Here is a 68,516-nt window from a genome sequence, read left to right as displayed (position 1 = left end):
GTTTTTTAATACTTATTTATTAAAGAGGGAGACGAGGCAGAGAGAGAGAGTATGATATGACCCTGAAACAGGCTGCAGGAGCTGAGCTGTCAGCAAAGATCCTGACACAGTGCTCTGACTCACGGACCTTGAAATAAAGACCTGAGCCATCTCCGGAGGCAAGGGAAATAGAAGCAAAAATGAACTATTGATTCATAATGAACTCCAGATAAAAAGCTTCTGCACAGTGAAGGAAACAATCAGCAAAACTAAAAGGCAACCAGTGGAATGGGAGAATATTTTTGCAAATGACCTATCAGATAATGGGATAGTATCCAAAACCTATAAAGAACTTATCAAACATAACACTCAAAAAAACAAATAACCCAGTGAAGAAATGGGAAAAAGACATGAATAGACACTTTTCCAAAGAAGACATCCAAATGGCCCACAGACACATGAAAAATGCTCAATATCACCCATCATCAAGGAAATAGAAAGTAAAACCACAATGAGATATCCCCTCATGACGGCGAGAATGGCTAAAGTCAACAACTCAGGCAACAACAGATGTTGGCAAGGATTTGGAGAAAGAGGATCCCTTTTGCACTGCTGGTGGGAATGCAAACTGGTGCAGCCTCTCTGGAAAATAGTATGGAGGGTCCACAAAAAGTTAAAAATAGAACTGCCCTAAAATACAGCAATTGCACTGCTAGGTATTTATCCAAGGGATACAGGTGTAGTGTGTCGAAGGGGCACATGCACCCCAATGTTTATTGCAGCACCATCAACAATAGCCAAATTATAGAAAGAGCCCAAATATCCATCAACAGATGAATGGATAAAGAAGATATATACAATGGAGTATTACTCAACAATCAAAAAGAATGAAATCTTGCCATGTGCAGCAACGTGGATGAGGGTATTATGCTAAGTGAAATAAGTCACAGAAAGACAAAATTCGTATGACTTCACTCATACGAGGAGTTTAAGATACAAAACAGATGAACTAAAGAAAGGGAAGCAAAAGTAATGTAAAAACAGGGAGGAGTGCAAAACATAAGAGACTGGTAAATACAGAGAACAAACTGAGGTTGCTGAAAGGTTGTGGGAGGGGGGATGGGCTAAATGGGCAAGGGGCATTAAGGAAGACACTTGTGACGAGCACTGGGAGTCATGTGAAGGGATGAATCACTGGGTTCAATTCCTGAAATCATTGTTGCACTATAGGCTCACAATTTGGATGTAAATTAAAATATATATATTTATTTTAAAAAGATGTGGAATTTGCAGAGACTAGCTGAGTTTCAAAAAACCCATGCACATTGTATTAAAAAATAGATATTGTAAAAATTTATTTCAGTTAATTGTTAAAACCCGCGGGTACAAACTGAACAGTGTTTTAGAGGATTTAAGACTTTTTCCCCATAACTATATTGGAAGTTTGGTAGAATTTGGTTGCCCTCCTTTATATTCACGCTAAAGATTAGAGTGTGCTTCATTATTAGCTCTGTGATCCAATATAAGATCATTATGAATGAGATTGAATGAAGAATTTATTCCCATATTTAAAATTAAAATTAAGTAAGGGAATGGATTCTTCCTTACATATTTATATGTAAATATTTTGGTCAGTTATGAGGAAAAAATCTCCAGGGCTCTATAAAACATGTAGGTCATTCACAGATGGGAGCTAAGGTATCTGGTGAGGTAGGGAGTTACTTGTTCTCTATGAGATACGTGAACTAAGAGAAGAGACAGATTAGGTCTGTCTGGCATTGTCCTCCACAGTCATTGTCCCTGAGGATTGCCACGTCTGGGCAGCTCAGTGACAAGGGCTAATTAAGAGCGTGGGGCATCCGTTCCCCAGAGACGTCAGCAGGGGAAGGGACTTGGTTCTGTGTGCCAGCCCAGCCACAGCTCAGAGTCATATCTCCCTCTCGCCTGGTTGAAAGGATCTCATAGACACACAGGCAGGTCACCGTTCTCAGGAAACCATACTTAGAGTCTGTGACTGCCTTCATCTTCTACCTCTGAGAGCCAACGTGCAGATCTCTGGTGTCACACGAGGACCTGTGAAGTCACCCTGAGAAAGTGTCCTTTCTCTTAAGAAAAACGTACAGATGCCCCAGTGCTGGTCGAGTCAACCTTTGCGTTTCCTGCAGGCACTGATCCTACATGTCTGCGTTCCTATCCCCAGAGCTGTATTTAGGCAGTAACTTGCAGTGGAGGTAGGGAAAAACTTTGAATCCACAGGGAAGGTGAATAAAGGTGAGTGAAATATAACTTGGTCTCTGTGTTGCTCTAGGAATGGGCAAGTTAGTTCATTTCCAGTTGCAATTGTTCTTGAAAGAAGCAAATCTGTACTGATTTGCATACATGGTTTATTGTCTACAATAACAAACTGTGGATATTCACCAAATAGAAGAACTGAATTTACTTGTTGATATAGATGTCAACAGGTCGTTCCTAGATATCCATTCTATGGTATACATTCATTATTCCTCTGTATGCACAAGTGGAAAATAAATATTCATATTTAGTGGTAATAAAATATGCCCTTCAGTATTAGAACAGTAGAGTATGCATATGCGTAAAAATATTACAATATATGCTTTAATTCCCTCCTTTCATTCCTTATTATCTGTGAAATTAGATTCTATTTGTGCTCTATGCTTAAAACACAGTGTCAGTATTTATACTACTTGTTCATTTTGTCTCTTGGGAGTTACCAAACTATCTGAAATAGATCTGGCGTTTTATAAACACTGTGTTGAAAATTACAAGGGGGAAGTTACATATAATGAATATTGTGTTGGTGCACCTTTATTTGAATTTATTGTTAATAAGAAATGATGATCCTTCAAGTGGTACAAATAGCAATATGATGACGACAAAGCAGTAAGAAACCTGAATGTTTACTTAACTGATGAATTAGGGAAATGACATGATGTTTGTATATGTTTATGTGTGTGTGATGTGCATGTGTGCATGTGCGTGTGTGTGTGTGCGCGCACGCATGTGTGATTGCACTGAGATTTTGTGTAAGGTACACTAGGTCCCATCCTTCTATCCTTGCACACGATCATGAACGGACTCTTGTATGGATGCTGTTGGTGACCTGCCCACACGCTCTTTACGTGCTGGGGCTCCAATCCAAACCCTAGTTGGTAAGAGTGTGGGCTCCAAGGTTCACAGCCATTCCCTTCGTGACAGAATTGCCCTCAGCTGAAAAGGAGCCACATTGCCAGGTGGTCTGGGGAACCCACTGGGGGAAGCTCACAGCCAGTGACAGACTGTGGGATGTACAAAAGGTGCCAATGCCAAGGCAGGCCTGAGTCGGATGCAATTCATATTCCAAAGCAGTGGTGTCCAAGAGAGTAGAAAGTGCCCACAGGAAGCTTTGTCAATTTAAACTCATCAAAATTAGATAAACTCTAAACCCAGCTTTCTGCTGCCTGCATGGATAAGTGGGCGTCGGCAGAGGCCACTGATCCAGGCGGGAGCATCTGTCCGGCTGAGCCATGGCCTGGGCCCAGGAAGGGCGCCTCCCGGCAGCTGCAATCCAAAGGCCCAAAGATTCCCAGGATTCTAGGAGGCGCCAGCACGGTGAGGACTGACATGTGAGGGTGTATGCACCTGTCTCTGGGGAGCCCAGCCTCCTGCAGGAAGCCCGCTGGGCCCAGCCCGGCAGGACCCCAGGCAGAAGCCAAGTGCCCCATGTGTTGGACGAGCGGGGACGCCCGCGTGTGCGCTCAGCCTGCGTGGCGGCTGCAGCCGGCCGACCTGGGCTCACCTACAGGACAGGTCCCGTCGCCCCTCTGCTGTCACCCCTGTCCAGGGGCAGCCTGGAAGGGTGACAGACACTGCCCAGCTCCTTCCCATCCACCAGGAGCAAGGAGAAGGGGCGTGCAGAGCCCTTTGTGTGAGAAGCACAACCAGGTCCTGACTCTGCTCCATGAGGAGGACCCGGAGGTGACCCCGCTTGCGTGCTGGTGACGCCCCAGAGCAGGCTGCCCCTTGCCGCAGGCCAAGGCTCCCAGGTCCCTGAAAAGCAGGTGGCTGATATGTCAGAGGTTAATAAGCATTCAAAGCAAAACACCCTCAGAGCGGAGAAGGAAGGTGAAAAGGAAGGCTGGAATTACCCTCTGAATTTGAGGGCCGGAAGCAACTTCTAGAACGTGGCCAAGAAGCAATTCTTCCGAGGATAGCCCAGGAAGAGAAGGACATTCAGTGGAAACGTGGTGCAAACCTACCAGCATTTTCAAAGGACATCTGCACATCCACTGGTCTGCTGAGTAAAGTAGCAGAGGACAGTGTGCTGTCTGAACGGGACCGGCTGTCACCCATTCAACACTAATGACGTGTGTTTTGAATGAGGAGGAGGAGGCTGCAGGTTTCCTCCCCCGAATCCTGCTTGGCAGAAAAGTCTCTAAAAATTTCGAGTAGACACTCTCTGAACACTGAGACCGCACACCCTCTGTTGATTGTCTCCGAGGACAAGAACCAGGTGAGATTTCTTTCAGAGAGAAAACAAAATGTTCCTTTTTTTCCCAAAAATATTTGCAGCCAACACTCTTGTCCTGGGTTTTCCACGGTTCTATCACGGCATCTCTGGGAGGTAGAAGTGGGACACAAGTCTGAACGGGCTCCCAGGGATGGCACAGACTCTCCTCCCACGAAGGCCAGGAGGTCTCGGTCAGTCTGGTGGGGTGCTGCCCGCAGGAGGGTCCCAGTGCCAGCCTGGGACTGTCAGACGTGACACCCAGAGACGTTGGCATTTTCCTGGACCGTGAGCTGGGTGAACTCTCATTTCATAACATGACTCAGAAATCTCACACTTTTACTAGACCTCTTGAGCCTCATTTCTGCAAAGGACCCGATTCGAAGCCTCTCAGAATGTGTACGGGTCCAGGTTGTGAATGAAAACTCCCTGAGCCATCTTCATTGTTTGTTTTAAAGAACGGAAGGTGGGTAGGCTCCTGTATTCATGTGCCAGGAAAGCGAACTCCTTCTCTCTCCCGAGTTTTTTCCTTCATCGCACAAGAAGGCTTTGTTTCGTTTCAACAACTATCTAGAAACCAGAGCTTCTCTCCAGGAGTGTCGCAGGGGGTTGCTGGGTGTGAGGGAGATTCCATTGGCCCTAAAGCGCAGATGGAGTTTGCAGGGGATTCAGCAAAACAGAACCGCTCAGCTTCGCCTCTGCTGGTTCAGAGCCGTGCTGTTAACATACGGTGCTGTTCCTGCCTCGTATGGGTTATGTAGCGGACAGCAGCAAGCTGTGCCCTTAGTTTTACCGAAGGGCACAACTGAAAGGGATGCGGGGGACATCAGAGAAAGCCTTTAGCGCATCAGGGTTTGAGTGTTTTTTCCCTCCCCTGAAAGTGGCCAGCCGCTGGCGGCCCTCACCGCACCTGCCTTCTTAGAAACCCTCCACACAGAGTTCATCTCATCCTAAATTCTTTGTCATTCTGCGCTGTATTTTCTAGCATGTCACTTGTAGCGTTGTAGACAATTGGAAAGGCTTATTAATAACAGACATTGCAGTTAGACGCCGTGTCAGAAAACACAAGAGGAATCACCAGGTAGCAAAAATGATTAGGGCATGACGGCGTATCTATTTGTAGTCAACATTTTCGTACCAGTATAGCTGACATTTACTGAGACCTAACTGTGTCCCAGGAGTTCTAGCATTTTCAAAGCAAATACTGGGTGGAAAGCTCGAGACCGTTAATGAAAGAGGCTCACAAGAGTGCACGTCTAAACTCTGGGATGCTACGCTGACTTCACCAGAAGGACCCAGGTTCTGTTCATTTTCTATGGTGGACTGAAACTAATTTGCAAAATGTAGTAACACTTATTTTCATGAAGATGAAATTACATACGTGTGTGCCTATGCTCCAAAGTTACCTTTCATATCTTTTCCTATTTTGAATAGAACTTGACACCTTAGCCTCTTATTTCCACTGGTTATTGAGGTCATTTCCCCTTGTTTTTTTCTCTTCCATCGAAAATGTTTGTATTTTTTAAAAAAATAGATAGAGTCAACGTGGGGATCATTTTTTGGAGCCTGACTTGTTGAACAACTGAAAAAGACATTCCTGGCTCAGTACAGGAAATGTGAGTGCAGTAGGGTGGTAGGTGATATCAGGGACCTATTAATTGTTTTAGGTGCGATAAAATTATGATTCAGGAAATGTCCATATTTTACAGATTGCTAGTGAAATGTATTTGGATGCAAATTTGTTTTTAGGACTTCCACTCAAGAACTCCAGCAAACAAAAGCGGGAGGACACGAGGCAAAAAATTAAGCCAAGTGTGACAAAATGCTGATAAGTCTGGAATCCAGGCGATGGCGTACGGACATTCACTTTAGGTCCTCTTTTCTGTAACTTAGTCTAAACAAAAAGAACAAGGAAAGGTTTTTCCCACTAAAAACATAAATAAAATTCACTTGTTTAGCTAGAATGTTTTAAATGGTTAGCTATGGCAAGTGGAGAGTGGGCATAATATTGGACAGTGAGGACAGAATTTCTACCATCACAGATGGATGCCTTTACTGGAGAGTTCTGTCCAGCTTCTCATGGGATCAGACTCCTGCTCTGTTCCACTGGAGACCACATCCTTGCTTAGCAACATCCTCGCTGTCTTCCTTCCCTCACCCCGTTTATCCTGGGAGCATTCCCTGAATAAACTACACGCCCTGGAAATCCTACTTCATCGTCTTCTTCCATAGAACCTGCCCTACATCCCTGTCAGTGTTCATCACATCTGTCATTTCCTATGCAGTGATGGCCGTATCCCCTCATTTGCTCATCCTTCCTCATCATTGGGGGCCTGTTCTCATGTGTCTGAGGTCAGCTCAGACCCATGGGACAGAAGCATTAAGAAAGCAACAGCGATTCAGTCGTAGCACTGAGGCTGCGCAAATCTTGCCCACACATTTTCAGGATTCATTCAGGAATCGGATAGGGCAGCGTGTGTATGTCAAACATATCAGTGAATGTTATACATTTGAAATGTCTTAGATAGAGACAGCATCTTGTGATCTTTTGCTTTGAAATGTGTAGTTTGCATACTTAGCATCTCGTTGTGTGGACATATGTATTCTTCCACTAAAACTTTGAGTTGTATGTCAGCATGGACCTAATCTAGTAATTGGAAACTACTAGTCTGTCACCTTATGTGTGTCAAGCATTTACCCTCTCACAGTGGAGGCAGTTCTCTTTGTTATTGTAAAATTGTGTTTTGTGAGATGTCATTTCAATTATGTTCTTTTTGATGGTAATTAGTACATACAATGACAATTTTTTTGTTTTGTATATTTTGTTTATTTTTATTTTACCTAATAACATTTTCTCTCTGTCTCTCACTGTCTCTTTCTCTGTCTCTGTCTGTATCTCTCTGTCTCTCTGTCTCTGTCTGTCTCTGTCTCTGTCTCTCTCTCTATATATATATATACACATATTGTTTTCAGGTATGTATCTTTTTGTAATGTTTATGTATTTATTTTTGAGAGAGAGTGTGTGACTGGGGGAAGGGCAGAGAGAGAGGAAGACAGAATCCCAAGCAGACTCTGCACTGTGTGCAGAACCCAATGTGGGGCTCAAACTCACAAACTGTGAGAGTATGACCCGAGCCCAAATCAAGAGTTGGACACCTAACTGACTGAGGCACCCAGGCGCCCCTCATTATTTTATTCTTACGGGTGTTCATGAGATAGAAACATGGATTGTTTCTATTCCCTCTTCTGGCCAGGTGTGAGTTAGGGGATATTCAGGTTGTATAGAGAGAGAAAATGTTATTCGGTAAAATAAAAATAAACAGAATATACAAAACAAAAAAATGCCATTCTGTATACTAATTACCATCAAAAAAGAACATAATTGAAGTGACATCTCACAAAATGCTATTTGACACTAATAAGTGAGGGAACTGGCATCCAATGTGAGAGGTCGTTGCACATTGAGACTGTCTCAAATACCGTTTTAATCCACTGTATTAGGAATGCTTTTGTGCTAGACTTCAAAAGTCTTAGGGGCATTAAAAATGTCCCCATTAAACTGGTATTTTTAAGCATCTGTGGGTCAAAAGGGAAGCACTGTCATTCAACGGTGGTGTTTTCAGCGTGTCTCTGACTGAGTTTTTACTTGTTTTACTACCATAGCAGCAACAGCAACAACAAGGAAGAAGAAGAAAAACCTGGTGTAGCTTTCACAAATACAATCCTTTAGTTCCAGAGGCAATGTTGCCGAAATGTTTATTTGCAGAACCAGTAGTGAGATTTTGAATGTAACTGAATTCTTCGAATAAGTGTATTCTAAGTCATAAATCCTTATATCTGAATGCATTTTGGAGATTCTGTTGTACTATATTTTAAAACATGTAAGATGTGTGCAAATCAAGTGGGGTGCAATCATGAGGTACGTATTTCTAAGAACGTCTCTCCCTCTCTGCTCCTCTTTCTGATGGCTCTACCTCTTTTCCCTCATCCCCATTTCCTCTAAACACTACGTCTTCTAGTTTGATTTCACGAATAGAATTTCATGACTCATTACCTACTTATAACACCCAGTGCTCATCCCAACAAGTCCCCTCCTTTATGCCCATCACCCGTCTAGCCATCCCCTGCCCACCTCCCATTCCGGCAACCCTCAGTTTGCTCTCTGTATTTTAAGTCACTTATGGTTTGCCTCCCTCTCTGTTTTTATCTTAGTTTTCCTTCCTATGTTCATCCGTTGTGTTCCTTAAATTCCACATATGAGTGAAATCATAGTATTTTTCTTTGACCAACTTATTGTGCTTAGCATAATGCCCTCTATTTCTATCCGTGTTCTTGCATATGGCAAGATTTCATTCTTGTTGATCTCCCAGTAATATTCCATTGTATATATATATTCCACATCTCCTTTATCCACTCATCAGCTGGTGGACATTTGGGCTCTCTCTACACTTTGGCTATTGTCGATAGTGCTGCTATCCACATTGGGGCGCATGTGCCCCTTGGAATCAGCACTTTTGGTGAGCATTTGGATAAATGCCCTCATAAGGTAATTCTATTTTTAATTTTTTGAGGAATCTCCAATTGTTTTCCAGAGTGGCTGCAAGCAGTTTGCACTTCCTCCAGTGGTGCAAAAGAGTTCCTCTTCCTCCACATCCTCGCCAACATCTGTTGTTGCCTGAGTTGTGAATTTTAGCCATTCTCACGGTCGTGAGATGTATCTCATTGTGGATTGGGTTTGTACTTCCCTGATGGTGTGTGATGTTGAGCATCTTTTCATGTGTCTCTGAGCCATATGGATGTCTTCCTTGGAAAAGCATCTATTCCTGTCTTCTGCCCGTTTCTTCACTGTAACATTTGATTTTGGAGTGTTGAGTTTCCTATGTTCTTTATAGATTTTGGATACTAACCCTTTATCTGATCTGTCATTTGCAAATATCTTCTCCCATTCCATCAGTTGCCTTTTAGTTTTGCTGATTGTTTCCTTTGCTGTGCTGGACCTTTCTGCCTTGATGAGGTCCCAATAGTTCATTTTTCTTTGGTTTCCCTTGCCTCTGGAGACATGTCCAGAAAGAAGTTGCTGTGGCCAAGATCAGAGAGGTTTTGCCTGCTTTCTCCTTGAGGATTTTGATGGCTTCCTGTCTTAAGTGTAGGTCTTTCATCCATTTAGAGTTCATTTTTGTGTGTGGTGTAAGAAAGTGGTCCAGTTTCATTTTTCTGCATGTCGCTGTGTAGTTTTCCCAACACCATTTGCTGAAGAGACTGTCTTTATTCCATTTCATCTTCTTTCCCACTTTGTCAAAGATTAGGTGGCCATACCTAATGGTTTGTGGGTCTCTTTCTGGGTTCTCTCTTCTGTTCCGTGGATATATGTGTTTGTATTCATGCCAGTGCCATACTGTCTTGTTGAATACAGTTTGGAAATACAGCTAGAGGTCCAGAATTGTGATGCTTCCACTTTTGGTTTTTTTTTTTCAACATGACTTTGGCAATTCAGGGTGTTTGTGGTTCTATACAATTTTTAGAATTGTTTGTTCCTGCTCTGTGAGGAATGTTGGTGTTATTTTGGTAGGGTTTGCAAGAAATGCGTAGATTGCGTTGGGTAGTATTGACATTTTCACGATATTTGTTCTTCCTATCCAGGATCCTAGAATGTTTTTCCATTTCTTTGTGTCTTCTTCAATTTTGTTCATAAGCTTCCTACAGTTTTCAGCATATAGATCTTTCATCTCTTTGATTAGGATTATTCCTATGTATTGTAAGGGTTTGGTGCAATTGTAAATGGCATCTACTTTATTTCTCTTTCTGCTCCATTATTGGAGTATAGAAATGCGACCGATTTCCATACATTGATTTTATATCCTGTGGCTTTGCTGAACTCATGTATCAGTTGTAGCAGGTTTTTGGTGCAATCTGTTGGGTTTTCCATGTACACTATAATGTCATCTGCGCAGAGTAAACGCTTGACTTCCTCCTTGCCTATTTGAATGCCCTTTATTTCTTTTTGTTGTCTGATTGCTGAGCCTAGGACTTCCAATACTATCTGAATAAGAGTGGAGAGAGTGGACATCCCCATCATGTTCCTGACCTGAGGGGGAAAGCCCTCAGTTTTTCCCCATTGGAGATGATATTAACTGTGGGTTTTTTGCATATGGCCTCTATGATCTTGAGGTCTATTCCTTCTATCCTTACTTTCTTCAGGGTTTTTACAAGAAAGGATGCTCTACATTGTCAAATGCTTTTTCTGCATCTATTGAGAGGATCATAGGGTTCTTATCCTTTCTTGTAGTAATGTATGCATCACACTGATTGATTTGTGGACATTGAACCAGCCCTGCATCCCAGGTAAAAATCCCACGTGATTGTGGTACAGAATTATTTTAATGTATTGTTGGATCCAGTTTTCTAGTATCTTTTTGAGAATTTTTGCATCCATGTTCATTAGGGAAATTGGTCTGTAATTCCCCTTTTTCGTGGGGCCTTTGTCTGGTTTTGGAATCAAGGTATTGCTGACTTCATAGAATGAGTTTGGAAGTTTTCCTTCCATTTCTATTTTTTGGAGCAGCTTCAAAGGAATAGGTGTTAACTCTTCCTTAAATGTTTGCTAGGATTCCCCAGGAAAGCCATCCAGCCCTGGACTCTTGTTTGGGGAGATTTTTGATTACTGATTGGATTGTTTTACAGATTATAGGTGTGTTCACATTTTCTATTTCCTCCTGTTTCAGTTTTGGTAGTTGATAGGTTTCTAGGAATTTGTCCATTTCTTCCAGATTGCCCATTTTATTGGGGTATAATTGCTCATCATATTCTCTTACTGTTGTTTGTATTTATGCTGTGTTGGCTGTGACCTCTCCTCTTTCATTCATGATTTAGTTGAGTCCTTTCCTTTTTCTTTTCCTCAGTCTGTCTAGGGGCTTATTGATTTCATTAATTCTTATACAAAGCAAGTTCCTGGCCTCATTGATCTGTTCTACTGGTTTTCTTATTTTGATATCATTGATTTCTGCCCTCATCTTTATTATTTCCTGTCTTCTGGTGGTTTGGGGCTTTATTTTCTGTTCTTCTTCCAACTCCCTTAGGTGTAAGATTAGGTTGTATATTTGAGGCCTTTCTTCCTTCTTTAGGAAGGCCTAGATTGCTATATACTCCCTTTTATGACCACCCTTGCTGCATCCCAGAGTTTTGGACAGTCATGCTTTCATTTTCATTGACTTCCATATACTTTTTAATTTCCTCCTTAAATTCTTGGTTACCCCTTTCATTCTTTAGTAGGATGTTCTTTATTTTTTATTCATTTAAAAAAATTTTTTAACGTTTATTGATTTTTGAAACAAAGAGAGACAGAGCATGAATGCGGGAGGGTCAGAGAGAGAGAGGGAGACACAGAATCTGAAACAGGCTCCAGGCTCTGCACTGTCAGCACAGAGCCCAACGTGGGGCTCGAACCCACGGATGTGAGATCATGAACTGGGCCGAAGTCAGACGCTTAACCAACTGAGCCACCCAGGCGCCCCAGTAGGATGTTCTGTAATACCCAAATATTCATCGTGTTTAAAATTTTTCCTTCTGGTTGGTTTCAAGTTTCACAACATTGTAGGTGGAAAATATGTACGGTATGATTTTGATATTTTTGTGCTTGTTGAGGGCTGATGTGACCCAGTATGTGATCCATTCCAGAGAATGATTCATGTGTACTGGGGAAGAATGCATATTCTGCTGCTTTAGGATTAAATGTTCTGAATGTATCTGTTAACTCCATCTGGTCCAGTGTGTCATTCAAAGCCATTGTTTCCTTGTTGATGTTATGCTTAGATGATCTGTCCATGGTTGTAATTGCGGTGTTAAAGTCCCCTAGTAGTATGGCATTATTATCAATGAGTTTCTTTGCATTTGTGATTAAGTGATTCATATATTTGAGCGTCTCACGTTGGGGACATAAATATTTACAAGTGTTAGGTCTTCGGAATGAATAGACCCCCTAATTATGATATAATGCCCTTCTTTCATCCCTTGTGACAGTCTTTGTTTTAAAATCTAGTTTGTCTGATACAAGTATGGCTACTCCAGCTTTCTTTTGATGTCCATTAGCATGATAGATGGTTCTACATCCCCTTCCTTTCAATTCTTAGGTGTCCTTAGGTGTAAAATGAGTCTTTGTAAGCAGCATATTGATGGGACTTGTTTTCTTATCCATTCTGATACCCTATGTCTTTTCATTGGAGAATTCACTCCATTTACATTTAGTGAGATGTATGTACATTTTACAGTTAGTAAGCACAGACTGAAAGACCGTATTTCCTATGACTGAGGCAAAAACAGGTCCATTATTTTATTTTTTTAAATCTAAAAACCCAATGATTTACTTTTTGTGACAATGTGGAACTAAATTCGTAAAACTATGGCAATTTCATGGGTGCATCATTTATTCAAATAGTTTTCATAAAATCCCATGGCTATGTCTTTTCATATGAATAATCCACCAACCACCAACTGTTATTGGTGGTTTTTTTTTTGAGATTTATTGTATAAATTATTAAATGCTTGGTCTTGACAGGAAAAACATAGTAAGAAAAGATGGACCCGAAAAATGGAAGTTCCTTCACTGGCTTTATCCTGCTGGGTTTCTCTGACCGGCCTCAGCTGGAGCGCGTCCTCTTTGTGGTTCTTCTGATCTTCTATCTGCTCACCCTGCTGGGAAACACAGGCATCATTGCGTTGTCCCGCCTGGACCCACACCTGCAGACTCCCATGTACTTTTTCCTCTCCAACCTAAGCTTTCTGGATCTGTGTTATACAACCAGCACTGTTCCTCAGCTACTGGTTGATCTCAGGGGACCAGACAAGTCTATCTCCTTTGCTGGCTGTGTAGCTCAGCTCTTCGTGTCTCTATGGTTGGGATCCACAGAATGCATTCTGTTGGGGGTGATGGCATTTGACCGCTACGCAGCCGTCTGCAGGCCCCTGCACTACACAGTGATCATGCACCCCCGTCTCTGTGCCCTGATGGCTTCTGCATCGTGGTTCATTGGTTTTGTCAACTCCTCATTGCACACGGTGCTCATCTTCCTTGTACCACTTTGTGGGAGAAATAAAATAGATCACTTCTTTTGTGAGATCCCCCCACTGCTCAAGCTTGCCTGTGTTGACACCACTGTGTATGAGTCTGAGCTCTTCTCTGTCAGTGTGATGATTCTCCTGATACCTGTGGCATTAATCACATTCTCCTATGGTCAGATTGTCAGGGTGGTCTTAGCAATAAAGTCAGCTTCAGGGCGGAGGAAAGCGTTTGGGACATGTGGGTCCCACCTCACTGTGGTCTCCCTGTTCTACGGCACAGGCATCTACATTTACCTCCAGCCCAGCAACAACTACTCCCAGGATCAGGGCAAGTTCATTTCTCTCTTCTACACCATTGTCACCCCCATGGTCAACCCTGTTATATATACCTTGCGGAACAAGGATGTGATGGGAGCAATGAGGAAGGTGTTGTGTAGGGGCTATGACTCCAGATGACTGCGGGAAGTCCCTTTCATGGAAGACTTTGAATGCCAGAGTCTTTATGATTTCTGTGTCCTCAACATTTACCCTGACAACTTTCAAGGGAACTTTCTTAATTCGTTCTTTTATGCAAGTGAGTGTTCAAACTCTAAGTTTATGGACTCATGGCAGCCTCCAGAGATGCTGAGTTAGTGTACCTAGACCATCTGCAGCATATTAATATTGTAAATACTTTCACAGGATTTTCTTAGTTCTCCCCCATTTGGGAACACTATTCTGTTTCTAATTGCAAGACAGTGATACACACACCATGAAAGCATACCAATATAAGAATAAAAATGACCAGAACACGGTAATAAATATTAATATTGTAGCAAATTCTAGCAATTTCCGGTGGCTATTTCTTCTTCTCACAGTCAGATCACGGCTCTATTACAACGTTTGTGGCCTGACTGGATCACAGCTTTTTCCCAGAAGTAGTAGGACAAGTGTGGGAAAAACAAACTTACGTGAGAGAAAATATGCCAACATCTATCCTGATAGAGCAATTCAGCTATCAAGCTATGGTGTAATGTTGCCCTTGTGATACTGATTTCGTTTTGAAACACCATTCTTTGTTTTTCAAAGATATTTTTCTTTATTATTGATTTTTATGATTTTAGTGTTTAAATAATTTTTATTGTCATTCCATTAGAGTGAACCCACAGTATTATATTATATTATATTACTTTAAACTTTAAAGGTACTTTATAAAGTACTTTGTAGTACTTTTCTGTACAATATAGTGATTCAACATTTCCATCATCACAAGTGTTCTCTTTAATCTCCATCACCTTTTTAACCCCTCCCCGCAGGCCATCCACTGTGGCACCAGTGAGCCCAGAGAAGGGGACATTCTCAGTTCATGCATCCTCAATTCCTAGCCCTGTCCTGGCCTTGGGACTATCACGTGTCAGCATAATGGGAGGGTGTGCAGTGTAGGGTGACTGCACTCTGAACATGCCCTCTGCATGCTGCTAAACTCACTCCTGGATCATCATCAGTGTGCAGCCACCCCTCTAAGACCCTCCTGTACCTCCTAGTCAGCACATTTTGCAGCTACTGTTTGCCAGAGTCCCGCTCTGACCAGGCTCATGGAGGAGGCATGAACAGGTCACAGACACCTGGCACCCCCCCCACTTTGCAGGTGATTACTTTTCAGATGCTTGTTTTGTGACATGGGTGAGAGCTCTCTTTCACCACAGTGGTGTTGTAGCATGTTTGAGCCCTTATGGTGTAGTCTGGGAACCACCATGTATGGACCTGTGGTTTCCTGGGAAGGGAGGCTGGGTGTCAAGGTGGAAAGGGGAGTGTGAATGACTGGAGATCAGACGATCGGGGCAGGTGTTCCTGAGGTGGCCTGAGAGACAGGACACTGGTTTTGGGGAGGAGACATTTCCTTTTTCCCCAGGGCTTTTCCACCTGTTTTGGAATTAAATTGATATGAGACAGAGTAACTGGAGAAAACACCCAGAGTTTTATTACCTGCACAGGGAGGCCCAATCTGGAAATTGAGACCCAAAGAAATGACCAAAGCAGGCTGAAATGGACATCCATTTCCTGGTTATTTCAAGTAATCAGACGTTAATACAACTGTGTTTTAGGGAGGAGAGCCCAGAGTCCTCCTACATTTCCATCACCTTAACTCCTCCTCCTGCTTTCTCTTGTTTTTGAGAAAGAAGAAGATTGCATGTTTGTGTGAGCCAGGCAGGGGCAATAGAGAGGGGGAGAGAGAGAATACCAAGCAGGCTCTGCTCTGTCATCACAGATTCCAGTGCAGGGCTCGAACTCACAAACTGAGAGATCATGACCTGAACTGAAATCAACAGTCGGTTGCTCAACCAAATGAGCCACCCAGGCACTCCCCTCCCCAGAAAAACCCTATTTTGACATAAATTCTCATTAACTTGAACTGGGCATTAAGATTTCATGCAGCATTCAACCCCATAGCAATTGTTAATGTGATTATCTGAGCAGATTTCAAAATTCTTTATTATACACAAATTCCTGCATGCAGTAGTAAGACCAAGATGCAAGTATTATTTCTATCCTGTTCCAAGTTCATAAATGAGGTACATTGTGGTCATGGTAATTGCTAAGTTCTTGTTGAGAATGTTGGGATTTCTCTTAGTCTTATTGTTGTCTAGATAGCAGAAACCCGCAGCAATAAGAATCACCAGATTCCCCTTCTCTGGCTTGAAAGCCAAAAAAGGCTATTCTCCTGACTCCCATTTGTTACGCTTACAGGTCAAAAAGAAAAACACAGATTGCATGCTGGAAAGATCTGCTCCTGAGCATTTGGTTTGAGCTGGAAGAGAAAATACAGTCTTTCCTTCTCCAGTGAAGTGGTAATTGGCTAATTGGGAGTTCAGATTTCTCTTTCTTCTAGAACTTGGTCTAAAGAAGAGCAACCTCATCCATACACACAAGTTCTGCCACACCTTTTTGGGTCTAAGCAATCAGTAGGGAAGGGAAGAAGGTCATGTCATTGTAGGAACATTTGAATGGATGTTTAGGTAAGAATATACCTCTCCTTCCAGGGAAGAATAACAAAGATTGCAGATATCCACCTAACTTTTGGAAGCAGCCACTGGTCTTTGAAGAACCACTACAGTTGTAAGAAGTGAAGAGATTGGCATATGGATGCTAAAGTGAAGGTCCTGCAGATGGAAATACATGACCACTGTCCCCGTGAAAGCTAGGACACTCAGAACCTGCCCGGTGGTGTGTGGTCATGGATCTGTAGGAAAGTGTTAGGGGATACAATAGGTAGAACAGAGCCCTTAGAATAAAGACAGATTCGTGTATTTACTATATGGCAACCTTGGACAGGATAGTCTTGGGAAATGGTGAATCTGAAAGGCAAGGGAAGTCACAATTGAAGGGAAGGGAAGTCACAAGGGACGACCTTGTTCAAGCTCTGTTCAAGGTAATAATGCTTCTCTCCATCATTACTGTTAGCATAAGTTCTGTCATCCCCAGGGTTTACCCAGAAAGATTGTCCACTCATTGCAGAGTGTTTTGGCACAAGCGAAGAGGTGTAGTTTAGAGTGGACAATGGAGCCTGGAGGTAAACAGAAGTTGGAATTTATGATTCTATGGAATCTGCCCATGAATAAAAGGGCTAATGTTATATCTGAGGGATATTTTTATAAGCACCAAAGTCAAAGTATGTGCTCTAGGGTCCAAGGATGTGTGTATTTTTAGGGCCCCAGGAGGGGCCTGCCCCAAGTAACTATTTGTCTCAGTCCAAGGAGCCTCAGAATTTGACTCCCCAGAGGCAGCCAAAGAGGAAGAAAGGCTCTGGAGGCATGAGATGAGCAGGTAGTCAATCGTTTTCCACCAAATTGACTAGGAGTGAAACGATTGTCTCTTCTTAACTTCCATTTACCAATGCTATTTCATAATATTGGCTAACATATGTTGGGTAGTCTTTGGATTCATTTTTAAAATGACATACAATTTTCACGTAACATGTATTAGATTTTTTGAAACTTATTGTCAATTTAGCTAACATACAGTTATAATCTTGGCCTCAGGAATAGATTCCTGTAATTCATCCCTTTCATACAAATCCCAGTGGTCATCCCAAGTGCCCTCCTCAATGCTCATCACCCATTTTCCCCACCCCCTCAACCTCCCACCTTCCTCAACCTCAATTTGCTCTATTTAAGAGTCTTATATGGTTTGCCTCCCTCTCTGTTTATAACTTAGTTTTCCTTTCCTTCCCTGTAGTCTTGTGTTAAGTTTCTCAAATTCCACATAGGCGTGAAATGATGTGATATCTGTCTTTCTCTGACTGACTTGTTTTCCTTAGCATGCCACCTTCCAGTTCCATCCACGTTGTTGCAAATGAAAAGATTCCATTCTGTTTTTCTTGCTGGGATGTCTTCCATTGTGTACCTATATCACATCTTCTTTATCCATTCATCAGTTGATGGATACTCAGGCTCTTTCCATAATTTGGCTCTTGTTGATAGCACTGCTATAAACATCAGAGTACATGTGCCCCTACAAATAAGCACTCCTGCATCATTTGGGTAAATTCCTAGTAGTTTTATGGCTGGGTTGTAGGGTAAACCTATTTTTAATTTTTTGAGGAACCTCCACGCAGTTTTCCAGAGTGGCTAAACTCTATGAATTCCTACCAACGGTGCAAGAAGGTTCCCTTTTCTCCACATCCTCGTCAACAGCTGTTGGTTCCTGAGTTCATTTTAGCCATTCTGACCGGTGTGGTTTATCTCAGCGTGGTTTTGATTTGTATTTGATTTGCTCCCTGATGGGGAGCATCTCTTCACCTGTCTGTTGGCCATCTGGATGTCTTCTTTGGAAAACTGTCTATTCATATCTCCTTTCCATTTCCTCACTGGGCTCTTTGTTTTTCTGGTGTTGAGTTTGGTAAGTTCTTTATAGATTATGGATACTAACCCTTTATCTGATATGTCATTTGCAAATATCTTCTACCATTTCATCGGTTTCCTTTTAGTTTTGTTAATTGTCTCCTTTGCTATGCTGAAAATTTTTATCTTGATGAGTCCCACTAGTTCTTTTTTACTTTTATTTCCCTTGCCTTTGAAGACATGTCAAGTAAGAAGTTGCTGTGGCTGAGGTCAAAGAAGTTGCTGCCTGCTTTCTCCTCTGGGGTTTTGATGGTTTTCTGTCTTACATTTAGGCCTTTCATCCATTTTGAATTCATGTTTGTGTATGGTGTAAGACAGTGGTCCAATGTCATTTTTCTGCATGTTGCTGTCCAGTTCTTCCAGCGCCATTTGCTTAAGAGACTGTCTTTTTCCCATTGGATACTCTTTCCTGCTTTGTTGAAAATTAGTTGGCTGTGTATCTGTGAGTCCATTTCTGGGTTACCTATTCTATTCCACTGGAGTATGTGTCTGTTTTATGCCAATACCATACTGTCTTGATGATTACAGCTCTGTAACAAAGACTAAGTCCGGGATTGTGATGCCTCCTGCTTTGGTTTTCTTTTTCAATGTTACTTTGGCTATTTGGTGTCTTTTATGGTTCCATACAAATTTTAGGATTGTTCTAGCTCTGTGAACAATGCTGGTGCTACTTTGATGGGGATTGTATTGACTGTGTAGTTTGGTTTGGGCATTATCGACATGTTATAGTAGTTGTTTTTCCAATTCATGAGCATTCAATGTTTTTTTTTTTTTCCCATTTCTGTGTCCTCTTCAGTTTCTTTCACAAGCTTTCACTAATTTTTAGCATACATATCTTTTACCTCGTTAGTTAGGTTTGTGCCTAGGTATTTTGTGGGTTTTGGTGCAATTGTAAATGGGATCGATTCCTTGATATGTCTTTCTGTTGCTTCATTATTGGAATATAGCAATGGAACCAGTTTCTGCATATTGTTTTTACATCCTGTGACTTTATGAATTCATGGATCAGTTCTAGCAAATTTTTCGTGGAGCTTTCAAGCTTTTCCCCTAGAGTATCATGTCATCTGCGAAAAGTAAAAGTTTGATTCCTTCTTTGTCAATTTGTATTCCTTTTATTTCATTTTGTTGTCTGATGGCTGAGGCTCGGACTTCCAACATTATGTTAAACAACAGTGGTGAGAGTGGACATCCCTGTCGTGTTTCTGATCTCAGGGAGAAAGCTCTCATTTTTTCCCCATTGGCGATGATATTAACTGTGGGCCTTTCATATATGGCTTTATGATATTAAGGTATGTTCCTTCTATCTCGACTTTCTTGAGGATTTTTCTGAAGAAAAGATATTCTGTTTTGTCAGATGCCTTTTCTGCATCTATTGACAGGATCACCTGGTTCTTATCCTTTCTTCTATTAATGTGAAGTATCACGTTGCTTGATTCATGAATATTGACCCAGCCCTGCAGCCCAGGAATAAATCCCACTTGATCATGGTGAATAATTCTTTTAATGTACTGTTGAATTCAATTGCTTAGTATCTTCTTGAGAATTTTTGCATCCATGTTCATCAGGGAGATTGGCCTGTAATTCTCCTTTTTATGGGGTGTCTGTCTACTTTGGGAATCAAGGTCATGCTGGCTTCATAGAATGAGTCGGGAGCTTTCCTTCCAGTTCTATTTTTTGGAACATCTTGAGAAGGATAGGTATGAACTCTGCTTTAAATGTCTGGTAGAATTCCCCAGGAAAGCCATCTGGCCCAGGACTCTTATTTGTTGGGAGATTTTCGATAACCGATTCAATTTCTTCATGGATTATGGGTCTGGTCAAATTTTTTCATTTCTCCCTGTTTGAATTTTGTTATGTGTAATGTCTAGAAATTTGTCAATTTCTTTCAGATTGTCCTGTTTGTTGGCCTAAAATTTTTCATATTATTCTGTAATAATGGTTTGTATTCTGTGGGGTTGATTGTGATCTCTCCTTTTTCATCATGATTTTATCAATTTGGGTCCTCTCTCTTTTCTTTTTGAGATGTTTGGCTAAAGGTTTCTCAACTTTGTTTAGTCTTTCAAAAAAAAAAAAACAAAAACAGACCAGCTTTTAGATTCATTGATCTCTTCTGACATTTTTTAAAATTCTAGATTGTTTATTTCAGCTCTAATCATTATAATTTCTTTTTTCCTGCTGGTTTTGGACTTTCTTTACTAATGTTTTTCCAGCTCCTTTCAGTGTGATATTCGGTTCTGTATTTGGGACCTTTCTTGTTTCTTGAAATAAGCCTGGATTGCAATGTATTTCTGCTTAGGACTGCCTTTGCTGCACCCCAAAGGATTTGGACTGTTGTGCTTTCATTTTCATTTGCTTCCATATATGTTTAAATTTCTTCTTTAATTTCCTGGCTGACCCATTCATTCTTTTGTAAGATGTTCTTTAAACTCCATGTATTTGGGGGGAGGGAGGAGTTCCAAATCTTCTCTTGTGCTTAATTTCGTGTTTCATACCGTTGTGATCTGAAAATATGCATGGTAAGGTCTCAATCCTTTTATATTTGTTGAGAACTGTTTTGTGAGCCAGTATGTGATCTATTTTGGAGAATGTTCCATGTGCACTTGAGAAGAATGTGTATTCTGATGTTTTTGGATGGAAAGTTCTGAATATTTCTGTTGAGTTTATCTGGTCCAAAGTGTCATTCAGCGTCGTTGTTTCCTTACTGATTTTTGGCCTTGATATCTGTCCATTGTTGTAAGTGGAGTATTAAAGTCCCCTATAATCACAGTATTATTTTCCATATATTTATTTATGTTTATGATTAATTGACTCATATATTTGGGTATTTACATCTTTGGGGGCATAAATGGTTACCATCGTTAGTTCTTATTGATGGATAGACCCCTTAATTATGATATAATTGCCTCCTTCATCTCTTGTTACAGACCTTGTTTTAAAGTCTAGTTTGTCTGATGGCTACCCTGGCTTTCTTTTGGCATCCAGTAGCATGATAGATGGTTCTCCATCCCCTCACTTCCAGTCTGCAGGTGTCCTCAGAACTGAAAGGAATCTCTTATAGGTAGCATACAGACGCATGTTATTTTTCCATCCATTCTGATGCCCTGCGTCTTTTGATTGGGGCATTTAGTCCATTTTCATTCATAGTGATTATTGAAAGATATGGATTTAGTGTCATCATGTTATCTGGGGGTTTCATGCTTGTGGTGATGTCTCTGGTCCCTGTAGTCTTTGCCACATTCCGCTCAGAGTCCCCCTTAGGATCTCTTGCAGGGCTGGGATAGTGGTAATGAATTCCTTCAGTTTGTGTGTGGGAAAACCTTTATCTCTCCTTCTATTCTGAATGGCAGGCTTGCTGGGTAAAGGATTCTTGGCTGCATATTTTTCCTGTTCAGCACATTGAAAATTTCCTGCCACTCTTTTCTGGAGTGGCCTGCCAAGTTTCAGTAGATAGGTCTGCTACTACCCTTATGTGTCTACCCTCGGAGATTAAGACGTGTTTGTCCCTGGCTGATTTCAGAATTCTCTCTTTATTTTGTATTTTGCCAGCTCCACTATGCTATGTTGTGGTGTAGACTTGTTTTTGTTGCTTTTGAAAGGAGTTCTCTGTGCCTCCTGCACTTGCATGTCCGTTTCCTTCCCCAGATGAAGTTCTCAGCTGTAATTTCTCAAATAAAACTTCTGACCTTAACTCTCTCTCTTCTTCTGGAACTCCTATGATACAGATATTATTACTTTTCATTGAATCACTTGGGTCTCGAATTCTACCCTCATGATCTAGCAATTCCTTTTCCTGCTTTTTTTTCAGCTTCATTATTTTCCATAATTTTATCTTCTATTCTATCTATATCTATATCTAACTATGTGTATATAGATATCTATCTATATAGATAGAATATCTATCTTTATTCTCTCCTCTGCTTCTTCCATTTTTGCTGTCACTGCGTCTAGTTTATTTTGCATCTCATTTAAAGCATTTCTTAATTCATTGTGACTATTTCCTGGGTCTTGGATCTCTAAAGCAAGAGCTTCTCTGCTGTCTTATTGATTTTTTGAAGCCCAGCTATTAGTGTTATGACTTGGATTCTAAATTCTTGTTCAGATATACTGTTTATATCTCTTTTGAGAAATTCTCTAGCTGCCATTTCTTCCTTGAATTTCTTTTTAGGATAATTCTTCTATTTCATCATTTTGGCTACTTCTGGGTTTTATGTGGTTAGTAGGTTGTTATGTGTCCTGCCCCTGCAAGGACTACTATATCAAAAGGGGTCATACACTCTCCAGGATCTGGTACTTGAAGAAGCGTTGTTGGTGTGCATTGCATGCACTCTGTTCTTACATTTTTGGCTGCTTTATCTCACTGTTCATAGTGGTGGATTGTTTGGAACTTCCACTAGGTGTGCTCAGATTTGTTCACTGAAGTCACCCTGGAAAAAGGAAAAAGGGGGGGAGGGGAAATTTCATTCTGTATAAAGGGAGAAATGAAAGGGGCAGGAAACAATACCCGGCAGACAATCAAAGAAACTATATGGGTTAGTCAAGAGAGAGAGGAAGAAGGGGGGAAATAAAGAAGGAGATGCACTGGGAAGATGGCAGCTTAGGAGGACACTGGGCTCACTGCGCATCCTGCAAATCACTTAGATTCCACTCACACCTGCCTGAATAGCATGGAAAATCGCCAGAAGACTAGCAGAACAGATTCTCCAGAGCCAAGCGTAGACAAGAGGTCCATGGGAGAGGATAGGAAGGGTGGAGTAGCGGTGCACGGTACAAGGACTGGCGGGAGGGAGCCGGGGCAGAGGGGCGGCCCACTGGCAAAGCAGACCCCCCGGGTCTGGCTGGCAAAAGCGGAGTGGCCCGACAGAGTGTGTTCAGACGTCAAGCGGGACTTAACCCCTGGAAGGTTATGAGTTAAGAGATGTGCTCAGAGAAAAGGAGGGCTGGAGGACATCACGAGGGAGAGTTGTTGAGCCCCAGATGACAGAGCTCAGCTTGGCGGGGAACAAAGGCATTTGCCAGCACCATCTCCCTCGCCCATCCCCCAGCCAAAATTCCAAAGGGAACCAGTTCCTGCCAGGGAACTTGCTTGCACAGCGCAAACACCCAACACTGTGCTTCTTCGGATCCATCCCTCCAGCGAGTCTGATTCCCTCCCGGTGCTGCAGGGCCCCTACCGTAGCAGATCACCGGAGGAGAAGCAAGCTAAATCTGCCCCTCCCACCCGCGTGCACCTTGCCAATCCACCCCAGCTAATACACCAGATCCCCAGCACCACAAGCCTGGCAGGGTGCAAGTAGCCCAGACAGGCCACCCCACCCCACAGTGAATCCTGCCCCTAGGAGAGGGAAAGAGAAGGCACACACCAGTTTGTGGCCCCATTGGTGGACTGGGGGCAGACTTCAGGTCTGACTGTGGCCCCACCCACCAACGCAAGTTATTCAAGACAGCACAGGAGAGGTACCTTGCAGTTCCGCACCACTCCAGGGACTATCCAAAATGAGGAAATGGAAGAATTCCCCTCCAAAAAACCTCCAGGAAATAATGACATCTAATGAACTGATCAGAAACGATTTAAACAATATAATAGAAAGTGAATTTAGAATAATATTCATAAAATTAATCTCTGGGCTTGAAAACAGTATAAAGGACAGCAGAGAATCTATTGCTACAGAGATCAAGGGACTAAGGAATAGTCAGGAGGAGCTGAAAAACGCATTAAACGAGATGCAAAATAAAATGGAGATGACCAAAGCTCCGATTGAAGAGGCAGAGGAAAGAATAGGTGTACTAGAAGATAAAATTATGGAAAAAGAAGAAGCTGAGAAAAAGAGAGATAAAAAAATTCAGGAGTATGAGGGGAAAATTAGAGAACTAAGTGATGGACTAAAGAGAAATAATCTATGCATAATTGGTATTCCAGAGGAGGAACAGAGAGGGAAAGGTGCTGAAGGTGTACTTGAAGAAATAATAGCTGAGAACTTCCCTGATCTGGGGAAGGAAAATTGAAATCCAAGAGGCTCAAGGAACTCCCTTCAGAGGTAACTTGAATCGATCTTCTGCACGACATATCATAATGAAACTGGCAAAATACAGGGATAAAGAGATAATTCTGAAAGCAACTAGTGATAAACATGCTCTAACATATAAAGGGAGACCTATAAGACTCGTGACGGATCTCTCTACTGAAACGTGGCAGGCCAGAAAGGATTGGCAGGATATATTTCATGTGATGAACAGAAAAAATATGCAGCCGAGAATCCTTTATCCAGCAAGTCTGTCATTTAGACTAGAAGGAGAGATAAAGGTCTTCCCAAACAAACAAAAACTGAAGGAATTCGTCACCACTAAACCAGCCCTACAAGAGATCCTAAGGGGGATCCTGTGAGACAAAGTACCAGAGACATTGCTACAAGCATGAAACCTACAGACATCACAATGACTCTAAACCCATATCTTTCTATAATAACACTGAACATAAATGGACTAAATGCACCAACCAAAAGACATAGAGTATCAGAATGGATACAAAAACAACACTCATCTATTTTCTGTCTACAAGAGACTCATTTTAGACCTGAGGACACCTTCAGATTGAAAGTGAGGGGATGGAGAACTATTTATCACGCTAGTGTAAGTCAAAAGAAAGCTGGAGTAGCCATACTTATATCAGACAAACAAGACTTAAATTAAAGGCTGTAACAAGAGATGAAGAAGGGCATTATATAATAATCACAGGGTCTATCCATCAAGAAGAACTAACAATTATAAACATCTATGAGCCTAATATGGGAGCCAAATATATAAAACAATTATTCACAAACATAAGCAACCTTATTGACAGGAATGTGGTAATTGCAGGGGACTTTAATACCCCACTTACAACAATGGATAGATCATCTAGACACACGGTCAATAAAGAAACAAGGGCCCTAAATGATACATTGGATCAGATGGACTTGACAGATATATTTAGAACTCTGCATCCCCAAGCAACAGAATATACTTTCTTCTTGAGTGCACATGGAACATTCTCCAAGATAGATCACATACTGGGTCACAAAACAGCCCTTCATAAGTATACAAGAATTGAGATCACACCATGCATACTTTTGGACCACAATGCTATGAAGCTTGAAATCAACCACAGGAAAAAGTCTGGAAAACCTCCAAAAGCATGGAGGTTAAAGCACACCCTACTAAAGAATGAATGGGTCAACCAGGCAATTAGAGAAGAAGTTCAAAAATATATGGAAACAAACGAAAATGAAACTACAACAATCCAAACGCTTTGGGATGCAGCGAAGGCAGTCCTGAGAGGAAAAGACATTGCAATCCAGGCCTATCTCAAGAAACAAGAAAAATCCCAAATACAAAATCTAACAGCACACCGAAAGGAACTACAAGCAGAGCAGCAAAGACACCCCATACCCAGCAGAAGAAGAGAAATAATAAAGATCAGAGCAGAAATAAACAATATAGAATCTAAAAAAACTGTAGAGCAGATCAATGAAACCAAGAGTTGGTTTTTTGAAAATATAAACAAAATTGATAAACCTCTAGCCAGGCTTCTCAAAAAGAAATGGGAGATGACCCAAGAAGATAAAATCATGAATAAAAATGGAATTATTACAACCAATCCCTCAGAGATACAAGCAATTATCAGGGAATACTATGAAAAACTATATGCCAACAAACTGGATAACCTGGAAGAAATGGACAAATTCCTAAACACCCACACACTTCCAAAACTCAAACTGGAGGAAATAGAAAGCTTGAACAGACCCATAACCAGCGAAGAAATTGAATCAGTCATCAAAAATCTCCCAACAAATAAGAGTCCAGGACCAGATGGCTTCCCTGGGGAATTCAGACATTGAAAGCAGAGATAATACCTATCCTTCTCAAGCTATTCCAGGAAATAGAAAGGGAAGGAAAACTTCCAGAGTCATTCTATGAAGCCAGTTTTACTTTGATTCCTAAACCAGACAGAGACCCAGTAAAAAAAGAGAACTACAGGCCAATATCCCTGATGAATATGGATGCAAACATTCTCAATAAGATACTAGCAAATTGAATTCAACAGCATATAAAAAGATTATTCACCATGATCAAGTGGGATTCATTCCTGGGATGCAGGGCTGGTTCAACATTCGCAAATCAATCAACGTGATACATCTCATTAATAAAAGAAGAGATAAGAACCATATGATCCTGTCAATCGATGCAGAAAAGGCATTTGAAAAATTCAGCAACGTTTCTTAATAAAAACCCTCGAGAAAGTCGGGATAGAAGGAACATACTTAAAGATCATAAAAGCCATTTATGAAAAGCCCACAGCTAATATCATCCTCAATGGTGAATAACTGAGAGCTTCCCCCCTGAGATCAGGAACACAAGAGGGGTGTCCACTCTCACTGTTGATTAACAAAGTGTTGGAAGTACTAGTGTCAGCAATCAGACAACAAAAGGAAATCAAAGGCATCAAAATTGGCAAAGATGAAGTCAAGCTTTCACTTTTTGCAGATGGCATGATACTATACATGGAAAATCCGATAGACTCCACCAAAAGTCTGCTAGAACTGATACAAGAATTCAGCAAAGTTGCAGGATACAAAATCAATGTACAGAAATCAGTTGCATTCTTATACACTAATAATGAAGGAACAGAAAGACAAATAAAGAAACTGATCCCATTCACAATTGCACCAAGAAGCATAAAATACCTAGGAATAAACCTAACCAAAGATGTACAAGATCTGTATGCTGAAAACTATAGAAAGCTTATGAGGGATATTGAAGAAGATATAAAGAAATGGAAAGACATTCCCTGCTCATGGATTGGAAGAATAAATATTGTCAAAATGTCAATACTACCCAAAGCTATCTACACATTCAATGCAATCCCAATCAAAATTGCACCAGCATTCTTCTCGAAACTAGAACAAGCAATCCTAAAATTCATATGGAACCACAAAAGGCCCCGAATAGCCAAAGTAATTTTGAAGAAGAAGACCAAAGCAGGAGGCATCACAATCCCAGACTTTAGCCTCGATGACAAAGCTGTAATCATCAAGACAGCATGGTATTGGCACAAAAACAGACACATAGACCAATGGAATAGAATAGAAACCCCAGAACTAGACCCAGAAAAGTATAGCCAACTAATCTTTGACAAAGCAGGAAAGAATATCCAATGGAAAAAAGACAGTGTCTTTAACAAATGGTGCTGGGAGAACTGGACAGCAACACGCAGAAGAATGAAACTAGACCACTTTCTTACAACATTCACAAAAATAAACTCAAAATGGATAAAGGACCTGAATGTGAGACAGGAAACCATCAAATCCCTAGAGGAGAAAAGACCTCTCTGACCTCAGCCGCAGCAATATCTTACTTGACACATCCCCAAAGGCAAGGGAATCAAAAGCAAAAATTAACTATTGGGACCTCATGAGGATAAAAAGCTTCTGCACAGCAAAGGAAACCATCAACAAAACCAAAAGGCAACCAACGGAATGGGAAAAGATAGTTGCAAATGACATATTGGACTAAGGGCTAGTATCCAAAATCTATAAAGAGCTCACCAAACTCCACACCCAAAACACAAATAACCCAGTGAAGAAATGGGCAGAAAACATGAATAGACACTTCTCTAAAGAAGACATCCGGATGGCCAACAGGCACATGAAAAGATGCTCAATGTCGCTCCTCATCAGGGAAATGCAAATCAAAACCACACTCAGATATCAGCTCACGCCAGTCAGAGTGGCCAAAATGAACAAATCAGGAGACTATAGATGCTGGCGAGGATGTGGAGAAACGGGAACCCTCTTGCACTGTTGGTGGGAAGGCAAATTGGTGCAGCCACTCTGGAAAGCAGTGTGGAGTTTCCTCAGAAAATTAAAATTAGACCTACCCTATGACCCAGCAATAGCACTGCTAGGAATTTACCCAAGGGATACGGGAGTACTGATGCATAGGGGCGCTTGTACCCCAATGTTTATAGCAGCACTCTCAACAATAGCCAAATAATGGAAAGAGCCTAAATGTCCATCAACTGATGAATGGATAAAGAAATTGTGGTTTATATACACAATGGAGTACTATGTGGCAATGAGAAAGAATGAATTATGGTCCTTTGTAGCAACATGGATGGAACTGGAGAGTGTGATGCCAAGTGAAATAAGCCATACAGAGAAAGACAGATACCATATGTTTTCACTCTCATGTGGATCCTGAGAAACTTAACAGAAGCCCATGGGGGAGGGGAAGAAAAAAAAAAGAGGTTAGAGTGGGAGAGAGCCAAAGCATAAGAGACTCTTAAAAACTGAGAACAAACTGAGGTTGATGGGGGGTGGGAGGGAGGGGAGGGTAGGTGATGGGTATTGAGGAGGGCATCTTTTGGGATGAGCACTGGGTGTTGTATGGAAACCAATTTGACAATAAATTTCATGTATAAAAATAAATAAATAAATAAATAAATAAATAAATAAATAAATAAATAAAATACTCTATAGTTTTCATGGGAAAAAAAAAAGAACGGGTAAAGCAAAAATGATCATAACTTCCAAAAAAAAATGAAGAAGGAGATGCAGAAGCGGTGTAAAACAGAATAGAGTAAAAGTGCCTGATTATACAAACAAACACACAGAATAGAGCAAGAAAGGAAAAAAATATATATATATATATACCAAAAAATCCCCAGAAACTATAAGCCTGATTCCACAGGGAAGATAAAAAATGAGGAGGGTAGAAAGAAAAGGAATGGAGAAGAGAAGGAAAGAAAAGAGAAGAGAGAGAAAAAAAAGACTAACACACAAGACCACAGGACAGTTGTCTGTTGGCACTTGGGAACAGGGGCTGTGCTGGTCTGGAGGAGGGGCTGTCTGGCTCAGTCAGTGTCAATCTCATTCTGGTAGATAAGCAGATACCAGGTTGGGAGGGGTGGGTTTGGTGTACAAGGTCGGCCTCCACTAGGGGCTGCTGTCCTGTTCCCTGAAGCCCCACCGTGTGGTGATGGGGAGGAAAATGGTGACACTTCAGTGTCTCCTCTCCAGACTGGGTGTTCCGAACCGTGCTGTGCAGGTGGCCCTCACAAAGTAGCGGGGGCAGCTGGCCAGTGTGCCCCACATCTCCCATGGCTCCCCAGGGTGCTGCTGGGATCCAAACCCTGAGGTCCTAAAGGATCCTGTTCTGGGTGGACCATTCTAGGGTAGAGCCACCCCCCACATGACAAAGTGCCTCTGGCTGGTGGGTACCTGCAGGGTCTTCTGTCCTTGGGGGGCAATATACCCTCTTTGCCTAGTATACAAGGCGGGGAGGCTGTCCTCTCCCAGTGCACCCCCCCCCCCCATGGCTACTGAGCCCCTGAGATTGCTACCCCCAGGGGGCCAGCTCCCCTCCCCCCAGGTGTGCCACAAAGGCACACACACATGGTAGGCTTTGGTCCTGAGAAAGTTGAACACCCCTGAAAACTCTGATCTTCACTCCTAAGTCTGTTTGCAAAGTAGAAACTGGCTTTCTCTTTATTTCTCATTCCCCTCAGTGGTCTGGAGAGGTTTTTCTCTTGTCCAAGTACAATCCAAAACTTCCACAGCCTCCCTTTCTCTTCATCTCTCCATAGAACGTGTTCCCTCCCCTCCATGTCTACACCTCCCGTTTTGTCTCCCCCCGTTCTCAAACACAGCACCTCTGTCCCACCAAGCTCAGAGATTTTTCTGTCATTCAGCAGCCTGGGTTTCTGGGTATTCCAAGTATTCTGACCTCAATACAGCTGTGTTTGAGGGACAAGGGAAATCCTGGTCTCCCTACTTCTCTGCTCTCTTAACTCTTCTTCCAACATGTATTAGATTCGGCATACAACATAATGATTCAATATTTGTATATATTCTGGAATGATCACCACAATAAATCTGGTTAACATGTGTTGCTGAACATAGTTACCTTTTATTTTTTTGTGAGGAGAACTTTTAACATCGATTCTCTTAGCAATTTTCAAGTACACAATTTAGTACATCACGAATTCTGCCTTTAAATCTGGATCAGCTCATGGAGCTTGATGGCAGCATAAGACAGGACAGCACATAAGTGACTCTTATGATGGAATTATCAGGGAATTATCATGGAATTATCATGGAATTATCAGGGAATCCACAGTATGATCAAGGATGCCAGAGGTGGTGACTGAGAGGTCAGTTGGTCCCTTTCTAGGAGTGGAGAATCAAGAGAAAAAACTCCTGTGTGGGTTGAATTGTGCCCACCCCCCCACCAAGATATGTCCATAATCTAACACTTGGTGCATATGAAGGTGACTTTATTTGAAAATAGAGTCTTTGAAGATGTGATCAAATTCAGATGAGGCCATACATGAATAAGGTGGCTTTCATCCAGAATGGCCTATTTCCTTAGAATAAGAAGGGAAAACAGAGACAGAGACACAGGCACAGGGAGAAGACTAGGTGATGATAGAGACCGAGCTGGAACAATGTTCAGTCTACAACCAAGGATGCCAAGGATTTCTGGCAACATCTGAAGCTCTAAGAAAGACATAGAACACATCATCCTTTAGAAGCTTCAAGGAGAGGGTGTCCCAGATGACACCTGATTTTGGACTGGCCTCCAGAGCCATGAGAGAATAAGTGTCTTGTTTTAAGTCCCCAGTACTGGTACTTTTTATGGAAGCCCCAAGGAATGTGTACAGCTACTATGGGTGGGGAGACATTTACTGAAATCATCCAAGTAGATATGCCAGATTGGGCCCTGGGAAGTATGAGATTGTCCTTGGAGAGAGGGCTAGGGTCTTGATACACTGGCACAATGATCTCTGCTGGTTCAGTTGAAGTGTGACTATTTTTAAAGGGGAAATGGGTAAAGACAGAATTAAAGGTAAAGGACTTCAGGCTGTAGAAGAATCAGAAAGCAATGGTCACTGATATGTGAGACTATTAGGCTGAATAGTTTCATAAAAGCTGCATGAAGGCCATTTTAGCAAAGAGTGGCTGATAGCAAGGTTCGATGGATGGTGATGGGGAAAATGGACTGAGAATAGATGTGACTTTATCCAGAACTGCTAGTAGTTATTTGCATTTACACAGCACTTTACAGTTTTTCATGCCTTTTCATATACTCTTATTTATGTCCCATAGCACCGAGAGATATTATCCTTACATTATAGCCGAGCACACTCTGGAACTGAGAGGTTAAGTTCTTAGTTGAAATGACAGAATTTAAAATGATGGGGCCACGATGTGAACCTACACATACAGACTTCCAAATATGCTCTTTCCAGGGCACTATGGAGGATTTTTGAAAATTGCTTTTAATAAGCCCACCCCTCCTACCAGGTGAAGACTACAGGTTACCAAAAGGCCGTGATCAACTGTTCTTTTTTTTTTTTTTTTTTTTTTATTTTATTTATTTTTTTTTATTTTTTAATATATGAAATTTACTGTCAAATTGGTTTCCATACAACACCCAGTGCTCATCCCAAAAGGTGCCCTCCTCAATACCCATCACCCACCCTGCCCTCCCTCCCACACCCCATCAACCCTCAGTTTGTTCTCAGTTTTTAACAGTCTCTAATGCTTTGGCTCTCTCCCACTCTAACCTCTTTTTTTTTTTTTTTTTCCTTCCCCTCCCCCATGGGTTTCTGTTATGTTTCTCAGGATCCACATAAGCGTGATCAACTGTTCTTAATGATTTAGCTCACTGAACTAAGATTTCCTAACAGTGATCACAAGCATTATGTTTATAATTTTCCATTTAAAGTTATTAATTTTGTTCAGAGTTTAATTACACAATAATTGTAGCATTGGTCCCCAAATGGCCAACATTAAAATAAATTTAATACACAAAGATAGAAATTGGTTCATACTGTTTTAATTTTTCTTGTATATTTAGTAGCCTGAACAGCGATTTGTTCATTGGTTAAATATTCTAAGACATAGTGAACCAAATGCTGGAATCTTCCTAATGCACGTGATTTGTGCGCGTGGATGTGACTGTGTGTTTTGGGTGTGGAGGGGATGTGCTGGATGACAGCAACGTAGCAAGTGACCTATGGCTTCTTTCCACATGTCTGGGCCTCTAGTGCTCACAGTTCCTTCCTCGTCAATGTCATAGACCCAGTTGGCTTAGGTTCCAGGAGATTCCCACGAAGATGCACTGGTTTGGGAGGACCCGCCCCCAGAAGCCCACGGGAGCAATGGAGTGTCCAGCGCCAGCCTGGGAGCACTGCTTCCCCGGGGCCTCCAGAGTCTCTCCTTCTGCAAGAGAGGGCGCGGGGCTGTGTGTGTTGCAAACAGGGAGCCAGCAGGTGTCGTTACCGCTGACTCTGGGTGGACATGTGGGTGCACACGTCCCACCTGTTGTGTGAGATGTCCTTGGGGGTGAGAGTCCCTTTAGGAACGAACTCCTTCTCAGTGTGGAACCATGACACCAGATGCCTGCTTTGCATTCTGGCCCTGTGTTACCGCGCCTGTGATTACTTCAACCGTTTCTGAGCCTCTGGAACTTGGAAACTGCCTTGCCCATCAATGTCTTGTTTTCGCTGCCATTTTCCTTCTGTTTTCACTTTTAGTGAGTTTTCTGTTCTCTGTTTAACGCGAATCTCTGTATGTGTTTCCTGTCTCTTTCAGCTTCTGATATTTGTCTGTCTGTATTTGTCTTCTGTCTCTTTCCCTCTTTTTGAGACTTTCCCTCTTCACTGTCCCCACTTAAGCTCTTTACCCATTTATGCAGTGGTGACCACGGCAATCAAACGCAGGGCAGAAGTGCAGGATGGTCGTGTCTCCCTTAGGAAGGTCGGACTGTTCCCTCTACTTCCCTCAGATGGAGGATGATGGTGAGGAACAGGGTCAGGTGGCCGGGACAATTCAGAGACCAGAAATGGCCGGTTTGAGAATGTACTGAGCTGGCGAAAATTTGCCAGCATAATGAAAAGCATAATGATGAAAAGCATAATAGCAGGTGTTGACACCCGGAGGGTATTGTCTTTGCCAGTTTTCCCCTTAACTCTCAGGTTGGGGTCTAGCTGGTATGGGAATAACGTAGAAAATTCAAATGTAAGAATGGCTTTTTAGAATTTTTGTTTGTGTGTTTATTTATTTTTGAGAGAGCAAGAGAGAGACAGAGCATGAGCAGGGAGAGGCAGAGAGAGAGAGGGAGACACAGAATCCGAAGCAGGCTCCAGGCTCTGAGCTGTCAGCACAGAGCCTGACAAGGGGCTCGAACTCAGGAGCCAGGAGATCATGACCTGAGGCAAAGCCGGATGCTTAACCGACTGAGCCCCCCCAGGTGCCCCCAAATGTAAGAATGTTTTTAGCAGGAGGTAGTTTATCTCTTTAGGCAGAACATGACAAAGGAAACTGGAAGTTACAGATCTTTGAGAAACAGCCACAAATACCCATCAACTTCCTTCCATTTTTCTTAGTAATTATTTATAACTCTCCTGATAATTCAAAATCAATTTGATCTTAAAAGCAAGACTAGCTGATTTAAATAAACCACATACATTTTATTAAAAAGACATAAATTTTTAAATTCTCTGAGAACATCATTAAAACCTATGGGTATAAACAGAACAGTGGTTTAGAGGATTTGAGTTTTTTCCCCATGAAAACATTAGAAGTTTTGTAGAATTTGGTGGCCATCCTTTATATTCACGCTAAAGATTAAAATGTGCCTAATTATTAGCTGTGTGAATCCATATAAGTTGGCTATGAATGAAATTAAATAAAAAATTTATTCACATATTTACATTTAAAATCAAGTAACTGAATGGATTCTTCCTTACATATTTATATGTAAATATTTTGGGCAATTGTTAGGAAAACATCTTAAGTGTTCTGAAACATGTAGGTCATTCACACATTGGAGCTAAGGTAGCTGGGGAGGTCTAGAGAGCTACTTGACCTGTATGAGATATGTGAACTTATAGAAGAGTCAGATTGGTCTCCTCTGGCATTGTCCTCCATAGTCATTGTCCCTGAGGATTGCCATGTCTGGGCAGCTCAGTGACATGGGCTCATTAAGAGTGTGTGGCATCCGTTCCCCAGAGACGTCAGCAGGGGAAGGGACTTGGTTCTGTGTGCCAGCCCAGCCACAGCTCAGTCACGGCACCCTCTCGCCTGCTTGTAAGGGTCTCATAGTCAAACAGGCAGGTCATTGTATTCGGGAAACCATACTGAGAGTTTGGGACTGCCTTCATCTTCTATCTCCAAGAGCCAGAGTGCAGATCTCTGGTACCACATGAGGATCTGTGAAGTCATCCTGAGAAAGTGTCCTTTTGCTTCAGAAAAATGCATGGATGACCCAGTGGTGGTATAGTCAACCTTTGCATTTCCTGCAGGCACTGATTCTACATGTCTGTGTTCCCATCCCCAGAACTGAATTTAGACAGTAACTTGGAATGAGGTAGGGAAATAGCTTAGACCAACAGAGAAGGTGAGAGAAGGTGAGTAAAATGGAACAAAGTCTCTGTGTTGCTCTAGGAATTGGCAAATTAGGTTATTTTCAGATGCAAATGTTCTTGAAACAAAAATGCTAAATGGTTTGCATGAATGGTCAGTTGTCTAAAGGAACCGACTATGAAAGTTGTCAAATAATATAACTAAATTCAATTGTTCATTAGAAATGCCATCAAGTCATTCCTAGACTTTTCATTCTATTTCAGTACATTCATTATACCTCTGGATGCATGTGTGGAAAATTGTTAAATATTCATGTTTAGTGATAATAAAATGTGCCCTTTCTGCATAAGTGTAAAAGTATTAGATTACATGCTCCCATACTTTCTCTTTGGTTCCTTACTGTCTGTGAAATGGGACAATATTTGTTCTCTATGTAAAAACTCATTATCAGTATTTATATTTTCTAAATGCTCATTTTCTCCCTTATGGGTTACCAAAATATCTAAAATATGTATGGAGATTTTAAAAGGTATGTTGAAAATTACAACAGGGAAGTTCCATATTGTGAATATTATCTCAATGCATCTTTATGTTGACTTTATTGTTAACAAGGTATGATGACCACTCATGGGAATACAAATACCAATATGAAAGAGACAAAGTTATGAAGAGAGTTGAATGTTCATTCATTTATCATTGCCACTCGAGACCACATTGTCAAATGACAACTTGTGTGCATGTGTATGTGTGTGTGTGTGTGTGTGTGTGTGTGTGTGTGTGTGTTCCTGTGTGTGTGTGAATGCACTGAGGTGATGTGTAAAGTACACCATGTTCCGACCTTCTATCCTTGCACACGATCATGAGTGGACTCTTGTATGAACACTGTTGGTGACCTGCCCAGACGCTCTTTACCTACAGGGGCTCTAATCCAAACCCTACGTGGTATGAGTGTGGGCTCCAGAGTTCACGGCCATTCCTTTCATGAGAGAATTTCCCTTAGCTGAAAGGGAGCCCCATTGCCAGGCGGTCTGGGGAAACTGGTGGGGGCAGCTCACAGCCAGTGACAGACTATGGGATGGATAGAAGGTGCCAATGCCAAGGCAGGACTGCAATTCATGCTCCAGAGCTGTGCTGTCCAATACTTTAGTAAGTAGCCACATTACCTGCTTACATTTAAATTCATTAAATTAAATAAAATATAAAATTCAATTTCTTACCTAGGACATTTTAAATGCTCAGGTATGACAGGTGGAGAGTGGGCATAGTATTGGACAGTGAAGACAGAGTATTCTACCATCACAGATGGATGGTTCTACTGGAGAGTTCTGTCCAGCTTCCATGGGATCAGGCTCCTGCTCTGTTCACTGGAGACCACATCCTTGCTAGCAACATTCCCTGCTGTTTTCCTTCCCTCACCCCATTTCCCCAAGAGCATTCCGTGAATAAACAACACGCAGTGGAAATCCTACTTCATCGTCTTCTTCCATAGAACGTGTCCTACAGCCCTGTCAGTGTTCATCACATCTGTCATTTCCTATGTAGTGATGGCTGCATTCCCCTCATTTTCTCATCCCCCATCATCATTGGGGGCCTGTTCTCATATGTCTGAGGTCAGCTCAGACCCATGAGACAGAAGCATCAAGCAACCAACAGCAATTCAGTCATAGCACTGAGGCTGCAGAAATCTTGCCCGCACTTTTTCAGGATTCATTCAGGAACCGGATAGGGCAGCGTGTGTATGTCAAATATATCAGCGAATGTTATATATTTGAAATGTCTTAAATAGAAACATTATCTTGAGATCTTTTCCTTTAAGACGTGTAGTGTGCATACACTAGTATCTAGTTTTGTGGACATAAGTATTCTCGCGCTAAAACTTAGAATTGTATGTCAGCATTGAGCTACTATGGTAATTGGAAATTACTACTCTATCACCTTACGTGTGTCAGTACTCTGAATTTAACCTCTCACATTTGATGCATTTCTCTTAGTTATTACTGTAACATTGTGTTCTTCTGAGATGTCATTTGAATATATACTTTTTTGATGTGAATTATTACATAGATTGGCAGTGTCTTTATTTTGTAGCTCCTGTTAATTTTTATTTTCACTAATAACATTTCTTTCTCTCCGTGTATAATCTCTGGGTTTTTTTCAAGTATTTGTCTTTCATATGCAAATTAATAATATAGGTGTAATCTATCACTGGGCTTTTCTGTACCGTGTCATATCATGTTAGTTGCTAGGGACACATACTTTGCTCCTGTGCCCAGGAAGGACGTGTTCAATATTTCCATCCAGTTTTACTTATATAGTTTGTCTCAGATGAATCAGTCCGTCTTACTGCATTCAGTTATTTCATGCTACCAAACTTAGATGATGGTTTTTTGTCTAATTACACCATCCTTCAATTTTTTTTAAATGTTTGTTTGTTTTTGAGGGAAAGACTGAGTGCGTGCAGGGGAGGGGCAGAGAGAGAAGGAGACACAGAATCTGAAGCAGGTTCCAGGCTCCAAGCTGTCAGCATGAAGCCCAACATGGGGTTTGAACCCACGAACCGCAAGATCATGACCTGAGCTGACGTGGGCGCTTAACCGACTGAGCCACCCGGGTGCCCCCAATTACAACATTTTTTAAATGTGGTGAGAAGGAAATGAAATGCAATTTCCCATTAGCCTCAGTGGACACACGTCCTTTCTCTTGGAAGACTGCTCTGTGTGGTGCACAAGCAAGGGGACAAGGAAGGAACAGAGTGACCTAGTTCGACAGAACACATACTCTTGAGAATCGATGGGAGAATGCATTTTGCAACCTGATCTTTCCCATGTGTGGTGTTACTAAAGGATAATAATTTTACTGAATTGTAATGAGAACAATAGTAGTAAGATGGCATACTATGATATGAGTGCTGTAGTTCCCTCCCCAGATGCTCTCCAGCATGACACTGGGAGCAATTGTACCACACGGGGACGATGACATTCTTGTGTGTGCTTCAGTGTGCATCTCTTTTGTCTGATATTTTATTTTTCAACTGAAAATCATAAGCATTTTTGTACCTGTCAGATAGATAGCCATTATGTATTCTTTCACACACGCACACACACACACACACATACATATGCGCACACACATGATCCTGGAAAGCAGCAAATCATATTCACAAGTTCATCTCACCAGGATTTTACTTTTTCTCAGCTGTCTTCTTTGTCCTGATTGACATAATATCGTTAACATATATCATGATTTTATTCTCAAGGTGCAGTAGTATATTGGTGTTTTCTTGGGATAAGTTTACATTTTATTTTTGTATTTCCTCACTTTGGTAGTGCTTCCTTAAGCAGGCACATTAAAAACTTTATGGGCAATTTATTTCAGGTAAATGTATCGATAGGTGTGCGTGTGTGCATGAGACTCAAGCATGGTTTGTTTTTATTTGTTCTTCTGAGCAGGTGTTAGTCAGAGGACACGTCCTGTTGTTGCACACTTAGCCTGTCACAAATAACTGTATAATGATTTCTATTAAGAAAATTTTTCTGCACAGATTTTTTGTGTGGAGACCACTGACCATATGTTTATACGAAATCAAAGGAGATATAAAATAGTGTGAAATACCGTATCGTCTCTTCAAATATTATGAGTATTTTATGCCCGTTTTGTACCTGTTTCTTTCACACTTCAATGGGTCGTCCCCCAAACCTGATTCAGATTTTAAAACTCTTCGAAGAATTAAAAATGCATGGTATGCCCAAGCATTTGAATATGATACAACTGAAGGACTCATTTTCTGATGCCTCTTTGGTCAGTGTATAACTATTCATCTTCTTCAGTAGTAAGCATGGGTAGAAAATGGTCATCACCCAGCCTCATACTTGGCAATGTGTTTGGTCCAGTGTCACTAACTCTGCAAGGTAGCTCGCAGAAAGCTGATAATTGACATAATGTGGATAGATGTCTGAGACCTTGTATAATACCAAAATATTGGTTTCCTTATGCATTTCCTTATACTACTTAAAGTTTTGCAGTATACTTCTTTGACCCATGATTACTTTGAGAATGTATCTGTCTTTATCTCTGTGTGTTTATCTCTGTATTTATTTTATCATAGGGAGTGATGTAAAACATTACAGATTATACATAATTACATGGTTGGATAACTTTTAAAATGTTTATTCTGATTAGGATGTCGATAAGGAATAATCCTACCACTTTCAGGAATTTTATGAACTCTAATTGGTAACGTGTGAGATGGAAGTGTGCACAAGGAAGAGGAAAGTGTTGGTCAATAGATTTTAGAGTTCATATTCTAGCTGGTTCTGCACGGCCAATGAATTTTCAGAGTTCCTGTTAAATTGGTGTGATAATTTGAAGCATTTTTCAACCAAAAGTTAAGAATTGTAATTGAATGGTGGTTTTTCAGGTTCTCTCTGATTGTTTAATTTTTTTCCTACCATACCAAAAACAAAAACAAAAAAACAAAAACCTGTGTCTTTCCCAAATATAATACAGTAGTTAGAGATGCAATACTGCCAAAATGTTTATGGAGAAATAGTGGTGAGATTTTGTATGTAATTGAATTCTTCATATAAGTACAGTCTAGGTCAAGAGTTCCTATATCAGAATGCTTTTTCCACAGTAAGTTGTCATATATATATATATATATATATATATATATATATATGTGTGTTTTTTAATGTTTATTTATTTTGAGAGAGAGACAGTGAGGGAGCAGGGGAGGTGCAGAGAGAGGGAGAGACACGGAATCCCATGAAGGCTCAGTGCTGTCAGTGAAGAGTCCAACACAGGGCTTGAACCTATGACGCATGAGGTCATGGCCCCAGCTGAAACCAGGAGTCAGATGCTTACCCACTGAGCCACTCAGGTGTCACCATGCTATATTTTAATGCATGTATGGTGTGTGCGAATCCAGTTGTGTAGAAACATGAGACACATATTTATAATAACATCTCTCCTTCTCTCTGAATTTCTTTCTGATAGCCCTTCATCTTTTCCCTTATACATTTTAACATAACTTAAGTCTGCAACGTACATACATTTTATTTTATTTTATTTTTCAATATATGAAATTTATTGTCAAATTTGTTTCCATACAACACCCAGTGCTCGTCCCAAAAGGTGCCCTCCTCAATACCCATCACCCACCCTCCCCTCCCTCCCACCCCCCCCCCACCCCCCATCAGTCCTCAGTTTGTTCTCAGTTTTTAAGAGTCTCTTATGCTTTGGCTCTCTCCCACTCTAACCTCTTTTTTTTTCCTTCCCCTCCTCCATGGGTTTCTGTTAAGTTTCTCAGGATCCACATAAGAGTGAAAATATATGGTATCTGTCTTTCTCTGTATGGCTTATTTCACTTAGCATCACACTCTCCAGTTCCATCCACGTTGCTACAAAGGGCCATATTTCGTTCTTTCTCATTGCCATGTAGTACTCCATTGTGTATATAAACCACAATTTCTTTATCCATTCATCAGTTGATGGACATTTAGGCTCTTTCCATAATTTGGCTATTGTTGAGAGTGCTGCTATAAACATTGGGGTACAAGTGCCCCTATGCATCAGTACTCCCGTATCCCTTGGGTAAATTCCTAGCAGTGCTATTGCTGGGTCATAGGGTAGGTCTATTTTTATTTTTTTGAGGAACCTCCACACTGTTTTCCAGAGTGGCTGCACCATTTTGCATTTCCACCAACAGTGCAAGAGGGTTCCCGTTTCTCCACATCCTCGCCAGCATCTATAGTCTCCTGATTTGTTCATTTTTGCCACTCTGACTGGCGTGAGGTGATAGCTGAGTGTGGTTTTAATTTGTGTTTCCCTGATGAGGAGCGACATTGAACATCTTTTCATGTGCCTGTTGGCCATCCGGATGTCTTCTTTAGAGAAGTGTCCATTCATATTTTCTGTCCATTTCTTCACTGGGTTATTTGTTTTTCGGGTGTGGAGTTTGGTGAGCTCTTTATAGATTTTGGATACTAGCTCTTTGTCCAATATGTCATTTGCAACTATCTTTTCCCATTCCATTGGTTGCCTTTTAGTTTTGTTGGTTGTTTCCTTTGCTGTGCAGAAGCTTTTTATCTTCATAAGTTCCCAGTAATTCATTTTTGCTTTTAATTCCCTTGCCTTTGGGGATGTGTCGAGTAAGAGATTGCTACGGCTGAGGTCAGAGAGGTCTTTTCCTGCTTTCTCCTCTAGGGTTTTGATGGTTTCCTGTCTCACATTCAGGTCCTGTATCCATTTTGAGTTTATTTTTGTGAATGGTGTGAGAAAGTGGTCTAGTTTCAACCTTCTGCATGTTGCTGTCCAGTTCTCCCAGCACCATTTGTTAAAGACACTGTCTTTTTTCCATTGGATGTTCTTTCCTGCTTTGCCAAAGATGAGTTGGCCATACGTTTGTGGGTCTAGTTCTGGGGCTTCGATTCTATTCCATTGGTCTATGTGTCTGTTTTTGTGCCAATACCATGCTGTCTTGATTACAGCTTTGTAGTAGATGCTAAAGTCTGGGATTGTGATGCCTCCTGCTTTGGTCTTCTTCTTCAAAATTACTTTGGCAATTTGGGGCCTTTTGTGGTTCCATATGAATTTTAGGATTGCTTGTTCTAGTTTCGAGAAGAATGCTGGTGCAATTTTGATTGGGATTGCATTGAATGTGTAGATAGCTTTGGGTAGTATTGACATTTTGACAATATTTATTCTTCCAATCCATGAGCAGGGAATGTCTTTCCATTTCTTTATATCTTCTTCAATATCCCTCATAAGCTTTCTATAGTTTTTAGCATACAGGTCTTTTACATCTTTGGTTAGATTTATTCCTAGGTATTTTATGCTTCTTGGTGCAATTGTGAGTGGGATCAGTTTCTTTATTTGTCTTTCTGTTGCTTCATTGTTAGTATATAAGAATGCAACTGATTTCTGTACATTGATTTTGTATCCTGCAACTTTGCTGAATTCTTGTATCAGTTCTAGCAGACTTTTGGTGGAGTCTATCGGATTTTCCATGTATAGTATCATGCCATCTGCAAAAAGTGAAAGCTTGACTTCATCTTTGCCAATTTTGATGCCTTTGATTTCCTTTTGTTGTCTGATTGCTGATGCTAGAACTTCCAACACTATGTTAAACAACAGCGGTGAGAGTGGGCATCCCTGTCGTGTTCCTGATCTCAGGGAAAAAACTCTCAGTTTTTCCCCATTGAGGATGATGTTAGCTGTGGGCTTTTCATAAATGGCTTTTATGATGTTTAAGTATGTTCCTTCTATCCTGACTTTCTGAAGGGTGTTTATTAAGAAAGGGTGCTGAATTTTGTCAAAGGCCTTTTCTGCATCTATTGACAGGATCATATGGTTCTTATCTTTTCTTTTATTAATGTGATGTATCACGTTGATTGATTTGCGAATGTTGAACCAGCCCTGCATCCCAGGAATGAATCCCACTTGATCATGGTGAATAATTCTTTTTATATGCCGTTGAATTCGATTTGCTAGTATCTTATTGAGAATGTTTGCATCCATATTCATCAGGGATATTGGCCTGTAGTTCTCTTTTTTTACTGGGTCTCTGTCTGGTTTGGGAATCAAAGTAATACTGGCTTCATAGAATGAGTCTGGAAGTTTTCCTTCCCTTTCTATTTCTTGGAATAGCTTGAGAAGGATAGGTATTATCTCTGCTTTAGACGTCTGGTAGATCTCCCCTGGGAAGCCATCTGGTCCTGGACTCTTATTTGTTGGGAGATTTTTGATGACTGATTCAATTTCTTTGCTGGTTATGGGTCTGTTCAAGCTTTCTATTTCCTCCTGATTGAGTTTTGGAAGTGTGTGGGTATTTAGGAATTTGTCCATTTCTTCCAGGTTGTCCAATTTGTTAGCATATAATTTTTCATAGTATTCCCTGATAATTGCTTGTATCTCTGAGGGATTGGTTGTAATCATTCCATTTTCATTCATGATTTTATCTATTTGGGTCATCTCCCTTTTCTTTTTGAGAAGCCTGGCTAGAGGTTTTGTCGCTACCGGCACGACAAACACCGAGGTCAGGGTCCTGAGGGTAGGGAAATGCAAGAAAAAAAGAGAGAAGAGAAAGTTTGGGAACAGGAGGGTCCCCTGGGCTGATGGCCCAAGTGACGGCTTTATTGTTGCTGTACACAATCTTTTATATCCAGACTCTAATGGGCAGGCCATTCTAAGAATAAACAGGTTTTACATAATCGCTGCCAACCAAAACATTTAGTTCTGTGTTTCTTGTGCATTTTCTAGACGGGTCACAACAAGACCTTGTTGATAAGATTGCTAGCAAAACACAATTCCCATGTTTGTTTCTATCTGACTCGGGGTAGAAAAAGGGAGGTAGCATTACTGCCAACACCTGCAGACTACAGGCTTCAGGAATTAACTTTCTCAGCCTTGACAAGGCTTTTGTATGCCCTTGAAAGTGGGGGAATGGGAGGGGGAACCACCGGGTTGGCTTGAGTCAACAGGGAACGTTGCTCGACCCGGTCTCAGCCTGGCACCGGGGCCCGGCCCCCCACAAGGTTTGTCAATTTTGTCTATTTTTTTCAAAAAGCCAACTCTTGGTTTCGTTGATCTGCTCTACAGTTTTTTTAGATTCTATATTGTTCATTTCTGCTCTGATCTTTATTATTTCTCTTCTTCTGCTGGGTTTAGGCTGCCTTTGCTGTTCTGCTTCTATTTCCTTTGGGTATGCTGTTAGATTTTGTATTTGGGATTTTTCTTGTTTCTTGAGATAGGCCTGGGTTGCAATGTCTTTTCCTCTCAGGACTGCCTTCGCTGCATCCCAAAACGTTTGGATTGTTGTATTTTCATTTTCGTTTGTTTCCATATATTTTTGAACTTCTTCTCTAATTGCCTGGTTGACCCATTCATTCTTTAGTAGGGTGTTCTTTAACCTCCATGCTTTTGGAGGTTTTCCAGACTTTTTCCTGTGGTTGATTTCAAGCTTCATAGCATTGTGGTCTGAAAGTATGCATGGTATAATTTCAATTCTTGTATACTTATGAAGGGCTGATTTGTGACCCAGTATATGATCTATCTTGGAGAATGTTCCATGTGCACTCGAGAAGAAAGTATATTTTGTTGCTTTGGGATGCAGAGTTCTAAATATATCTGTCAAGTCCATCTGATCCAATGTATCAATCAGGGCTCTTGTTTCTTTACTGACCATGTGTCTAGATGATCTATCCATTTCTGTAAGTGGAGTGTTAAAGTCCCCTGCAATTACCACATTCTTATCAAGAAGGTTGCTTATGTTTATGAGTAATTGTTTTATATATTTGGGGGCTCCCGTATTCGGCGCACAGACATTTATAATTGTTAGCTCTTCCTGATGGATAGACTCTGTAATTATTATATAATGCCCTTCTTCATCTCTTGTTACAGCCTTTAATTTAAAGTCTAGTTTGTCTGATATAAGTATAGCTACTCCAGCTTTCTTTTGGCTTCCAGTAACATGATAAATAGTTCTCCATCCCCTCACTCTCAACCTAAAGGTGTCCTCAGGTCTAAAATGAGTCTCTTGTAGACAGCAAAGAGATGAGTCTTGTTTTTTTATCCATCCTGATACCCTATGTCTTTTGGTTGGCGCATTTAATCCATTTACATTCAGTGTTATTATAGAAAGATACGGGTTTAGAGTCATTGTGATATCTGTATGTTTTATGCTTGTAGCAATGTCTCTGGTACTTTGTCTCACAGGATCCCCCTTAGGATCTCTTGTAGGGCTGGTTTAGTGGTGACGAATTCCTTCAGTTTTTGTTTGTTTGGGAAGACCTTTATCTCTCCTTCTAGTCTAAATGACAGACTTGCTGGATAAAGGATTCTCGGCTGCATAGGTTTTCTGTTCAACACATTGAAGATCGCGTGTCAATCCTTTCTGGCCTGCCAAGTTTCAAAAGAGAGATCAGTCATGAGTCTTATCGGTCTCCCTTTATATGTGAGGGCACGTTTATCCCTTGCTGCTTCAGAATTTTCTCTTTATCCTTGTATTTTGCCAGTTTCACTATGATATGTCGTGCAGAAGATCGATTCAAGTTACGTCTGAAGCGAGTTCTCTGTGCCTCTTGGATTTCAATGCCTTTTTCCTTCCCCAGTTCAGGGAAGTTCTCAGCTATTATTTCTTCAAGTACACCTTCAGCACCTTTCCCTCTCTCTTCCTCCTCTGGGATACCAATTATGCATATATTATTTCTTTTTAGTGTATCACTTAGTTCTCTAATTTTCCCCTCATACTCCTGGATTTTTATCTCTCTTTTTCTCAGCTTCCTCTTTTTCCATAATTTTATCTTCTAGTTCACCTATTCTCTCCTCTGCCTCTTCAATCCGAGCCATGGACGTTTCCATTTTATTTTGCATCTCGTTTAACGCGTTTTTCAGCTCCTCCTGACTATTCCTTAGTCCCTTGGTCTCTGTAGCAATAGATTCACTGCTGTCCTCTATACTGTTTTCAAGCCCAGCGATTAATTTTTTGACTATTTTTCTAAATTCACTTTCTGTTATATTATTTAAATCCTTTTTGATCAGTTCATTAGCTGTTGTTATTTCCTGAGATTCTTTTGAGGGGAATTCTTCCGTTTGGTCATTTTGGATAGTCCCTGGAGTGGTGCGGACCTGCAGGGCACTTCCCCTGTGCTGTGGTGTATAACTCGCGTTGGTGGGCGAAGCCGCAGTCAGCCCTGATGTCTGCCCCCAGCCCACTGCTGGGGCCACAGTCAGACTGGTGTGTGCCTTCTCTTCCCCTCTCCTAGGAGCGGGATTCACTGTGGGGTGGCGTGGCCCGTCTGGGCTACTTACACACTGCCAGGCTTGTGGTGCTGGGGATCTGGCGTATTAGCTGGGGTGGGTAGGCAAGGTGCACAGGGGTGGGAGAGGCAGGCTTAGCTCGCTTCTCCTTAGGTGATCCACTTCAAGAGGGGCCCTGTGGCAGCGGGAGGGAATCAGACCCGCTGCCGGAGGGGTGGATCTGCAGAAGAACAGCATTGGGTGTTTGCACGGAACAAGCAAGTTCCCTTGCGGGAACTGATTCCCTTTGGGATTTTGGCTGGGGGATGGGCAAGGAAGATGGCGCTGGCGAGCGCCTTTGTTCCCCAACAAACTGAGCTCTGTCGTCCCGAGGCTCAGCAATTCTCACTCCCTTTGTCCTCCAGCCTTCCCGCTCTCTGAGCAGAGCTGTTAACTTATGACCTCCCAGATGCTAAGTCACGCTTGCTGTTGGAACACATTCCCTATGGCCCCTCCGCTTTTGCAAGCCAGACTCAGGGGCTCTGCTTGGCCGGCAGGCTGCCCCTCCAATCCGGCTCCCTCCCGCCAGTCTGTGCAGCGTGCACCGCCTCTCTGCCCTTCCTACCCTCTTCCGTGGGCCTCTTGTCTGTGCTTGGCTCTGGAGACTCCATTCTGCTAGTCTTCTGGTGTTTTCCTGGCAGGTGTAGGTGGAATCTAAGTGATCAGCAGGACGCACGGTGAGCCCAGCGTCCTCCTACGCCACCATCTTCTGCCGCTGTCGATGGGTCTCGTTTTTATCCATTCTAGTATCCTAGGTATTTTGATTGGGTCATTAGTCCGTGTACATTAGTCCGTGTACATTCAGAGTTATTATTGAAAGCTATGGATTTAGTGTCATTGTGTTATCTGTAGGTTTCATGCTTCTGGTGATGTCTCTAATCCTTTGTAGTGTTTGCATTGTTCCACTCACAGAATGCCCTTCAGGATCTCTTGCAGGGTTTGTTTAGTGGTCATGAACTCCTTCAGTTTTGTTTGTCTGGGAAAGCCTGTATCTTTCCTTCCTTTCTGAGTGACGGACTGCCTTGCTGGATAAAGGATTCTTGGCTGCATGTTTTTCCTATTCAGCACATTGAATATTTCTTGCCACTCCCTTCTGGCCTGCCAAGTTTCAGTGGACAGGTGGGTACTACCCTTATCCTTGTGGGCTAAGTCCTCTTTGTTCCTAGCTGCTTTCAGAAGGCTCTCTTTTTCTTTGTGTTTTGCCATTTTCACAATGATAGGCCATGGAGAAGGCCTAGTCCTGTTGAATCTGAAGGGAGTTCTCTGTGCCTCCCGGATGTGGATGTCTGCTTGCTTCCCCAGGTGAGGGAAGTTCTCAGCTATAATTTGTTCAGGTAAACCTTCTGCCCCTTTCTCAATCTCTTCCTCTTCCTCTGGAACTCTGATAATATGGACTATTACTACGTTTCTTTGAATCTCATATTTCTAATGATCCCCTCATGGGCTCTTATTTTCTTACCTCTCTTTTTCACAGCTTCCTCTTTTTCCATTACTTTAACTTCTGTTTCACTAATTTTACCCTCTCCTTCCTTCTTCCTTGCTGTCACTGCCTCTAGTTTATTTTACATGTCATTCACAGCATTTCTTGTTTCATGGTAACTATTTCTTAGTTCCTTAATGTCTGCAGCAATAGACTCTCTGCTGTCTCCTATGCTTTTTTCAAGCCCGGCAATTAATCATATGATTATTATGTTAAACTCTCAATCAGATATATTGTTTATATCTGTTGTGAGCAATTCTCTAGGTGTCATTTTCCCTGGAATTTCTTTTGAGGAGAATTCTTCCTTTCTGTCATTTTGGCTAGTTTTCTGTCCTTTATGTATTTTAACAATTTGTTATGTGTCCTGCACCAGCGAGCACTACTATATTAAAAAGGGGTCATAATGCTGTCCAGGGTCTGGCACTTCAGGGGGTGTTTTTGAGCGTGTTGCTTGCTCTCTGTTGTTGTGAGTATTGTTTCTTTATGTCCATACTTGTAGTGGCGGTTTGGACCTTCCACCAGGTATGGTTTGATTTGTTCATTAAAGTAACCCTGGAAAAATATTAAAAGGTGGGGGAGTGGTGGTGGAAGAAACCTTATCCCGCACAAAGAGAGAAATGACAGGGGAGGGGAAAAAGTAAAGGAAAAAACGGGAAAAAAAATGACCCAGGAGAGAATCAGAGAAACTATATATCTTAATACAGAGAGAGAGGAAAATAAAAAGGCGATACACAAGGGGTATAGACAGAATAGATTAAAAATGTCTTCTTAAAGTAACTAACAACTAGGATCAAGAAGGGAAGAAATAAGAGGAAGAAAAGGAAAAAAAATAATATATGTATAATAAGAATTTTCCAACAATCAAATTAGAAAATGTAAAAGTGCTGGACCGATATCTGATGGCGCCTTGGAGCCGGTGACAGCGCTGACCTGGGGGAGGGGCCATCTGGTTCGCTCAGTGTCAATGCTGCTCCTGTGGATCTGCAGTTAGCAAGTGGGGTGCGGTCAGGGTTTGGTGTACGGGACACACCTCCTCTGTGGCCCTGCTGTCCCATCCCTGAAGCCCGGGCGTATGGTGATGGGGAGAACAATGGTGCCACCCCAGTCTCTGCTCTCCAGACCGGGTGTCACAAGCCACTCTGTTCAGGCCATCCTCGCAGTGTCACAGGGGTGCGCGTGCCCCAGGGTGTCCCACTCTGCTCAATAGGTGCCTCCCAGGTGCTCTACTCCCAGGTGCTCCACCCTGATGTCTGGAAGAATCCTGCTCAACAGCCCAGTCCGTGTCAGTGCCACATCCCCCAGCCAGAATTCATTCACATTTAAAATTAATAACTGAATGGTTCCTCCTTATAGATGTATATGTAAATATTTGGGCCAATGTGAAGAAAATCTTAACTGCTTTGTAAAACATCTAGGTAAGCACAGATGAAAGCTAGTGTAACTGGGGTGGTTTAGGGAGTTACTTGTCCTCTGTCAGATCTGTGAGCCAATAGAAGAGACAGATTACATCTCCTCTGTCATTGTCCTCCACAGTCATTGTCCCTGAGGATTGCCATGTCTGGGAAGCTTAGTGACAAGGGCTCATTAAGAGTGTGGGGCATCCATTCCCCAGAGACGTCAGCAGGGGAAGGGACTTGGTTCTGTGTGCCAGCCCAGCCACAGCTCAGAGTCAGAGAACACTCTCACCTGCTCATAAGGGTCTCACTGTCACACCGGCAGGTCACCGTACTCAGGAAACAATACTGAGAGTTTGTGACTGCCTTCATCTTCTACTTCCAAGAGGCAAAGGGCAGATCTCTGGTACCACATGAGGATCTGTGAAGTCATCCTGAGAAAGTGTCCTTTTGCTTAAGAAAAACGTATGGATGACCCAGTGCTGGTATAGTCAGCCTTTGTATTTCCTGGAGACACTGATCCTACATGTCCCTGCTCCTATCCCCAGAGCTGTAATTAGGCAGTAACTTGGAATGAGGTAGGAAAGTGGCTTAGATCCCACTGAGAAGGTGAGTAAAGGTGAGTAAAATGGCACTAAGTCTCTGTGTTGCTCTAGGAATAGATTATTTTCAGTTGCAATTGTTCAAACACAAAGTGGTTTATCTGTATGCTTACTTGGCGAATTTTGTAAAGTATCAGACCCTGAAAGTTCATGAAATATAAGAACTGAGTGTAATTGTTCTTTACTGATGCCACCAGGTAATTCCTAGACTTTTGATTAATATAGTACATGCAATGCAACTCTCTGTGTACATGTGGAAAATAATTAAATATGCCTTGTTTCTGGAATAATATATAGCCTTCAGTATTAGAATACTAGAGTATGACACTATATGCTTTCATACTTTCCCTTTGGTTCCTTATGGTGTGTGAATTTAGATAATATTTCTTCTCTATGCTTAAAACTTATTGTCAGTGGCTATCATTAAATATGTATTTTCTCCCCAAATATCTAAAGTGTTCATGGAATTTTAAAAATTGATGTTGAAAATTACAACAGGGAAGTTCCATTTTATGTATATTTTGTCAAGGAAAATTATTTTGACTTTATTTTCACAAGAAGTGGTGATCCTTCAAATGAGTTCTAATACTGATTTGAACGGGCAGCCTGGTGGCTCAATCAGTTAAGCGTCTGACTCTTGATTTCAGCCAGGCCATGATCTCATGGCTTGTGGGTTCGAGACCCACATCTGTCTCTGTGCTGACAGTGCAGAGCGTGCTTGAGATTCTCTCTCTTCCTCTCTCTGCCCCTCCCCTGCTTGCACCCCCTCTCTCTCTCTCCCTCTCTGAAAATAAATTTTAAAAACACCATTTTGAGAAGAAAAAAGTAATAACAAACCTAAATGTTTACATGTAGATGAATTAGAGAAGTGTCGTGGTGTGTATGTGTGTGCGTGTGTGATTGCACTGAGGTGATGTGTAAAGTACTCTAGGTCCCGTCTTTCTGTCCTTGCACACGATCATGAATGGACTCTTGTATGAACGCTGTTGGTGACCTGCCCAGATGCTCTTTACCTGCTGGGGCTCCTATCCAAACCCTAGTTGGTGTGAGTGTGGGCTCCAAAGTTCAGAGCCATTGTCTTCTTAAGAGAATTTCCCTCAGCTGAGAGGGAGCCACATTGCCAAGGGTTCTTGGGGACATGGTGGGGGCAGCTTATAGCCAGTGACAGAGTTATGGGATGTAGAAAAGGTGCCAATGCCAAGGCAGGCCTGAGTCTGATGCAATCCATGCTCCAGAGCTGTGCTGCCCAATAGTTTAGTAAGTAGACACATAAGTTTTTTAAATTCAAATTCATTAGAATTAAATAAAATGTAAAATTGAGTTTCTTAGCTAGGACATTTAAAATCCTCAGGTATGACAGGTAGAGAGTGGGCATAGTATTGGAAAGTGAGGACAGAGAGTTTCTACCATCACAGATGGATGGTTCTGCTGGAGAGTTCTGGCCAGCTTCTCATGGGATCAGTCTCCTGCTCTGTTCCACTGGAGACCACATCCTTGCTTAGCAACATTCTCTGCTGTTTTTCTTCCCTCACCCCATTTTCCCGAGAGCATTCCCTGAATAAACAACATGCAGTGGAAATCCTAGTTCATCGTCTTCCATAGAATCTGCCCTACAGCCCAGTCAATGTTCATCACATGTGTCATTTCCTATGTAGTGATGGCTGCATTCCCCTCATTTGCTCGTCCCCCATCATCATCCAAGGGCTCTTCTCATATGTCTGAGGTCAGCTCAGACCCATGAGACAGAAGCATCAAGAAAACAACAGCGATTCAGTCATAGCCCTGAGGCTGTGGAAATCTTGCCCCCACTTTTTCAGGATTCATTCAGGAACCGGATAGGGCAGCGTGTGTATGCCAAATATATCAGTGAATGTTATATATTTGAAATGTCTTAGAGACATTAGCTTGAGATCTTTTCCTTTAAGATGTGTAGTGTGCATAGACTAGTATCCAGTTTTGTGAAACTATGTATTTTTTCCACTAAAACTTAGAATTGTATGTCAACATTGAGCTATTATGGTAATTGGAAATTCCTACTCTATCACCTTATGTGTGTCAGTACTAAGTATTTAACCTCTCACATTTGATTCAGTTCTCTTAATTATTATTGGAACATTGCGTTCTTCTGACATGTCATTGAATTATATAATTTTTTGATGTGAATTATTACATAGAATGACAATGTCTTTGTTTTGTAGTTCCGTTTAATTTTATTTTCAATAATAACATTTCTTTCTCTTCATATATGATCTTTGCTTTTTCCAAGTATTTATCTCTCATATGCAAAGTCATAATATAGGTGTAGTTTATCACTGGACTTTCCTGTATCCTGTCATATCATGATAGTTGCTAGGGACCCATACTTTGCTCCTTTGCCCAGGAAGAACGTGTTCAACATTTCCAGCCAGTTTCAATTACGTAGTTTTCCAGATGAATCCATCCCTCTTACTGCAATCAGTCATTTGATGGTACCAAACATAGATGATGGTTCTAAGTCTAATTTCGCCAGTCTTTAAATATGGTGAGAAGGAAATGAAATGCAATTTTCCATTAACCTCAGTGGACACATGTCCCTTCTCTTGGAAGATTGCTGTGTGTGGTGCACAAGCTTTAAGAGGGGTGGATGTGGAGAAGGGGAGGAGGAAGGAACAGAGTGACCCAGATCAATAGAACATACTCCTGAGAATCAATGGGAGAAAGCGCTTCCCAGCCTGATCTTTCCCATGTCTGGAGTTCCTAAAGGATAATAATTTTCCTGAATTGTAATGAGAACAACAATAGCAGTAACATGGCAGACTATGATATGAGTGCTGTGGTTCCCTCCCCGCGTGCAATCCAGCACGACACTGGGAGCAATTGTACCACTCAGGGACGATGACATTCTTATGTCTTCTTCAGTGAGCATCTCCTTTGTCTGATATTTTATTTTTCAACTGAAAATCATAATCATTTTTGTACCTGTCAGATAGATAACCATTATGTATTCTTTTACACACACACACACACACACACACACACACACACACACACACACGATCCTGGAAAGCAGCAAATCATATGTACAAGTTCATCTCACCAGGATTTTACCTTTTCTCAACTCTCTTCTTTGTCCTGATTGACATAATATTGTTAACATATACCATGATTTTATTCTAAAGTTGCAGTAGTATATCGGTGTTTTCTTGGGATGAGTTTACATTTTATTTTTGCCCTTCTTCACTTAGGTAGTGCTTCCTTTATCAGGCACATTAAAAAGTTTCTGGGCAATTTATTTCAGGTAAATGTATCGATATGTGTGCGTGTGTGCGTGAGACTCAAGCATGGTTTGGTTTCATTTGATCTTCTGAGCTGGTGTGACTCAGAGGACACGTCCTGTTGTTGCACACTTAGCCTGTCGCAAATCACTTTATAACTGTTTCCATTCAGAAAATTTTTCTGCATAGGTTTTTTGTGTGGAGACCACTGATCATAAGTTTATATGAAATTAAAGGAGGTATAATATAGTGTCAAATACCAAATCCTCCCTCCAAATATTGTGAATATTTTATGCCCGTTTTGAACTTGTTTCTTTCACACATCAATGGGTCCTCCCCCAAACCTGATTTTAAAGTCTTAGAAGATAAAAATTCACAATATGCCCAACCATTTGAGTATGATGCAACTGAAGGACTCATTTTCTGATGCCTCTCAGGTCAGTCTATAACTATTCATTTTCTTCAGTTACAGTAAGCATTGGATGAAAATGGTCATCACCCTGCCTCGAACCTGGCAATGTGTTTGGTCCAGTGTCACTAACTCTGCCAGGTAGTTCCCAGAAAGGTGATCATTGACGTATTGTGGACAGATGTCTGATTTTGTATAATACCAAAATATTGGTTTCTTTATGCCTTTCCTTATACTACTTTAACTTTTGCATTATAGCTCTTTGACCCGTCATTGATTTAGAATGTATCTGTCTTTATCTCTGTGTCTTTATCTCTTTATTTTATCCTAGGGAGTGATGAAAAACATGTCAGGTTGTACATAATTACATGGTTGGATAACTTTCTAAAATTTTATTCTGATTAGGATGTCAATAAGGAATAATCCTACCTCTTTGAGGAATTTTACCAACTCTAATTGGTAATATGTGCAATGGAAATCTGTAGAAGGAAGAGGAAAGTGTTGGTCAATGGATTTTAGAGTTCTGATTCCAGCTGGCTCTGCATGGCCAATGAATTTTCCGAGTTCCTGTTAAATTGGTATGGTAATTAGAGACATTTTTCAGGGAAAAGTTGAGCACTGTAATTGAATGGTGGTTTTTCGGGTTCTGTCTGATATTTTTAATTGTTTTACTACCATAGCAAAAAAAAAAAAGAAAAAAAAAAGAAAAGAAACTGTGTCTTTCCCAAATATAATACATTAGTTAGAGAGGTAATACTGCCAAAATGTTTATGCAGAAATAGTGGTGAGATTTTGAATGTAATTGAATTCTTCGTGTAAGTACTGTCTTGTTCATAAGTTCCTATATCAGAATGCTTTTTCCACAGTGTGTGGTCTTTATATATATGTGTATATATATATATATATATATATATATATATATATATATATGTATATATATGTGTGTATATATGCTTTTTCCACAGTATGTGGTCTTTATATATATATGTGTATATATACATATATATATATATATACACACATATATATACATATATATATATATATATATATAGAGAGAGAGAGAGAGAGAGAGAGAGAGAGACATACCTATGTATTTTTTAATGTTTGTTTATTTTAAGAAAGAGAAGAGTGAGGGAGCAGGGAGATGCAGACAGAGAGGGAGAGAGACAGAATCCCCAGCAGGGTCAGGGCTGTCAGTGAAGAGTCCAACACAGGGCTTGAACCCTCAAAACATGAGATCATGGTCCCCGCTGAAATCAAGAGTCAGATGCTTAACCCACTGAGCCACCCAGGTGTCATCATATTCTGTTTTAGGCACACGTGGTGTGTGCAAATCCAGTTGTGTAGAATCATGAGACACATATTTATAATAACATCTCTCATCTCTGCATTTCTTTCTGATTCTTTCTGATAGCTCTTCCTCTCTTCCCTTATACATTTTTACATAACTTAAGTCTGGAATGTACGTACATTTTATAGTACTTTAAGTCCTAGTAAGCACAGACTGAAAGAACTTATATTCCTATCACTGATGGGAACACAAGGCCCATCATTTGATTTTTCTTACATTAAATATAAATGATTTACTTTTTTTGAGGCTTTCTTTTTTTTTAATTTTATTTTTTATATTTTTAAATTTACATCCAAATTAGTTAGCATATAGTGCAACAGTGATTTCATGGGTAGATTTCTTAGTGTCCCTTACCCATTTAGCTCATCCCCCTTCCCACAACCCCTCCAGTAACCCTCAGTTTGTTCTCCATATTTACGAATCTCTTCTGTTTTGTCCGCCTCCCTGTTTTTATATTATTTTTGTTTCCTTTCCCTTATGTTCATCTGTTTTGTCTCTTGAAGTCCTCATATGAGTGAAGTCTTATGATTTTTGTCTTTCTCTTACTAAGTTTACTTAGCATAATACCATCTAGTTCCATCCACATAGTTGCAAATGGCAAGATTTCATTGTTTTTGATTGCCAAATAATACGCCATTGTATATATATACCACATCTTCTCTATCCATTAATCCATCGATGGACATTAGGGCTCTTTCCATACTTTGGCTATTGTTGAGAGTGCTGCTATAAACCTGGGGGTGCATATGTCCCTTTGAAACAGCACACCTGTATCCCGTGGATAAATGCCTAGTAGCGCAATTGCTGTGTTGTAGGCTAGTTCTATTTTTAGTTTTTTGAGGAACCTTCATACTGTTTTCTAGAGTGGCTGCACCAGCTTGCATTTCCATCAACAAAGCAAAAGAGATCCTCTTTCTCCGCATGCTGGCCAACATCTGTTGTTGCCTGAATTGTTAATGTTAGCCTTTCTGACAGGTGTCAGGTGGTATTTCATTGTGGTTTTGATTTGTATTTCCTTGATGATGAGTGATGTTGAGCATTTTTTTCATGTGTCGGTTGGCCATCTGGTTGTCTTCTTTGGAGAAGTGTCTATTCATGTCTTTTGCCCATTTCTTCACTGGATTATTTGTTTTTTGGGTGCTGAGTTTGATAAATTCTTTGAAAATTTGGGTACTAACCCTTTATCTGATATGTCATTTGCAAATATCTTCTCCCATTCAGCCTGTGGCCTTTTAGTTTTGCTGTTTGTTTTCTTCGCTGTACAGAAGATTTTATTTTGATGAGGTCCCAGTAGTTCATTTTTGCTTTTGTTTCCATTGCCTCCAGAGATGTGTTGAGTGAGAACTTGCTGTGGCCAAGATGAAAGAGGTTTTTGTCTACTTTCTTCTCGAGGATTTTGATGGCTTCCTGTCTTACATTGAGGTCTTTCATCCATTTTGAGTTTATTTTTGTGTCTGGGGTAAGAAAGTGGTCCAGGTTCCTTCTTCTGCATGTCACCGTCCAGTTTTCCCAGCACCACTTGCTGAAGAGACTGTCTTTATTCCATTGGATAGTCTTTCCTGCTTTGTCAAAGATTAGTTGGCCATACGTTAGTGGATCCATTTCTGAGTTCTCTATTCTGTTCCACTGATCTGAGTGTCTGTTCTTGTGCCAGTACCAGACTGTCTTGATGATTACAACTTTTTAGTAGAGCTTGAAGTCTGGGATTGTGATCTTGTTTTTCAAGATCGTTTTGGCTATTCGGGGTCTTTTCTGGTTCCATACAAATTTTAGGATTATTTGTTCCAGCTCTGTGAAGAACACTGGTGCTATTTTGATAGGGATTGCATTGAATATGTAGATTGCTTTGGGTAGTATCAACGTTTTAACAATATTTGTTCTTCCTATCCAGGAGCATGGAATCTTTTTCCATTTTTTCGTGTGTCCTTTTCAATTTCTTTCATAAGCTTTCTATAGTTTTCAGTGTATAGATTTTTCACCTCTTTGGTAGATTTATTCGTAGATATATTATGGTTTTTTTGTGAAACTGTAAATGGGATAGATTCCTTGATTTCTCTTTGTGTTGCCTCATTGTTGGTGTTTCGGAATGCAACCGATTTCTGTGTGTTGATTTTATATCCTGCAACTTTGCTGAATTCATGAATCAATTCTAGCAGCTTTTTGGTGGCATCTTTTGGGTTTTCCATATAGAGTGTCATGTCATCTGCAAAGAGTGAAGTTTGACCTCCTCCTGGTTGATTGGGATGCCTTTTATTTCTTTGTGTTGTCTGATTGCAGAGGCTAAGACTTCCAATACCATGTTGAATAACAGTGGTGAGAGTGGACATCCCTGTCTTGTTCCTGACCTTAGGGGGAAAGCTCTCAGTATTTCCTCATTGAGGACAATATTAGCGCTGGGTCATTCATATATGGCTTTTATGATCTCGAAGTATGCTCCTTCTATCCTTACTTTCTTGCGGGTTGTTATTAAGAAAGTTTGCTGTAGTTTGTCAAATGCTTTCTCTGCATGTATTGAGAGGATCATATGGTTCTTGTCCTTTCTTTTATTGATGTGATGACTCACGTTCATTGTTCTGTGGATATTGAACCAGCCCTGCATCACAAGTATAAATCCCACTTGGTCATGGTGAATCATTTTTTTAATGTACTGTTGGAGCCGGTTGGCTAATATCTTGTTGAAGATCTTTGCATCCAAGTTCATCAGGGATATTGGTCTATAGTTTTCCTTTTTAGTGGGGTCTCTGTCTGGTTTTGGAATCAGGGTAATGCTGGCTTCATAGCAAGAGTTTGGAAGTTTTCTTTACATTTCTATTTTTTGGGACAGTTTCAAGAGAATACGTGTTCACTCTTCCTTAAATATTTGGGAATTCCCCTGGAAAGCCATCTGGCCCTGGACTCTTGTTTTTTGGCAGATTTTTGATTACTAATTCGATTTCCTTACAGGTTATGGGTCTGTTCAAATTTTCTATTTCTTCCTGTTTCAATTTTGGTAGTGTATATGTTTCTAGGAACTTGTCTATTTCTTCCAGATTGCCCATTTTATTGGCGTATAATTGCTCATAATATTCTCTTATTGTTGTTTTTATTTTTGCTGTGTTTGTTTTGATCTCTCCTCTTTCATTCTTGATTGTATTTATCTGGGCCCTTTCCTTTTTCTTTTTGATCAAACTTCCTAGTGGTTTATCATTTTTTAAAATTCTTTCAAAGAACTGGCTTCTGGTTTCATTGGTCTGTTCTACTGTGGGTTTTTTTGGTTTCAATTGCATTAATTTCTGCTCTAATCTTTGTTATTTCCTGTCTTCTGCTGGTTTTGGGTTTCATTGCTGTTCTTTTTCCAGCTCCTTAAGGCGTAATGTTAGGTTGTGTATCTGAGATCTTTCTTCCTTCTTTAGGAAGGTCTGGATTGCTGTATACTTTCCTCTTATGACTGCCTTTGCTGCATCCCAGAGTTTTTGGGTTGTGCTGTTATCATTTGCATTGCCTTCCCTATACTTTTTAATTTCCTCTTTCACTTCTTGGTTAGCTCATTCATTCTTTAGTAGGATGTTCTTCAGTCTCCAAGTATTTGTTACCTTTCCAATTTTTTTCTTGTGGTTGATTTCAAGTTTCATAGCATTGTCATCTGAAAATATGCACAGTATGACCTCTATCTTTTTGTACTTACTTAGGGCTGATTTGTGTCACAGCATATGGTCTATTCTGGAGAATGTTCCATGTGAACTGAAGAAGAATGTATATTCTGCTGCTTTAGGATGAAATGTTCTGAATATATCTGTTAAGTCCATCTGGTCCAGTGTGTCATTCAAAGCCATTGTTTTCTTGTTGGTATTTTGTTTAGATGATCTGCCCATTGTTGTGAGTGGGGTATTGAAGTCTCCTCCTATTATGGTATTACTATCAGTGAGTTTGTTTATGTTTGTGATTAATTGCTTTATATATTTGGGTGCCTCCACATTTGGCACATAAATATTTACAATTGTTAGTTCTTCTTGGTGGATAGACCCCATGATTACAATATAATGCCCTTCTGCATCTCTTGATAGAGTCTATTTTAAAGTCTAGATTGTCTGATATAAGTATGGCTACTCCGGCTTTCTTTTGTTGACCATTAGCATGATAGATGGTTCTCCATCCCCTTATTTTCAATCTGAAGGTGTCTTTAGGTCTAAAGTGTGTCTCTTGTAAACAGGATATAGCTGGGTCTTGTTTTCTTATCCATTCTGTTGCCCTATGTGTTTTGATTGGAGCATTGAGTCCATTGACATTTAGAGTGAGTACTGAAAGATATGAATTTATTGCCATTATGATGCTTGTAGAGTTGGAGTTTCTGGTGGTGTTCTGTGATCCTTTCTAATCTTTGTTGCTTTGGGTATTTATTTATTTATTTATTTATATTTTTCATTGTTTCTTGCCTCAGAGAGTCCCCCTTAAAATTTCTTGCAGGGCTGGTTTAGTGGTCACAAACTCCTTTAATTTTTGTTTGTCTGGGAAACTTTTAATCTCTCCTTCTATTTTGAATGACAGCCTTGCTGGATAAATAATTCTTGGCTGCATAGTTTTCTGACTCTGCACACTGAATATATCCTGCCACTCCTTTCCGGTCTGCCGAGTTTCTGTAGATAGGTCTGCTGCAAACCTGATCTGTCTTCCCTTGTATGTTAGGGACTTTTTCCCCTTGCTGCTTTCATGATTCTCTCCTTGCCTGAGTTATTTGTGAATTTGACTATGATATGCCTTGGTGATGGTTGGTTTCGGTTGAATCTAATGAGGGTCCTCTATGCTTCCTGGATTTTGATATCTGTGTCTTTCCCCAGGTTAGGAAAGTTTTTCACTTTATTTGCTCACATCATCTTTCGACCCCTGTTTCTCTCGTCCTCTTCAGGGACCGCTATCATTCTGATGTTCCTTTGAATGGTCACTGATTTGTCTAATTCTTAAATCATGCTCTTTGGCCTTAATCTCCCTCTTTTTTTCTGCTTCATTATTCTCTATAGTTTGTCCTCTATATCGCTGACTCTCTGTTCTGCCTCATCCATCCTTGCTGCCGCTGCATCCATCTCTAATTGCAGCTCAGTTATAGCATTTTTAATTTCATTCTGGCTATAGTTTACTCCTTTTTATCTCTGTAGAAAGGGATTCTAATCTATTTTTGACTCCAGCCAGAGTTCTTGTTATCATGATTCTAAATTGTGGTTCAGACATCTTGCTTGTATCTGTGTTGGTTAAATCCCTGCCTGTCATTTCTTCGTGCTGTTTCTTTTGGGGTGTATACCTTCATTTTTGTCATTTTGAAGGGAGAATAGGAATTAATGAGGTAGAAAAATTAAAATTAAAAAAAATTAAAATTAAAAGTATTAAAGTTAAAAAATTAAAAACACACACAAATTGAATAAATGATGCTAGATCCTAGGTGTGTTTTGATCTGGGTGTTGAAAGTGGTTTGACAGATTAGAGAGAAAAAAGAGGGGGAAAGGAAATCATTTGAGAATTTGAAAAAAGGAATACACTGAAGTAGACTAAAATGAGATGATGGGGGTAAATAGAATTTGGAAAAATATACACAAAAGTAAATAGTATAGTAGGAAAACATAAAGAAAAATATTTTTAATAAAAATTAAAAATAAAAATGAATTTTTCTGTTTCTATATTCAAGAAAAAGAAACGAAATGAAAAAGTGAAAAAAGAAAAAGGAAAAAAAAGAAATTATTTGAAAATTTGAAAAAGTGAATACACTGTATTAGACTAAATAAAATGATGGAAGTAAAATAGAATTTGAAAAATTTACATAAAAGCAAACATATGGCAAAACAATTAAAGAAAAACATTTTAATAGAAATTGAAAGTAAAAATGAAGTTTTTCTCTTTCTGCATTCAAGAAAAAGAAACGAAAAAGGGAAAAAAGGAAAAAGAAAAAAAGGAGATCATTTGAAAATTTGAAAAGGTGAATACACTGAAGTAGTCTAAAATAAAATGATGGAAGTAAGGTAAAATTTGAAAAAACTTAGACAAAAGTAAAAAATATAGTAATGACAATTAAAGAAAAATATTTTTAATAAAAATTGAAAATAAAAATGAATGTTTTCTCTTTCTATATTCTAGAAAAAGAAGTGTAAAAGAGGATAAAAAAGAAAGAAAGAAAATTGAATAGATGGACCTGCTAAGAGATTGAAGTAGGACTGAAACTACTTCGTTTTCCCCTACAGGTCAGTCCCTGTAGCTCTTTATAGTGCTTAAATTAAGCTGGTGGTGAGGTTTTGTTCTTGAAGAGCAAAGTTCGCCCAGTTGGGCAGGGCTTGGTGTAACAGCTCCGCTCTCCACTAGATGGCGCTGCTAGCCTACTGGGGTGGATTGTTGTGGTGCTCGTAGGTGCATATGCGCATGCGCAGGAATGGTGAAAATGGCGCCATCCAGCTACCCCGTCTCTTCTCCCAGAGTAGCAATCACGCACCAGTCCTCTGTCTTCAGGTCTCCTCCACTCCCCCCTTTTTTACTCTCTGTGACCAGGCCCCAGGCAGCACCTCTCTCCCGAGTTTTGTCTCAGATGCGGCTGTTTTCCCCGGCCCCTTACTTCTGAAGGACTGCGGCCTTGACCCATTCCGCCCCTCTGTGGGAGGGTCTGACTGAGCAATGGCCAAATGAGCAATGGCCGAATGTCAGATGCACCCAGGAACGCCCACTGGACTCTGCTGTTGCTGGTGCCCCGAGACTTTGGCCAGGTGCCAGCCCGCCCCAAAGAAAGATCACGAGACAGTGTAGCCTCAGTGTTTCAGGGACCATGGAAAATCGCAACACACATCTGGCACCAGGCTTTACCGTCAACAACCTTGCCCCAGAACCAGTGAAGTTGGCTGCCTTCCGGGGTCTGCTGGGACCAGGTGGCTTCAACAGTTGCTACCAAATGTCCTTTCAGCAGTGGAACCACTTTTCCCCATGTGGCCTGAGAAACTCCCAGACCCCACTCTGTTCCTGGGGATTCACCTTTCCCACCAGAGCACTGCCAGGTATCGAGCTGCGGAGTTGCAGCCTTTGTGCTCCCCTTGTTTACAGTCTTAATTCAAATTAAACCCTCTCCTTTCTCTTTTCTCCCTTTTTAGTTTAGTCCCTGCAGCCTATTCAATTTTCCACTTTCCTCCAGTTGCTTTTGGGGAGGGGTGCTTTTCCCGTATTCTCTGCCCCCACCCCCCGCAGTCTCCATCCTCTCTCTGCTCGCAAAAGCACCTCCCTTCCTGCACCTTCTCGTTCCCCAAGTTCACTTCTCCGTGCCACGTACCTGCTGAATTCTGTGGTTCAGGTTGTGCAGAGTGTTGTGTTAATCCTCCAGTCAGTTTTCTAGGAGTGTAGGATGGTTTAGTGTTGGTCTGGCTGTATTTCATGGATGCAAGACACACAAAAACTTCCATGCTGTTCCGCCATCTTGGCTCCTTTCCTGATTAACAATTTACTTTTTATGGTAATGTGGAACGAAAGTGGAACTAATTGATCAATGTAATGAGTACACCATTTATTCAAATAGTTACTTATAAAATCTCATGACTGGTCTTAAACATGATAAACACACCCCCTGCCAACTTTTGATTTTTTTTGAAGATTTCTCTTAAAATTTGCTAAATACTTGGTCTTGACAGGAAACACGTGGTAAGAAAGGATGGACCAGAAAAATGGAAGTTCTTTCACTGGCTTTATCCTGCTGGGTTTCTCTGACCGGCCTCAGCTGGAGCGAGTCCTCTTTGTGGTTCTTCTGATCTTCTATCTGCTCACCCTGCTGGGAAACACAACCATCATTGCATTGTCCCGCCTGGACCCACACCTGCAGACTCCCATGTACTTTTTCCTCTCCCACCTAAGCTTTCTGGACCTGTGTTACACGACCAGCACTGTTCCTCAGCTGCTGGTTCATCTCAGGGGAGCAGACAAGTCTATCTCCTTTGCTGGCTGTGTAGCTCAGCTGTTCGTCTCTCTAGGTTTGGGATGCACAGAATGCATTCTGTTAGGGGTGATGGCATTTGACCGCTACGCAGCCGTCTGCAGGCCCCTGCACTACACAGTGATCATGCACCCCCGTCTCTGTGCCCTCATGGCTTCTGTGTCGTGGTTCATTGGTTTTGCCAACTCCTCGTTGCAGTCGGGACTCATCTTCCTTGTACCACTTTGTGGAAGAAATAAAATAGATCACTTCTTTTGTGAGGTCACCCCGCTGCTCAAGCTTGCCTGTGTTGACACCACTGAGAATGAGAATGAGATCTTCTTTGTCAGTGTGATCATTCTCCTCATACCTGTGGCATTAATCACGTTCTCCTATGGTCAGATAGTCAGGGCAGTGTTAAGAATAAAGTCAGCTTCAGGGCAGAGGAAAGCATTTGGGACATGTGGGTCCCACCTCACAGTGGTTTCCCTGTTCTATGGCACAGCCATCTACATTTACGTCCAGCCCAGCAACAACTACTCCCAGGATCAGGGCAAGTTCATTTCTCTCTTCTACACCATTGTCACCCCCATGGCCAACCCCTTCGTGTATACCCTGCGGAACAAGGATGTGACAGGAGCAATGAGGAAGGTGTTCTGTCAGGACTATGACTCTAGATGACTGGGGGGGAGGAAGACCCTGTCATGAAAGACTTTGAATGCCACGGTCTTTCAGATTTCTGTGTCCTCACCATTTCCCCTGACAACTCTCATGGGGACTTCCTTAATTCACTCTTTTATGCAAGTGAGTGTTCAAACTCTAAGTTCATGGACGCATTGCAGCCTCCAGAGATGCTGAGTTAGTGTTCCTAGACCATCTGCATCCTATTAATATTCAAAATGTTTCTCAGGATTTTCTTGTTTCACCACCTTTGGGAACACTTTTCCATGGCTAGTTGCAAATGACAGTTACACCCACCATAATACATAGCAAAAGAAGAATAAAAACCGACCAGAACACTGTAATAAATATTAATATTTTAGCATTTTCTAGCAAATGCCGGAGCTTATTGCTTATTCTTGCAGTTTGATCATGGCTCTATTACAACATTCGTAGCCTGACTGGATCACAGCTTTTCCCCAGAAGTAGGAGGGCAACTGTAGGAAAAAAAATTTAGCTGATAGAAATCTTGCTAACATCCATCCTGATAAATTTATTCAGATCTCAGTCTGTGGTGTAATTTCGCCATTGTGATAATGTTTTCCCTTTGAAACACAATTCTTTGTTTTTCAAAAAAATTGTCTATAGAATTGCTTTTTATTATTTTATTTTTAATTAATTTTTTATTGTCATTCCATGAGAGTTAACCTACAGTGTTATATTCCTTTCCGGTGTACGATATAGTGATTCCACATTTCCATCATCACATGTACTCTCTTTAATCTCCATCACCTATTTCACCCATCCCGCAGGCCCTCCCCTGTGGCACCAGTGAGCCCAGAGAAGGGAAGGGACATTCTCAGTTTCATTCGTCCCTACCTTCGTAGCCCTGTCCTGGCCTTAGAATTGTCACATGTTAGCATAACGGCAGGGTGTGCAGTGTAGAGTGACAGCACTCTGAACACGCCCTCTGCATCCTGCTAAACTCACTCCTGGGTCAGTCATCAGAGCGCAGTCACCCCCGTGAGACCCTCCTGTACCTCCTAGTCTGCACCTTTCGCAGCTACTGTTTGCCAGAGTCCCGCTCTGACCGGGCTCACGGAGGAGGCAGGAACAGGTCGCAGACCCCCACCAACTCCACCCTTCACAGGTGACTGCTTTTTGGATGCTTGTTTTGTGATACGGGTGAGAGCCTTCTTTCACCGCAGTGGTCTTGTGGCATGTTTGAGCCCCGATGGTGCAGAGTGGGAACCACCGTGTGTGGACTCGTGGTTTGCAGGGCAAAGGGGGGCTGCGTGTAGATGCGGAAAGGAGAGGATGGATGACTGGAGATCAGTGGGGTCAGGGGAAGGGCTCCCCTAGGTGGCCTTAGACAGAGGACAGTGTCTTCTGGGAGGAGACATTTCCTTTTTTCCCCATGGCTCTTCCTGCTGTTTTGGAATTGAGTTGACATGAGATAGAGTAAATGGAGAAAACACCCAAAGTTTTGTTACCACCACACGGAGGCCCAATCTGGACATTAAGACCCAAAGAAATGAACAACCAGGTGGTTTTTACCCCTTTTATAGAGAGACAATAGATGAGCGTGGAATTGACAGGAGAAAGAAAACTGGGGTTTGGAGCTGCAGTTGGCAGGGAATGCGAAGTGGAATGTGGGCTGAGGTGGTGGGTTAGTAAAAAGTAGCAGGTTTATTTCTACAGCCTTCTCAGCTCTAAGGTGCCTACGTGTGGTGATAGGTGGTCGTTTTTCCTTCTTAGACCTGGGAGGGGACTTTCATTCGGGAGATATTTCCTGCTTCCTGGGGGACAGAGGAGGGTGTGATGTCCTCACACCTGCTCTTTCCCTAGTAGCTTCCATTCAAAGTGATCAATATGCTGTTGAGGTCCACATTGGGGGTCCTCCCTGGGTTCCCACACTTGCTCCGTTTAAAAAATTTAATTCTATTGATTTACATTGTTGGGTGGATTTATTTTAACCACTGGAGGGAATGAAATCTACAAGAACTCTAGGAAGTGTAAGTTCTTCTGTTTCCTGAACCATTTGAGAATGGTTTCAACCCCTTTTCAGGATGAGGGTGTTCAGTTGTTGTACTTGTGTGTTGAGTCTCAGGGAAGCATCGTGGACGTTTCTACTGATTGGGTTATTTGGGATTTCCATGATCAATGGCCTGTCTTGATCAGTGGTCAAAGCCTTTGACATGGTCCTGTCCCCCTGAATCTGTGGTAGCAGGGCACACATAATGCTTTCTCACATTTGTAAGTCGTCATTTCAAGCACTTGGAAACATGAAATAGTTTGAAAGATTCTCTTTGGAGAGCTTCTTTAGTAACTTATCTCAAGTGAGAACTCGGTTTTAATGTATTTAAAGGAAGCAGGTTGGCTAATAATGTGTTCTTTCTAGCATGAAATCAACTTCTCCCAGGTTTCACCCTCCCTCTTAGAAAAACCATCTCTATACCCGCAGAATGATTCTCCTCATAGTCTGCCAAAACGTGTTACATTTTGTTTTTCATTTAGGTAGAAGCAATATATATTAATATATTATTAAACACATACACCCATGGACATGCTCATGCACCAAATGTGCTCCATATCCAATCACCTGTAGGCCAATCTCTGAACCCTTTTGTGAAGATGATTACTACCAGAAAATATGTTTCCTTGAGCTTATCCTACTTAGAAGTGCCAGACTCATACATGATGTATTTCCAATATGTTCTGAGATACAAACACATCCTAGACTATGTGGTAACAGTTTATCCCTGCAGGTCACATTGAAAGGAAAAAAAAAAAAAACATTTTCCAGGGGGTAGTGGGGGTATTGGCTATTGGTAGAATCTGGTACCACTCAAGAGCCCCATGGAACAAACTATACGCCTAGAGACACAGTAAGTTAAAAAATTTAGAAGTTACAGTCTTTCAGTGTTTGCTTTGATATTTGGATCACAAAGAGTCGGCTATATTAGAGATAGGACAATGCTAGAACAGCCTCACTTAGTAACTGTAAATGTTTCCAATGCCAAGAATTGTTTTCTCTATGTTGTCTTCTAGGAGCTTTACACTTTCAGGTCTTAGTTTACATGTTAATCCATTTCAAGCTCATTTTTGTGAATGGTGTCCTATCAGCCTCCAGTTTCAGTTCTCAGAATGTATTTACCCAGTTTTCATCTGTTTTGTCTCTTAAACTCCTTATATGAGTGAAGTCATATGATTTTTGTCTTTCTTGACTAATTTCACTTAGCATAATACCTTCCAGTTCCATCCACATGCTTGCAAATGGCAATATTTCATTTCTTTTGATCGCCGAGTAATACTCCATTGTATGTAAGTGTGTGTGTGTGTGTGTGTGTGTGTGTGTGTATATATATATATATATATATATATATATATATACACACAGAGAGACAACAGATGAGCGTGGAATTGACAGGAGAAAGAAAACTGGGGTTTGGAGCTGCAGTTGGCAGGGAATGCGAAGTGGAATGTGGGCTGAGGTAGTGGGTTAGTAAAGAAAAAGCAGGTTTTTTTTTTCTACAGCTTTCTCAGCTCTAAGGTCCCTACCGTGGGAAACCCAGGACGATGGGAAACCCAGGACAAGAGTGTTGGCTGAAAATCTTTTTGGAAGAAAAGGAACATTTTGTTTTGTCTCTGAAAGAAATCTCACCTGGTTCTTGTCCTCGGAGACAATCAACAGAGGGTGTGCTGTCTCAGGGTTCAGAGAGTGTCTACTCGAAATTTTTAGACACTTTTCTGCCAAGCAGGATTCGGGGGAGGAAACCTGCAGCCTCCTCCTCTTCATTCAAAACAGACGTCATTAGTGTTGAATGGGTGACAGCCGGTCCCGTTCAGACAGCACACTGTCCTCTGCTACTTTACTCAGAGGACTTTTGTGCGTGCAGGTGTCCTTTGAAAATGCTGGTAGGTTTGCACCGTGTTTCCACTGAATGTCCTTCTCTTCCTGGGCTAACCTCGGAAGAACTGTTTCTTGGCCACGTTCTAGAAGTTGCTTCCGGCCCTCAAATTCAGAGGGTAATTCCAGCGTTCCTTTGCACCTTCCTTCTCCGCTCTGAGGGTGTTTTGCTTTGAATGCTTATTAATCTCTGACATATCAGCCACCTGCTTTTCAGGGACCTGAGAGCCTTGGCCTGCGGCGAGGGGCAGTCTGCCCCCGGGCCTCGCCAGCACACACGCAGGTCACCTGCGGGTCCTCCTCATGGAGCAGGGTCAGGACCTGGTTGTGCTTCTCACACAAAGGGCTCTGCCCGCCCCTTCTCCTTGCTCCTGGTGGATGGGAAGGAGCTGGGCAGTGTCCCGTCACCCTTCCCGGCTGACCCGGGACACGGGTGACGGCAGAGGGGCGACGGGACGTGTCCTGTAGGTGAGACCAGGATGGCCGGCTGCAGCCACCATGCAGGCTGAGCGCACACGTGGGCTGCTGGTGTCCCCTTTCGTCTAGCACACGGAACACGTGGCTTCTGCCCGGGGTCCTGCCAGGCTGGGCCCAGCGGTCTTCCTACAGGAGGCTGGGCTCCCCAGGGACAGGTGCATACACCCTCACATCTCAGTCCTCACCGTGCTGCCACCTCCTAGCATCCTGGGAATCTTTGGGCCTTTGGATTGCAGCTGCGGGGAGGCGCCCTTCCCGGGCCCAGGCCATGGCTCAGCCGGACAGATGCTCCCGCCTGGATCAGTGCCTCTGCCGACGCCCACTTATCTGAGCAGGCAGCAGAAAACTGGGTTTAGAGTTTATCTAAATTTGATGAGTTTAAATTGACAAAGCTTCCTGTCAATGCAACACTTATAGTAGTATAAGGAAAGATATAGAAAACCAATATTTTGGTATTATACAAAATCTCAGACTTCTGTCCACATTACGTCAATGATCACCTTTCTGGGAACTACCTTGCAGAGTTAGTGACACTGGACCAAACACATTCCTAGGTACGAGCCTGGGTGTTGACCATTTTCATCCAATGCTTACTGTAACTGAAGAAGATGAATAGTTCTGACCTAAGAGGCATCAGAAAATGAGTCCTTCGGTTGTATCATATTCAAATGATTGGGCATACCGTGCATTTTTAATTCTTCTAAGACTTTAAAATCTGAATCAGGTTCAATGGGGAGGACCCATTGGTGTGTGAAAGAAACAGGTGCAAAACGGCATAAAATATTCATAATATTTGAAGAGAGGGTTGGTATTTCACACTATTTTATACCTCCTTTGATTTCGTATAAACATATGATCAGTGGTCTCCACACAAAAAAACCTGTGCAGAAAAGTTTTCTTAATGGAAACAATTATAAAGTGATTTGCGACAGGCTAAGTGTGCAACAACAGGACGTGTCCTCTGAGTCACACCAGCTCAGAAGAACAAATGAAACCAAACCATGCTTGAGTCTCATGCACACACGCACACGTATCGATACATTTACCTGAAATAGATTGCCCAGAAACTTTTAATGTGCCTGATAAAGGAAGCACTACCTAAGTGAAGAAGGGCAAAAATAAAATGTAAACTCATCCCAAGAAAACACCGATATACTACTGCACCTTTAGAATAAAATCATGGTATATGTTAACAATATTATGTCAATCAGGACAAAGAAGACAGTTGAGAAAAGGTAAAATCCTGGTGAGATGAACTTGTACATATGATTTGCTGCTTTCCAGGATCGTGTGTGTGTGTGTGTGTGTGTGTGTGTGTGTAAAAGAATACATAATGGTTATCTATCTGACAGGTACAAAAATGATTATGATTTTCAGTTGAGAAATAAAATATCAGACAAAGGAGATGCTCACTGAAGAAGACACAAGAATGTCATCGTCCCTGAGTGGTACA

General features: G+C 41.4%; 2 protein-coding genes across 2 annotated transcripts; both read left to right on the top strand.

Annotated features, from left to right (window-relative positions):
• Positions 1-13,054: 13,054 nt before the first annotated feature.
• On the top strand, positions 13,055-13,993 carry LOC128777803 (putative olfactory receptor 2B8). The gene has a single exon (XM_053905367.1). The coding sequence runs from the start codon at positions 13,055-13,057 to the stop codon at positions 13,991-13,993; it is 939 nt and encodes a 312-aa protein (XP_053761342.1).
• Positions 13,994-61,758: 47,765 nt separating this feature from the next.
• Positions 61,759-62,697, top strand: LOC109261441 (putative olfactory receptor 2B8). Its single transcript, XM_019439995.2, has one exon. The coding sequence runs from the start codon at positions 61,759-61,761 to the stop codon at positions 62,695-62,697; it is 939 nt and encodes a 312-aa protein (XP_019295540.2).
• Positions 62,698-68,516: the final 5,819 nt, after the last annotated feature.

Source organism: Panthera pardus, unplaced genomic scaffold, assembly GCF_024362965.1.
Source record: "Panthera pardus isolate Hobbes unplaced genomic scaffold, ASM2436296v1 HiC_scaffold_17, whole genome shotgun sequence".
Lineage (NCBI taxonomy): Eukaryota > Metazoa > Chordata > Mammalia > Carnivora > Felidae > Panthera > Panthera pardus.
Note: the sequence above shows the minus strand (reverse complement) of the source record. Positions and strands in the feature narration are given on the sequence as shown.

Coding starts and splice junctions, on each gene's coding strand:
- LOC128777803 (XM_053905367.1), top strand. CDS start 13,055: ATGGACCCGAAAAATGGAAGTTCCTTCACTGGCTTTATCCTGCTGGGT.
- LOC109261441 (XM_019439995.2), top strand. CDS start 61,759: ATGGACCAGAAAAATGGAAGTTCTTTCACTGGCTTTATCCTGCTGGGT.